At 38.5% G+C, this 72,089-nt stretch overlaps 1 protein-coding gene and 1 pseudogene across 1 annotated transcript; one reads left to right on the top strand and one right to left on the bottom strand.

Annotated features, from left to right (window-relative positions):
• Window positions 1-15,208: 15,208 nt before the first annotated feature.
• GC (GC vitamin D binding protein) lies at window positions 15,209-47,820 on the bottom strand. Its single transcript, XM_021702453.1, has 13 exons — window positions 47,354-47,820; window positions 35,621-35,690; window positions 34,880-35,012; window positions 33,424-33,635; window positions 32,164-32,296; window positions 31,746-31,840; window positions 28,249-28,378; window positions 26,409-26,611; window positions 25,546-25,675; window positions 25,002-25,099; window positions 23,124-23,256; window positions 17,561-17,615; window positions 15,209-15,365 (listed from the first exon to the last, which is right to left on the bottom strand). Exons 1-12 carry the CDS (start codon window positions 47,409-47,411, stop codon window positions 17,586-17,588), a joined length of 1,425 nt encoding a protein of 474 aa, XP_021558128.1. The 5' UTR covers window positions 47,412-47,820; the 3' UTR covers window positions 15,209-15,365; window positions 17,561-17,585.
• Window positions 47,821-61,671: 13,851 nt separating this feature from the next.
• LOC110591550 lies at window positions 61,672-62,746 on the top strand (annotated as a pseudogene).
• The last annotated feature ends 9,343 nt before the right edge of the window (window positions 62,747-72,089 follow it).

The raw sequence follows: 72,089 nt of genomic DNA, 5'->3' as shown, positions 1-72,089 counted from the left end.
AGATAAAACTCTGGTCTCCACTTTCATTCAGTTCTGTGCTCTTTTCCACTGATGGGAAACAAAAGTTCCTTTCAATTCAGGGACCCCCAAATCAACGTATTTGCCTGAATTATTGTGAAGCTTTCAGCACATGCAATATCACTCAACTCTCTATCTTGACAGTCAGTTCTTAGTTATATTAATGGAAGGGAAAACTGGTGTGTGTAATATGGACATATGTCTCCGTATCATTTTTTTAAATTTTTAAAAAATATTTTATTTGAGAGAGAATGACAGAGAGATCACAAGTAGGGGGAGAGGCAGAGGGAGAGGGAGAAGCAGACTCCCCTCCGAGCTGGGAGCTGGACATGGGGCTTGATCCCAGGACCTGGAGATCATGACCCGAGCTGAAGGCAGATGCTTAACCATCGGAGCCACCCAGCTACCCCTGTCTCCATATCTATATATTTTATGGCTATGTCTCTACCTTGATCTATATCTGCAATCCTTTTTTTTAAAGCTAATACTAGAATTCATTTCCATTTCTTGGGCACTTGATTACATATGATAGCCTTCAAATACACTGGATGTCAGTAGACTGCTGGTCAGTATTTTTTAAAAAGTTAATGAGATTATGGGCGCCTGGGTGACTCAGTCAGTTAAGTGGCTGACTCTTGATTTCAGCTCTGGTCATGATCTCAGGGTTTTTGTTTTTTTTTTTTTTTAAAGATTTTATTTATTTATTTGACAGAGACATAGCGAGAGCAGGAACACAAGCAGGGGGAGTGGGAGAGGGAGAAGCAGGCTTCCCGCAGAGCAGGGAGCCCGATGTGGGGCTCGATCCCAGGACCCTGGGATCATGACCTGAGCCGAAGGCAGACGCTTAACGACTGAGCCACCCAGGCGCCCATGATCTCAGGGTTTTGAGATCAAACCCCACATCGGGCTCCACGCTCAGTGGAGAGTCTGCTTGAGATTCTCTCTCCCTCTCTTTCTGCCCCACCCCCCCACATAAATAAATAAATCTTTTAAAAAATGTTAATGAGATTAATAGAGTATACAAAATAGAATATACAGTATACATCAATAAAATATGCTTTATGCCATTATAGTCTCGGCAATAGAGGAATTTTATAGCAAGTTTCAAGATGCTTATTTCAAAATAGATTTATTTTTTATTTTTTAATTAAGTTTTTATTTTAATTCCAGTATAGTTAACATACAGTGTTATATTAGTTTCAGGCGTGCAATATAGTGATTCAACAATTCTGTACATCACCCAGTGCTCATCATGACAAGTTCACTCCTTAATCCCTGTCACCTATTTCACCCATCCCCCACCCCAATCTCCCTTCTGGTAACCATCAGTTCCTTCTCTATACTTAAGAGTCTATTTTTCCCCACCAACAGTCTACTTGTGATAAATTTATTTTGCATATCAGGGACCATACAAGATCTACCACAATCAACTTTAAAATATTCTCTAAGAACTGGCTTGTTGAATCTATGCATGAAATGGACAGTAACCTAAAATGGTGGCTCCTTCTCTCTTTGTCACATTTGCTAGTTTGTTTCTTCAGTTCTTTTACCTAAAACAATGTACTGAATATCTGGGAGGGTAAGAACTGTTTCATTTGGTGGTGGTGTTTTTGAAAAATAGCATGGGGGCTGGGACAGAGAGAAACATAGACTTCTATCAGGAAAAAGCAGTTCTTGTCTTTTTTTTTTTTTGGATGATCTCGGCCATAGGGGAGATTTTAGGGATTTTTCTTGAGTTTTACCTCTTTTCTATATGTTCTAGATATAATTCTCCAACAGATGGAAACCATCATCAAGTGTCTTACCAGTTGTTATCATCTTCAGTTTTGCAAAATGCTGGACACATTTTAAAAATTCTGCCATATCTTTAGCAACTCTATGATAGCACCAGAAAGGAAAGAAGGAAGGGAGGGAGGAAGGAAACTTTAAAATCTTGAGACTCAGACAAAAAAAAAAAAAAAAAATGAAATGAAGCTGGCTATTAGAATATATGAGTAGAAAATGCTTTCCTGACCAAACCATGAAAAATTTCTTCTGTTGTAACTTTGGCATAATTTAGAGAAGCTGCCTTTTTCTTAATTGCTAAGCCCAGAGGACAGAGACAGTGAGGTATACAAGTTGAGTACACGGCTCTCAGGTCAGCCTGCCCAGCTTTGAATCCCAGCTCCACCACCATTTACTAATGGGTAGCCTTCAGCCAGTCACAAAATCTCCTATGTTGTCAATTTTCTGCTTTATTAAATTGGCATAATCACTGTAGCTACTTCATAGAACTTTGTGTGTGTGTGCTGGAATGAGATAATGCAGTTAAAGTGTTTTGAACAATGCTCGCCACATAGTAAACACTAATTTTCAGCTATTAAAATAATTGTTATTAATGGCTCCAGTTAGAGATCTTGAAGGGATTAAAGTCGTGTCTTAACTCAGTGGAATCATGAATCGGATAACATTTCTCGTGAACCAATCTCTGTTTTAGCCACTTAGAACGAATTCTGTTCCTTGGAGAATAGTTCTTCAATGTCTTGAAAGGATCAGAGTTTCCTCTGAATGTGTTGAATCTGGCTCCACTCTGTACAATGTGGGGGTTATGATACTACAGCAGGGCTCCAACTCGGGGAGCCATTAACCCTTTTCTTTCTCAACAGTTGTTAGAATTGGTTGGTATTACAAGTATAAACGACAATGTAGGCTACTCGTCAACAGCACATGGAAGATGCCAAGTTTGGCCTACTCCAGGATTTACTGGTCCCTGGGCAGGAGACTACAGGTGCACCTGATCTCGGGGTGATATCTTTATGACAGGTTGGGCCTGTGCCAAGGAGACATGCCTAGATGATTTACATTGGAGAATTTTTTTGGATACCACATAATATCCTCCTCACCTCCCTCAGCTAGTCTCACAGACTGTGGGAGAGGATTTGGAAAAGCCATGGACAGTGTGGAGCTGGACTATACCTCAATTGTAGGAATGATGAAGTCCTTAGGCCTCAATTCTATATCTGAGTTGGAATCTTTTTTTCTTGTTGGATCTCAAGTGTGGAAGGTGAGTTAATGATGTCAACTATACCCTTCAGTTAATGCACATTATCATCTTTGGTTCACAGAAGGCTCAGCTCTTGTTTAATTTACCCCCATTCCTCAGACCCCATTTCCCTCTGCCTATAAGTAATCATTCTATGTGCTTCCTATGTATATTTTCATTGTATCTGTTCTTGTTAAATACAAAAATTTCATTTTGCGTGTATGTATTTTTAATTGAAATAGATGGTCATGTGTAAAAATGTGACTGAGTTTTGTATTTTTTTTTGCCAGCATTATGATTTTAAGAGCCATCCGTGTTGCTACACATACATTGTTTGCTGTGTTTAACATCTGTGTAATATTCCATGGTGTGCATCCATTATATTCTACCTGTTTATTCTTCTAGGCTAGGGCTGGAGAGCCAGTGTTCGTTTGACTCTCTGCCTCCACACAGCGCTACAAAGCATCCTCCTACATATTCTCTTGTGGACCATGTGAGAATTTGGTGTGTATTTATCTATTTATGTATCTATCTCCAGGCGCAGAACGTAGGGTCAGAGTTGATGTGTATGTGTAATTGACTAAGAGCCTCTTGATCCCTCCCAGAACACATGGACCAGGCTGCACTCCAACCAGGAGTGCATGAGGAACCTTTGTCCCCAAATCTCCACCAGCTCCGGGCTTTACGCAGCTTTCCAAGTTTACTCAGTCGCACAGAGGTAAAATGATATCTCGTTTTAATTAGCATTTCTCTGAGAATTAACGAGTTTGATTATCTCTTTATATGCCCATCTGTAAATTGCATTTTTTAAATTAGTAGGCTTTATTTTTTAGAGCAGTTTTAGATTTAGAGAAAAGATGAGCCCATAGTACAGTTCCCGTACTTCCTGCCCCACTCCCCCATAGTTTCCCCTATTAACATCCTACATTTGTATGATACATTTGTTACAACTAACGAGCCATAGCTTATTTGGATTTCCTTCATTTTTACCTCATACCCTTTCTTGGTCCAGGATCCCAACCAGGTATCACATTATATTCAGTCTTCATATCTCCTTGGGCTCCTCTCAGTGTGACGGTTTCTCAGACTTTTCTTGTTTTTGATGACCTTGACAGAGGTTTGAGGAGTACTGGCCCAGGTATTTTGTATAGAGTGTCCTTCTCTTGGAATTTGTCTCATGTTTTTCTCATTAATAAATTGAGTTTACAGATTTTTAGGAGGAAGACCACAGAAGTCAAGTTTCATTTTCATTCCATCATATCAAGGGTACATTCTATCAACATGATTTATGATTGTTGATGTTGATTTTGATTACTTGGCTGAAGCAAGTGTTTTTCAGGTTTCTCTCCTGTAAGATCTTTTTTTTTCCCTTTTTTACATGATCTACTCTTTGGAAGAAAGTCACTATGCAGTGTCCATGAAGAAGGAGTGGGGACTTATGCTCCCCCTCTTTTAGGGGGCAAATGTTTGCATAATTCATTTGTAACGCTTATGCAGGGAAGTTTTGTCTCTTCTCATTTATGAATTTACACATTTATTTATATTAGTATGGACTAACTCGGGGACATTTATTTATACTTTGGGTTATAATCCAATACTACTGTATCTATTTTGTTCCAGCTTTGACCACTGGGAACTCCTTACATTGGCTCCTGTGTCCCACTCACTTACCCCAATCTTTGTGGGGCTTTTCCCCCCTTTTTTGAGCACTTCCATTTTTCCTCATACTAAAATATACTCTAGGCTCATTTTGAATATTAACAGCCCATTTCTCCAACAATCCCTACCTCCTTTTATTGGCGAGAATGGTATTAGAAACTAAGGTCAGAGTGCCAGGTATGTTCATTGCTTCTGGGTTATAATTTCTTTTAGGCCTTCTCTGCCGACAGCGCAAGCACATGCATGTGTGTATACTAAACCTGGTATATATACACACATCCATAAGTATTTCTGTGTGTAATCATCTGTAGCTATCTTTTTAAAAAAAAATTTTTTTTTTAAGATTTTATTTATTTATTTGAGAGAGAGAGAATGAGAGACAGAGAGCATGAGAGGGAAGAGGGTCAGAGGGAGAAGCAGACTCCCCGCTGAGCAGGGAGCCCGATGCAGGACTCGATCCAGGGACTCCAGGATCATGACCTGAGCCGAAGGCAGTCGCTTAACCAATGGAGCCACCCAGGCGCCCCATCTGTAGCTATCTTAAGTTAAACATGAGTTCTTACTGATGTCTCCAACTCTACTCCATTACCATGTGGATCATTTCAGGCTACTCCCCTCACTTATTTGTAAATGTCCATTCCAATAGTGAGAAACTTGGCTCCTACTATCTTCCATCCACTTACTAATTATTCAGTTCCAGTACACATGTGTAGCAGTATCAGAATTGTTAACAAGTATCCCCACGGGAAATAACTTTATCAACTGGAGCTCAGTGCTTATGCACAATTCCTTTTGCTCTTAGTCTTACAGACTTCATTTGTTTCTAAAGTTATGTAGGTTGACACCATTTCCCCTAACCCTTCTGGTGAAGTTGTTCATACATTTATAATACAGTTAAATTCTCTTGTCACAGTCTGCATTCTTTCCTGTGATTTTTGACCTCATAAATGATGTTTTTAAAGTTGCATACATTAAGGTTCACTATTTCTGTGGGTTTTGACAAACATATAATGTCATTTGTCTGTCCATCATCACAGACTCAGGCAGAATAGCCTCACTACCTTAAAAATCTCCTGTGGTTCCCCTGGCCATTTGATTAATGCATTTTATTTTTTTCCTTGTGGATTTTGTTTTATTTTCTAAATTTTAATGCCTCATTGGTTTTAGAATTGCAAATATATCACTATTTTGCTTATGATTTGTCCTTTTTGAAGGAGGATGTTTCTGACCCTTTATGAATATGTTTACTTACATTTTTCTCTATTAACTCCAGTGTATTCTAATTTTACCTTAAAGACTTTAGTCCATTTGTATCTTCACATATGCTATTTGATAGCATTCCAATTTAATTTTTCTACACATTGAAGAAAAATTTCACACCATCTACAAAATAATCCAACCTTTTCACATTGATTTATGATACCATTACTATAGTTTTAAGTTCCCATATATGCCTGGATTTCTATTCCATTTTACTTAACTATTTGTATGTTATTATATTTATTATTTGTATGGCTTTGTATTATATCTTAATATCTGCTTATGTACATTCCCACACATTACTCTTCCTTTTTTAGACTTCTTTCTTGTAGATTTTTAAATATCTACATACATTTTCAAATAAGGGATTTTGAATGAATTTTTTAAAAAATTCACCTGGAATTCTAATGGGGGATTTCATTTAACTCATAGATAAATTTGAAGAGGATTGATATTTTTGTGATAGTGAATCATGCACTTCAAGAGCATGGACTGTCTTCTCACTTATTCAGCCCACCTTTTATGATTTTATTAGCGTTTTAAACTTTTCTGAATGCCTGAGCAGATTTTAGAAGCTTTCTTCCCCTTACTCTGCCCAAGGTTGAATCCACTCCCATCAACCTCTCTCCCCTACTGTGTTCCCAAGATCAAGACGGCCTTTAGGGAATTCCCCAGCCTTCAGACTCTCCAAAGATAGTCATAACTATTGTTAGTATGGTTGTTAGTTCTTCAAATCATTTTAGTTTCCCTTCACATTTATAGTTTTCCAGGCTTGGAGGAAAGAGTACCAGCAGCTTGCCTGAAGTCACCATGCTGAAGAGCCTGGGGGAAATTTGTTGTTAAGCCTGTGTGAATGAGGCTGTGTATTGTTTTCATGTTTTTGTGGGGGGGTGGGAGAAAGGGAAAAAGTCACCTACTTGATCCATTGCGGTACCTGTAAGATACGGACCTGACCTGGAACTGCCAGCCCAGGGGGAAACGCACAAGTGGGGGCCCACAGAGCACATGTCTAAATATTTGACGGCTTGAAATACATCTGACAAACTGTTACATAAATAAAATACGTTCTACCCTCCTTGTTCAGCAAACATAATCCTTGAACAACCTGAAAATCCAGGTGTAGGCCTAAAATTCTTAGATCCCTCTTAATTCTGTAACAGAACTTGGCAAAATGCAGAAAGCCTGCCTCGACCCTGTGGCCTCTGTTTCCCTCCCAGATCCAACTCCAAACACCTCTGTGATGATCTCATACATATGCAGGTGCAGACATTGGTCCACCTGTCTCAACCCTGTCCACACCCTCTACAAACAAGTGCCCTTGACCCACCAACCATGTGGTCCCCCTAGAGAGGAGGCCTGTGCAGGTGCTGGAATGGAATGGAATTCTGGCATCCTGGGTACTAGAATGAGGTCTGGAAGGAGGAAGAGTAGAGTTTAGGGTGGGCATGTCCCTTTGGCTCCATGGATGCCTGGTCCCATGGTGGGGGCGGGGGTCCTGGCTAGACAAAGGTGAGAACAGGGTACCCTAAAGTATGGTGCCCAGAGCTGGAGCTCTGTGTGCCTAGGCCCAAGACAGGTCAAGTACTATTGCTTCTTTTAGGCTTTGAAGAAAGAAGTATCAGCCTTCCATTGAAATTCTGAAGAGGCACAGTTTTGCCTAACCCCCTGATGCAGGGGAGAGCTTTCCGTTTTGGGGGTGAAATGAAGTATGGATTATGAGAAGAGAGACATCGTCCCCCAAATCCCTCCTCTTTTTGTTCTACCTGCATAATGTAGATATGAACCACAAGTTCCCTCTTAGCCTAGCTATTTTTTTAAAGATGTTATTTATTTATTTGAGAGAGAGTAAGAGAACATGAGCAGTAGGGAAGGGCAGAGGTAGAGAGACAAGCAGACTCCCCGCTGACCAAAGCAGGGCTTGATCCCAGGATGCCAGGATCATGACCTGAGCTGAAGGTAGGCGCTTAACCGACTGAACCATCCTGGTGCCCCTAGCCTGGCTATTAAAAGAGAATGGAATGACTTAAAACACAGGCTGGAAGTGTGGATGGTGACTGGGGAAAGCAAGCCTTTTTTAATGAAACTTCACCAAGTATGGACAGTGTAGTTGTTTTAAAGTTGTGTTGTGGCGGGGTTTAAAATCAAATCATGTGTTTTCTTAATTATCTGTGCATAGAAAAAGGGGCTCAGTCCTGAGAAGTCCACATCACGGATGTTCTTAGCATATTATTTAATGAGATGAAAGAGTCTTTTATTAAGGAGGGGAGGGTGAAGAGGGTAAGATACAACCCTTGATTCTATTTTGTAAAGATTATGCTCTGGACTGGCAGAGTCACAAATTAATCTCTGATTGTGAGAGGTCAACGGCACTGTATTTTGTATAAAGTAGCAGAAAAGAATCAAATCTCACAGATATGCAAGTCAGAGAGACAGTGGTGTTCAAATGACTGGTTATTTCTCATCCTTCCTGTGTCTCAAATCTTCATGAAGGAGACGAATGATAACTAGTGATGACCTCGTTGCCCTTGGAGCACGAGCAAAGGTGTGGGTGGATCGAGGTCTTGCAGCTGGTATGCTCTGAAAGCCTGAGTTTCTGGGTGGAAGTCCAGTCCTTTCATGTTTACCATATCCTGCTCATAAATTTCAGCAGAGGAGTGGAGGCAGTGACCAGTCTCACAGACAGGTGCTCCGGAGAGAACTGTCTCTTCTTTTTAGTTAAGTATTAAGCCACGGCACATCCTGGCTTCAGGGTTGTTTTTCAGGAATAGCTAAGAAATAGAAGAAAGACCTGGGAGGTCTATTTTCGGGAATGATGATCTATCCTATCTTTATGGCAATAACGATGCCGTTCTAAAATTTTTAACATGTCAGACAATTTTACTCAATGTTTGCATTATATTTACTCAGCGTTTCCATGGTTACATGGAAATGCTTAGAGCAACTATTTTGAAGTACAGTCATGCTAATTAAAAATTATATAAATGACTACATATAATTGCCAATTGATGAGAGTATTGATTTTATTTGAATCAAAAGTAATCACAGGTTTCATCATTGCTGTCTTTGAGTTAATAACTGATGATGTATCACTATGTAATTCTCTGCTTTTTACATAGAGACCATTAGAAATTAGAGTAACAGCTGAGTGTATTTGTTGGTTTAACTTGAGTGTATTAGACATAATTGGGAACATATGAATGACAAGGAACCAAATATGATAAACTGGATGACAAAATTCATTGGAGACTGGAATTCACTTTTTTCAATGTTGAGTTTGTAGTAGTATTGGCCTTATTCTGAGTTTATATTAGTTTCTTATTTTCATCTGACTAATTTTATACCTAAACATATTCTATGAACTACTCCTCAGATTACTGATATAGAAAGTAATTTTTAAAAAATGTTGGTGATTTTCTTTCTGTTCAGCAAATCTATATTTGGATTAGACTCCTATTTACATCATTTCCCCAGCCTTGGGAGCGCTTTGTCATATTCTGCACAACCACTGCCAATGATAAATACGCTGATCTAAAAATCTTGTACTGATGGTGGTTTTAAAACGTTTGCAAATTATTTGATACTCCATTGATCAAAAACTGCAGTCTATCTCACCTGCTCTCGAAGCTGGTGGGGTCTTTGCCCTGCCTGTTGGCTAGAACGCAGTGGGAAGGATGCTGCCTGACTTCCGAGGGTTGATTAGAAAGGACAGCTTCCGCCATTCTATCTTGGGAAACTCGGAAATGTGCAGCCGCCTCGGGAAAGGGCTGGCTGCCCTGAGGCTGCCTGCGGGGACCACGTGAATAGAGCACCAGGAGCGAGATGCTCAAGGAGCCCCATGGTTGGTTGCTTCCATCCCAGGGCAGCTTCTGTGAATGAAAACGCTTTGAGGGGGCACCTGGGTGGCTCAGTCATTAAGCGTCTGCCTTTGGCTCAGGTCAGGATCCCGGAGTCCTGGGATCGAGCCCCGCAGCGGGCTCCCTGCTCGGTGGGGAGTCTGCTTCTCCCTCTCCCTCTCCTTCTGTGCTCTCCCTCTCTTTCAAATAAATACATGAATAAATAATCTTTAAAAAAAAAAAAAAAAGGAAAACGCTTTGAGGATGGACCCAGCCACCGCCTGACTGCAACTGCACGAGGAACCCCGAGCTCTGTCAACACTGATAGGCGTGAGCCAATTTTTAATGATTGCTATTGTTCTCAGCTGCTCTGTCAGGGTGGCGTTTTCCTGAGCAATAGATCCATGGCACGCACCGTCGCCAAGTGGTACCTGCTACACCTGACTTTCGGAAGGCGCTTGGGAGACGTTCCGCATTGTTGGGGCGGTCTCTGCTGTTAGCGCGCGTTCATCCCTCTGAACCCAATTTACCTGTAAATTAGATGTATCAGTACCCAGATTATCTGCTTCATGTCAGTGTGAGGAAGATTGGACGAGATAAGATGGGAAAGTTTTTGAAAAAGTAATACTGAAACCGCTTAAAAGCATAAAGTTGAACAAAAATCAAAACAGCTGCACCAGTGCTCCCGCGAAGCTCGATATTTTAAAAAAGATTTTATTTGTTTGTTTATTTATTTAGAGAGCGACTGCGGGGAGGGGCGGAGGGAGAGGCAAAGAATCTCCCGCTCACTCCCTGCTCAGTGCGGAGCTGAACCCAAGACCCCGAGATCCTGACCTGAGCGGAAATAAAGTTTTGGATGCTCAACCGACTGAGCCACCCAGGCACTCAGAGAAGCTCTATTTTAAAATAACCTTCTCCCTCTTTTCTGAAAACCTTTTTCCCCTCCTCCTTTCTTAGCCTTTTGTTTCAGGAACCTGGTACCACCCTGAAAACGACTAAGGCTGGCAGCACAGCCCCAGTTCCTGTCGAAACCCGCTAGATCCTGTATTGCCCCCCAAAAGACCCCAGCCCCTTGCTCTGGGAGAGCTTGCAGTGTTTTTGTTTGTTTATTTGTTTTTAAAGATTTTATTTATTTGAGAGAGAGAGAGAGAGAGGGAGAGAGAGGGAGAGAGAGCACAAGCAGGGAGGAGAGGGAGAAGCAGTCTCGGGCTGAGCAGGGAGCCTATGCGGGACTGCATCCCAGGACCCCGGGATCATGACTCCAGCGGGAGGCAAGACGCTTAACCCACTGAGCCTCCCAAGGGCCCAGGCTTGCAGTTTCTGAAGGCCATAGCTTGCTGCGTCCTCCTTTCCCAGCAAAACAATAAAGCTCTTGTTCCTCTTTATCCCAAACTCTGTCTGCCAGTTATAGTTTGGTTCGGAAGCACAGAGGTTGGTTATTGACAACAGTGTGTGAAAAGTGAAGTATTGTACTATTTCTTACATTTTCTTACCTAATCTTAGCAGTTTAATATTAGAAGATACTTCTACTCCATCACTGATGCTATCTTTTCAGAGAGGAAAATGGGTTAATTTTTCTTAAAATTTTAAACATTCTCAGGATCTATTTAGACAGATCATTTGGTCTTTTGTGTACAAAGTTGCCAAATTCACACAGTTGTTGAAATCTCTGAGAATAAAGGTTGAGAATTCTTTATCTTGTTAACTTGGCTTTTCACGTTGTTCTAAGTAGGGCTGTAGCACAAAGTCAGCATATTACAGGTGATCAGGTACCATCCACTTTATGAAAATCTGATTTCAGAATAGATTTCTGCACAGCTATCTGCATTTAGGCCTGTCAACCACAAGGTGGAGGCAAAGATATTTTTATTTGAAACAGGCATGTCCTCCCGAGGCTTTTCATGGTGCAGCATACGGGGTTGCAAAATCCGTATTTCTGGGATGGTAGCATGAGAAAAGACACCTAATTCATTGTTGGAAACTTTCTTACTGGGGCAGAAGCAAGATGGGTAAGTAGGTACTATCGTTAATTGCAAACTAGAATTTGCCAAAAAGCATTAGTTATAAAATGAGGAGACTTGTGGTGTGTGTAGTGGAAAGAATAATTAGGTACTTTCTTGGCCTGATGGGGGAAAAAATATCTCAGATCCTGGAAGAAATGGACAAGGAAGAAATAGCCTCTGGGAAAGTCCATCTTTTGACTTGATTATCTATGACTGGGTTTTCTTTACTGGGAGACAAAAATTTCATTCCATAATCGACAGCATTTTCATAATGCAATGGCAGACAGAGGGAAAGTGATATTAGAAATTCACCTTTGCCCAGGATAACCACTTAGCCAACCAACAGGTCCTTTACTGGTTGATTTCAGATGCTTCTCTTTTTCTAATTTGGGTGAGGGTGCCAAGCTTTTTTTTTTTTTTTTTAAGATTTTATTTATTTATTTGTGAGAAAGAGAGAGAACAGAGGGAGAGTGAGAGAGAACAGAGGGAGAGTAAGAGGGAGAAGCAGACTCCCTGCTGAGCAGAGAGCCTGACAGGGTCTAAGGCAGATGATTAACCGACCGAGCCAGCCAGGTGCCCCGTGTGCCAAGCTTCTAAAGCAATGATGTGTAGGCTTTTGCACAGCAGGTTCCATTCAAGACTGATTAAACCCGAATCTCTGAGAATCGCTGGTCTATAGATTGGGTGAAGCTGAGGCTTTGGTGGTGGGGAGAGGTACACAGAAGGAAGACCAGAGTCATAAAAACACAAGCTTCTAAGCCTTCTTATTTATTTTTAGCTATTTGGAAATTGGGTAAACTGTCAAGTTGACTCAATTCTTGTTTCATTAGAGTATATTGCTGTTGAATTAAATGACATAATAGAAAGGCTTTCCCCTTGTAGGTTTTTAAATTCAAATCTCCATAAAAAGGAGCTTTGTTTGTTTTAAGAATTTCCAGGAAAAGGCATTAATATACTAATCCTGTGTAGACCACTTAAGGGGATGATCTCAGGTGATCCTTTAAGAATCACTTGTGGAATGACTTAGGCATCTAGAAAAACACAGGGGGTTAGTACTACAATTGGAAAGACACTAAGCCTCGTAAAGGACAATGCAAGTTACAGAAGTTTTGTGTGATGGCCAAACTTTATGGGTCAACTTGGCTAGGCTATGGTGGCCATTTGTTTAGTCAAATGTTAGTCTAGATGTTGCTGTAAAGGTATTTTGTAGATGTGATTAACATCAAACACCAGCTGACTTTACGTAAAGGAGATTACTACCCTTGACGATGTGCATAGGCCTCATCCAATCAAAGGCCTTAAAAACAAAACTCTACCCAGAGTAGAATTCTACCTCGAGGCTGCAACAGAGAAATCCTGTGTGAGTTTCCAGACTGTTGGCCTGCCTTGTGGACTTCGGACTTGCCAGCTCCACGACTGTGTAAGCTAATTCTGTAAAATCTCTCTGTTTCTCTATCTCCTCTTAGTTCTGTTTCCTTGGAGAACCTTATTGATACAGTTTGTAAGTGCCATTTTTAGAAACAAAGAATTGTATTTGTTTCTATCATGGTGAGTACCTCGTTTTTGGAAGGTGATAGGTAATGCATGAAAAACTGAGGATTATTTACATATAATAGACAAGTAAAATCAGCTATTGTTGACAGTAGATGGAAATTCAAAGTCCTCTTTAATGATGAGAAGCACTTAGGAAGTGTAAATTTTGGCAATATCTTCTCAAAAGATCTCTGCTTCCCATAAAATGGAACAAGTGCGGGCATAACTATGCATATAAAGTCTAAAGCTAAAACTTGTATTAGAATGATGGTATATTTGGGTCAGAGATCCCTAGTATAAAAGAAACCAATGAAAGTTGTTCAGAGCTTGCTGGAAAATATATTCGGGGGAACCATGAAAACACTACTTCAACCCATCATGTAATTATCGAATACTTAGTGACAAAAAACACTCCATTCTACTTGGTCAGGCATAAAAATGCTTGATCAAAACGGGCTTGTTTGTAGTGGTTAATGAACAATTTGTAAACGTAATTTCTCAAGAACGGAGCAGAATTTTCCAAGATTAATTTTATAGAGCAATAATTCTGGGTGATATCCAAAGAAAAAGGGGTCAGTGGTTAAATTTAGGGAATACTAAATTGTACATGGTCAATTGTGACTCTTCAAGGGAGACACATTATATTGTTTCCAGAACTAACTTCATCAGGGAACACATTCTTCCAGTATGCCCATTAATCTTGTATGGCATACTGGACTTGAAGGCTAAGTCTCTGCTTTGCTCTTCACTGTTAACCGTGGGCCACTCATTTTTGGAGTTTCATTCTCTTCTTATTTTTATCAATGATGTTTACATCCCAGAGTTGGTTTTGAAGCTTCAGCAAGGTACTTTTGGAAGTAAAAAAAAGAACTAAATATGTAGTGCATAGTTTGTTGCCTTTTTTTTTTTTTTTTCCCATGGTATCTGAAGAACTTTCCTATTTGAGGTTAATTTCCCATTTTGGAATCTTTGTGGGAGGTAAGACTGGAACCTTCTACAGAAGCTGCAAGGGGACAGGCATTTTATTTCCCAGTTACTGGCAGCTAAAGTCTTGAGTATTTGTCCTTGGCTTAGTTAATGAAATTCTTTCTGCTGAGAAGACTTAGAATCTTGAGGCATGACCAGGGATGATTTTGGTTAATGGGACTCCACTTATATTTGCTCTAAAATATGCTTCATCTCTACCATATAACTCTACATCTACCATGAGATAAATGTAAATTCCTTCAGGCAATTAGTTATAGAAGGTTTCCTTGGCTTGTATTGGTTTCAGAGAGGTGCTTATTCTAAAAGTATGATTGTTTTTTCAAAATAAAACCTATCAACTTGGAACATTGATTTTTTTTTTTTCCCCTGAGCAAAGAAAGCACATAGAAATAATATCCTATACACTGTACATGTGGTAAATTGAATTAAGCTGAAATCAGGTGTTTAGAATTTTGACCCAATAAATTGCTCTGAGGAGTCGTCTTTAGCAAAGATAAAAATGTTCAGACCACAGAGATTTTTTATGCAAGGCAGATGTTACTTACTTAATGCCACACAGTCTGCAGCTGGGAGTACAAAGGTGTTCTCAGGAAGGTGGTGGTGGTGGTTCTTTAAGAAGTGAGCTATCCCAGGCTATTTATGATAGAAGTCTGGCTAACTTTTCCTTAATGGTACCTATTAAGCCTGAGAAGCAATCAAGAAATGGACCTTAGGGTGTTGGGAATTTGAAAGTGGATACTTAATGTTGTGAATCTTCTAGAAAGACACAGCAGAGAGCTAGAAAAAAGCAGGGGTTCGTGAGGTTGGGGCTGCCTATCGCAGCATCTTTGTGAAAATCACAGGGACAGAGCTGAAGATCAGCATTGTAACATTATCCTCAGTAAAATTTATGGTCTGCATTATATTTATTTTTATAGCAAATTATCAAACTTATTGTATAAAGAAAATGTAGCTGATAAAAAGCAGGGAGTATCCTCCTGGTCTCCCCAGGAGCTCTGGTTTTGCTTAGGTTAGGCCATCAGATATTCCCAGGTAGTTCCAACACCAGATCTATGAGAATAATGAAAATAAATGTTAGAAAAAGAGCTAATGGGCAACAATCATAATACTGCTCAGCAGATGTTTATAAGGTCTGGTTATTTTTTTGTTTAAAGAGAGACCTGTCTAACATGACACATATTATCCACTATGACCTACCTGATGGGTCCAGAATAAAAATTAAGAAATTCCCAAGACCTGTATAGGAGGCCATCACTGTTATGTCAAGGTACATCATAGCTTTTCTTTCTTTCTTTGAATTAATGTTGTGTGTAACTTTGTGCTCAGAGAATGAATGGTTATGGCCAAAACAAAAAATGCAGCAACCAATAGCACATGAGCCTCCCTGGTCATGGGACTGAGATAATAGGTTTTTTTTTAGTGAAACAGTGTGAGTTTTTGTCCAATCCCCCTCTACTTTGTAATGAGGCAAATATGATTCCCCCCCCCACCTTGGTTACCAAACCCACCAAGACATGACAGCAAAGTTATACCATAGTTCTGTTTGCACAGTGCAAGAAATTCCATCTTTCGTTGTCCTGAGTTTATGCCTTTGAGACGGGAGACCCGTTTGTGCTTTCCTCACTGGTTTCTCTCCTGGTGTAAGCACCTGGTTGTGCTGAGTGTGATTCTGGTAGTGTTTTCTATCCAACTCGAATCTGCAATGGGAGCCTATTCCTTTATCTGTTGGCAACCCGGGGAACACGCTTTCCAAAGCTGAAGGAAAAAGCTAACTGGCCTCGTGGGATTTATCAGGAGACCATAATTCTCTCTCTAATGAGGTATGCCACAATCAATTTTGGGGCTGGAAGAAAGAAAGTGATCAAGGGGACCAATAACGGCCAAGAGGACAACTTTGGTTTATCATATGCTTTTAGTTAAGAATGAAATTGCATCACACTGTTGGCTGGAAGCCCTGAATTGGAGGTGTACTTAAGGATGAGAACCCTTTGAGACCAAGGCTTCAGCTCCTCCATGTGCTGAAATACAGGCTTTTGTTGAGATAGAATGCAGAGCCAGCCACAGTTGGTTTAATGGTTTTAGGAACTGCTTCACACTCAACAGTACGTGCCCCTTCTGCCATGGGAGAGCTGACATGTTCTAGGAAGAGGAAACTCAGAAGAAAAGGGATCTATTCTAGAGCAATTTAAAACATGAAAAGACTGATGGATCTGGAGGAAACTCGTTTGAGTTTAGATTCACGTTATACGTAGTAGAAACAACAGCAACGTTGTTGGTAGGACTGCCATTTCCTAGGCGTTTCTACACATCCCCTCCCTTTCATCATTACAACAAGGTGGAGAGATACTGTAATATCTTTTCACAGAAAAGGAAACTGAGCTTTAGGGAGTATAATAACTTGCTCACAAAGATAGATAGTTGGAGTGGGGGTTCTAATGTAGAGTGGGTAATTTCAAAAGTTTCCATGACCACCCCCATTGTCCTGCCTCTCAGGATGTTAATTTTCTTTTTTACCATTTTATATTCAAAGCCTGGATATGATGGAATGATTCAATTTCCTTAGTCAATGATCTTTGCTTCCATATCATTTTGAAGAATGTTGTCAATAAATCAAAATAACAGTCTTAGAGCATTAAAAACCTCTGTTCAATGAAGGTCTAAGATAAACCTAAATGATTTTCATCATTTTTTATCTCAAAAGTATTATCTTTAAAATGAATACAATTAAATCTGGAGAGAATAATTTTGTAATGTGCAGAGTTGAGGTCACCTTCGGTTTAAGGTATGGGGTTCTACTTTATGCTCTTAACATCCTCATGCATTTTTTAATGGGTGAAAGTGTTATATCTAAAATAAGCAAGTGATAATACTTCAAACATGTTGCTTTAATTTGAAAAATGCCTCTTTCCTCCTAAGAACTCTGTTGTCTTTAAGACTTGATGGACTCTGTCTTTAAACTGAGTCTTTAAACTTTGAATGCCTCAAAATTCCTGAAGTGATCTCCATGTTGTCATTATCTTAGATGTGAAGTTGTAATGGATATAGTACCAAGCTGGGGACCTGGATTCTAGGCCTAAATAGGTCAGAAGTTGGTTGTGTATATACATATAAGTGCCTTAACCTTTCCATATGCTTAATGTTTTCACTGTAAAATGAGTTTGAATAGATGATAGAGACTATTCAAATTGTTCTCAGATTTTTAAAATACAAATTTGGGTTCTTTGCTGCCTTTAAACTATACTTACCTAAGACCACACACATGCATCAGGACTATAGGATATTTTTCATTTCAACATCAATCTGAAATGAAAAAATGTTATCTAAGTCATAAAGTATTTCGAAGACTGTTGCAGAAGGTATACACAAATTTGAACCTTGCTTAGGGAAAAAGATTCTTGTCAAAAAGCTTTATATCAAACTTTTTATTAGCCATCATTCACATTTATTTAGTTTTATACTGTCCCTGCCCTTAGAATTTACAGTGTTCCGGGAAAAATAGACAAGAAAGAAATGACAATAGTTAATAAGTGCCAATTACTGGGTGTGCCCAGAATACTAAGGGCTAACAGAAGAGCTTGAGTCCAGGGAAAGATTCCCAAAGGTGGTAGGTGAGTCCTAAATTGAATCCTGAGACTTGATGAAAGATTTATCCAGGTTGGAGTGAGCATTAGGCAATCTGGGATGAGTCATTATGTGCAAAATCCTTGAGGTCAGAGCAAGCTGAATGTACTTGAAAAATTGCAAGTAGTTCAGGAGAACCAAAGCAGGAGGAACAAGTAGTAATGGTAGATCCAACTGGAAAGGAAGTCAAGGGTCCAAACTCTCTATTACAAAACTTGAGATGCAATGGAGATAGAGGAATGTACTATTTTGTGTTTTACAAAGGTTATTTTGACTTCTGTATAGAGATGAGGGTGGATGTGAGGTGTGGAAAGTGGGGGGACTGGAGATAGGAGACCAATTGGGACATTATAATGCAGGCAAAAGGTTGCTTAAACTTAAGTACCAATAATGTAGAAATAAGTGGGGAGATAGAGATACTGAGGTGTTAGAATTGATAGGATTTATTATTGCTTGTGCCTCAATTTGTAGTAGTAGACGGGCATTATTTTAAAGGAAAAAAATCTGTCAAGCAAATATAGGGCAAGGAGATTTAATAAATTATATCCCAAATATTACAGGGTGACCGGACAAAGACTCACACCAAGCACTGAGAATCAAAGTGAATGCTGTTCTAACATGAAGTCCCAGAGGCCAGCTCATTAACCTAGCTGTGAGATTAGCGTAGAAAGACCATCTAAAGGGCTAATGCAAACCACAGAGGGTCTCCTCTCCCAGTGCTCCGAACAATCACATGTGTGCAAGTGCCTCCACTCCATTTGTCCCCCTCTTCTCTAGAAGGTTTCTGAAAGATTGGCTATTCAGCAGCGACACTGCTCTACATTTGCTGGGTATAAAGCAAGAACATCTTTGTAAGCCTGACTTTTCATCATTGTAATTGAAAATACAGTGTGTTTTTTTTTTTTTTTTTTAAAATTTTTTTTTTTTTTTTTTTAATTTGAGACAGAGAGAATGAGATACAGAGAGCATGAGAGGGAGGAGGGTCAGAGGGAGAAGCAGACTCCCCGCCGAGCAGGGAGCCCGATGCGGGACTCGATCCCGGGACTCCAGGATCATGACCTGAGCCGAAGGCAGTCGCTTAACCAACTGAACCACCCAGGTGCCCCGAAAATACAGTGTTTTTAAATGGCCATATGTTATAATAAAAATTCTGAAAAGCAACTCAAAAAAAAAAAACAACAATGGACTTGAAGGAAGCATGTGTTGTGTGCAATTGTTCAGTTTGTCTTGTATGATGTCAAAAAGGAAAGTGTATATGGTTAAACAGATAACAAAAAGAGTAGGGAAGGGTTACAAAACTGCTGCTTTTCGACAGAATGTAAAAAAATCTTTCGTCCTTTTAATAATTGAGCGAGACTCAGCAAAATCTGCTGGTAACAACTTCTAAGTGAGGTAGTTTTATTTTTCTGGGATGAGGCAACCTAATTCAGCTGTTGTAGGTTAGTAGTAACGAAGGGACTGCTCAGTTGTTTTATGCTAAGCGTTTTAATGCTGAAAATGACCAAAATATTCTAGCAATCCAACTCCTCCAATTTTTATGTTTAGAATCTCACTTGGCTTGAATTTTCATGAAAGATGAACATGATCTATTTCTCAGCAGAATTTAAAGAATAGGCTTTTATTCTTCGTCTGGAGTTCTAACTTTAAAATTGCTACAAACAAGGTTGGCTAATAGGTTTGGCTCTACGGTGTGAATGTAGAAATTAGAAGAGAAATCAGAATCTCCCATGATATTAAGCAGAACAACAAACAAGGTGATGTAGCTCAGTTTGGCAAACTAATTAGGACTTTGTTAGGTGCTATACAGTCAAAAACAAATAAAACTTCACTAAAATGTTAGTACTCAGAGACCAAACTTGCCTAACTTTTAAGTTTTTAAATTCTAGCTAACATGCAGTGTGATATTAGTTTCAGGTGTACAGTATAGTGATTCAGCACTTCCGTACATCACCCAGTGCTCATCACATAGTGCTCCTTAATCCCCATCATCTGTTTAACCCATCCCCCCACCCACCTCCTCTCTGGTGACCATCAGTTTATTCTCCATAGTTAGAGGCAAACCAAGAAACACTTTTTCTCCCCCCCCCCACTTTGCTCCGTTGTTTCATTTCTTAAATTCAACATAGCAGTGAAATCATATAGTACTTGTCCTTCTCTGAGTTATTTCACTTAGAATAATACTCTCTAGCTCCAACATGTTGTGGCAAACGGCAAGATTTCATTTTTTTTCATGGCTCAATAATATTCCATTGTGTATATATACCACCTCTTTATCCATTCACCCGTCGATGGATACTTGGACTGTTTTCATAATACGGCTATTGTAGATAATGCTGCTATAAACATAGGGATGCATGTGCCCCTTCGAATCAATATTTTTATATTCTTTGGGTAAATACCTAGTAGTGCGATTGCTGGGTCATAGAATAGTTCTATTTTTAACCTTTTGAGGAAACCATACTGTTTTCCAGAGTGGCTGGACCAGCTTGCATTCCCACCAACAGTGCAAGAGGGTTCCTTTTTCTTCACATCCTTGCCAACACATGTTGTTTCTTGTGTTGTTGATTTTAGCCATTTTGACAGTTGTGAGGTGGTATCTCCTTGTAGTTTTGATTTGTATTTCCCTGGTATCCAGTGATTTTTTTTTTCTTAAGCATATTTTTATATGTCTGTTGGCTATCCATATGGCTTCTTGGGCAGAAGACATGAATAGACATTTTTTTTTTCAATTTTTTGATTGGATTATTCACTTTTTGGGTGGTGTCTTGTAAGTTCTCTATATATTGGATACTAACCCTTTTTTTTTTTTTTTTAAAGATTTTATTTATTTATTTGAGACAGAGAATGAGAGCGAGCACATGAGAGGGGGGAGGGTCAGAGGGAGAAGCAGGCTCCCTGCCGAGCAGGGAGCCCAATGTGGGACTCGATCCAGGGACTCCAGGATCATGACCTGAGCCGAAGGCAGTCGCTTAACCAACTGAGCCACCCAGGTGCCCTGGATACTAACCCTTTATCAGATGTATCACTTAAGACTTGGCTAACTTTTAAAAAGCCATTTTAGTATAAAAGCTGCTATTGAGAAGAGAGACATTTTCTAGCTGATAAAGAAAACCAGACCAGTCAGTGGAAATCATGAGGGTAATACTGTGGCTTAACTTGTAGAAGAAAGCTCTCATAAATGAGGCCACCTGGCAGTGAAATATGCTGCCTCTAGGAGAAAATAAATTGATTATAGACATTTTACGTGTGGGCTGAATGACCTCTGGAAGGAATTAGTGGAGTGAAAAGTTCTACTAGATGATCTTTATAGTTTTTTCTGACATTTAAACTTTTGTAATTTCTACTAAGTTCTTAGATATTTTCAAATGTGATCTAATAGAATACTAGAAATAGAAAAAATAATAGAATAAGATGAAACCAAGCTTTTGTCACTTCCATAGTTTAAATGAAGATCTTTCAAGAATTTACATGAATTTGTCCAGCTTATAGAAGAGGACTTCTAATTGACACTAAATTATTAGCCTAAATATTGACTTCCACTGTAGTTCTTTTCATGTAAAAACACAAAAATGACAGGTCAAGAATGGATCATAATTGCTTCTTCCCCAACACATGACAAAATAAACAATAGTAAAATCAGTCAAATCTCAACAGCCACTGACAGAGTAAGAAAGGGATATAATTTAATATCATGAGCTTCAGAAAGAGGTGAGCAAAGGAAGAAGATATTTTGGTTTGGCATAGAGTTGTTCTTAACCCTGCCTCTGTATTCCAGAAGTGGAATGGGTCAGACAACACAGTTCTTGGAATGATCGCTAAAACCACCAAATTAGCAGTAAAGTGAATAAAATGTTGTCTTTTTGACTCTTCTAAATAATTGATATGACTGCGGGGGAGGAACAGGTCAAACAGAATGTGAATGGGCTTACTATATCTGAAAAAGGCCAACAGAACCTCTCCCCATGGAATAGGATAGATACTGACTTGGTGGAGGACATCCTAGCTTAAAACATTGAACAAAATCTGAGTACGACCAGATCTACCTGCAGCAGACCTACGTGTCCTAAATTGGGCTCTCCTCCCCTCCTTTATACTTTCAGCTGACATAAAGGTAGGGCACTAAGTACCTGCCTCACACTGGCTTATAGGAGAAAGCCGGTAGGCTCAGAGGTAGTGAAAAGGATACACTAACAGACTACAGAAAAAAAGTCTGGCTGGAAATGCCTCTGTCATGCACAATGTAAAAAAAAAAAAAAAAAAAAAATCTGGCATCTATGCAAATTACATTTAAGGGACACAAGGAAAGCTAGAGAGGAGGGGAATAAGGGAAAGGGAATGGAGGAGCAGGGGGATTAACATTATTAACATTTAAAGAAAAATGAACCCAAGCTAATTTCTTTAGCTTTTAAAGTTTGGAAGCAAATCGATAGCATCTAAAAAAATTTGGTAATGAGAAATGACTGCATCTTAACTTTTAGAACCTCTTACTCTAAAGAAACATCAGTGACCGTTAATTTTCAGTTGCATTTTTTTCTTAAAACAAAATTAAATTTTTATAATTGAGAGAAGGTGTGTGATCCAGGTTTCTAAAAGTATTTCTATCTACTGATACCTATATGCATGTACATATATGAAGTAAAATTCACAAAATATTTACCCTTACTGTGTGAGATGGACTCTTTCTACCGTATTTTTTTTTTTTATTTTAAAAAGGTGTTATTGTTACAACTTTCAGTTTGAAAAACACTGCAGTGTATTTTTTTTTTTTTTTTAAGATTTTATTTGACACAGAGAGACACAGCGAGAGAGGGAACACAAGCAGGGGGAGTGGGAGAGGGAGAAGCAGGCTCCCTGCTGAGCAGGGAGCCCAATGCGGGGCTCGATCCCAGGACCCTGGGATCATGACCTGAGCCGAAGGCAGACGCTTAACGACTGAGCCACCCAGGTGCCCCTGCAGTGTACTTTAACACAAGGGTTTATGAATATAGGCAACAAAGTTTTGCAACTGCCTCAATTTGCTTTTAAATTAGCATAACAAGGAAACAGTAATTGTTTTGTCTTTCTCATGAAAGTGTCAGGAAAAGTCTGCCACATAATGGCATTTTAGTAACAAAGGAATGAGCAAGTTTGAGTAAAGAAATTCTTAAAATACTATGCAGTGCTAAGTAGAGGGTTATATTTTCTTACCTCTGAATCACAGTAGAGAGGAGGTGAGTTTATGGAACAGCACTTGGAGGCAAAGTCTGAGCGCTTGTCAATCAGCCCTTGGAGTTCCATGGCACTGGCATCAGGCAATTGTGCTCTTAATTGCTCTGCTAGTCTGAAAGACCATATTTATGTAAGGTTTTACTAGATGTATTTTATAAACCTTTCTGATGCAAGATGATAACCCACTTCAGGTCTTTTACAATAGAAAAATGGAAATAGTTGCTCTTAAACTTCAGATCTGTGGAGTGATTTTTAGCGACTCAATTCTGGTCTTTCCCCTTTCATTTGCTCCATTATATTAACATGGATCCCTTCCTCTCCTATTCTTCCTGACTTTTCATCTCTCCAGTGCTAGATTTCAAGCTTCTTAAAGAGTATTTCCCTCATGGGACTTTATGCCACCTTAATACTTTTTCTCTTCTCTCATTTTACACAATTTCCTCCTTACTGTGCCTACTTCTCACTTGGCTATGTTGGAGAAACACAAAAAAGGTCAGAAACTTTGGCTCTTGTTTTTAGCTCTACTATCAATTAACTTTCCATCTAGTTTTCAAGATGGCGCTAGGACTCGAGTCCTCTGGATTGTCTGTAGAATCTTGGTATCTCTCTACTCTTATAATGGGCAATTCAGCCTGGTTTTAGGACCATCTCCAGGAACTACTTGCCAGCCTAGTTGTGGGCAATGGGAGGTGGTAGAAACCCAAATTTACCTAGTTGCCGTAAGGTGGATGCTGGGAAGGGACAAGAGGGTGAGGGGGACTAGTTTACGCATAATAGCGTTACTGAAAAGAGTCGGTCCCAGTTGGAAGAGGAGGCAAGTCAGACCAAAAGGAACTCAGAGAATGGAGAAAGAAAAAGTGTGGGTATGTGTGTGTACACTTGTGCAGGATTTCAAATACCTCGATGCAGTTGTCTCAATTTTTGATTTCATAACCCAAAGGTCAATTCTACTACATTGCTATTTTTAATGTATTGAGATTATATAAATTGTCAGTTGCCCAAGGAAACACTGGGGTACAAAACTTGTATTATCTGTTTAATGTTATTCTATACTGTTTTCTGATAATTGGGGAAATAAGCATTTTGAACTTAAGGCTTTCACAATTTTTCATTTTCTTTTAGAGTTTTGCTAAAGTAGGCTTCAGGGGGGTCATTGAAGGAGGTGACCTACTTTTGGAATTCTTAGTTCTTTTTGTGGAGTTCTATTTGTGCTTGCTTTAGGCCTATGTTGATCAAGATGATTTGAAATGGATCTAAGAAATCTACTTAATGAAGTTGGGAATGCCATGGATCTTTAGGAACCCAGTAAAATTCATTTCACTAGTATGGCCTTTCTTCTCTTGGGAAACATGACTATTGACTCTTGTACAACATTACTGATGATTAATTATTTTCAGTTTGTAAAGAATACATGCTGGTCATGGGTGGTATCACACTTGATTGAGAGTTTGGGTTGTCTTGTCAGACACAATATGCCACGAAGTTAGGTAACCTTTTTCCGCAGTTTTACAGTTCAATTATGTGTGGCGACATCTACATAAGTTTTAGGGCAAGAATGTTGATGAACTCTGGGCTAATTTGGTGTTTTTTGAATCAAGTTCCTGCAGGTCTTGCAATTTATACTTCTGTGGCTGTGTTCTAATTGACCTCCCCTGATACACATGACTTTTTTCCCCTCTGAAAAGAACTCCATTTCTTCCTACATAGATACTAGATTCTACTTTTTAAAACTCTTGATTGCACCTCTTCTTTCTGTTGCTCACTTAGCAATCTTAATCTTCAACTATACTCTGAAATCACAATACCAAACTACTAATATTGATAAATGTAGACAAAACAGCCAGAAAAGTCCCTTACTTTTTCTTATACTCAGTAAAAGTGTTTTCTGAATAATCTGCACATAGTTTTTGTCCCTTGTCAATGAAAGAAGATAATTCCTTTTTCAGTTGAGGGCCCTGTAAGAAAACAATTACATACAAAATTATTTGTCTTGAAGCATTGTTCTAGAAGAACATTAAATCAGAATTCTGTTTAATGTATTAGTATGTGGGTTTGTTATCTACACCAGACATTGGCAAACATTCTCTTCATAAGGCCAGATGGTAAATATTTTAGGTTTTGTAAGCTATATACAGTTTCTTTTGTAATTACTCAACTCTGCCAATATAGCACAAAAGCAACTCTAAACAATGTGCAAACAAGGAGTAAGGCTGGGTTGTAGTGAAACTTTATGAACACTGAATTTTGAGTTTCACATTTTTGTGTCGTAAAATTAAAAACCATTTAAAAATCGAAGACCAGTCTCTGCTCACAGGCACTGGGTCCGATTTGGCCCATGAGCTACAGTTTTCCAACCCTTGACTTCTACCAAGGTTGGCAAAGAAAACGTAGCGAGGGGTACCTGAGCATTCATACAGCCCGTAGCATCTTCAGAGTCACAGCATTCAGCAAGGCTTTTGAAGGTTGGCTCAAGTATTTTACTGAGGAATACTTCTGGAAGATGAGTTCTCCTACTTAATTCAAATGTATACCTGGCATGAGAGGGAAAGGAGCGAGTACTTTTTAACATGAGTAGACTTGTGTATGTGTGTCCTGTTTGAAATTGGATCTCTGTTAATAAAGGCTGATCACCTGGCTTCTGCATCTTAATTAGAAATAAAAGGTTTAGGTAAAACTGACTCCAAATCAACAGGTTTGGGATTAATATTCTCATCGAAATGCAAATTATTAGTAGTTGCTTTGGAGTTTTCTGACTAGTTAATAATTAAAGCTTTATGTGTACTATATATACACATGTATATATTATATATAAACATCTATTTCAAATGCATATGGAGCTAGCTTTTGTGTAACTATAATATAATGAACACTACATAAAGCATCAGGTATGTACCAGGAATGGCTTTTCTGTGGAAGTAGATTTGTGTCAATCCTTCTATTGTCTTATTCCATTGCTCTCTATGCATTTATGAAAATATTTAGACAAATATACATTAGTCTAAAGTTTAAATTCTGATCTCTAATATTGGTCATTTTCCGACTTGTTAATCCAACCTGTCTGTGAAATATTTCTGTGCCACGGATATACACATACCCGTAGCTTATGCAGCTCATGGTCTATGCAACATATGGCCTATTTTAGTTCTTCATTGGATGAAAACAGATAAATGGGAAGAAATGGCAAACCTTTAATTTCTTTGTCACTTAGTGCTAGTGAATATCAATACCGTCACGAAAAAAATTACTCCGATCAACTCTACTTACTGATCTATGGCTTTGGCATTCCCTTTGTCACACACGTCTGTATTTGTGGGCCACTCGATGGCTGGCAGCTCAGGTGTTGGGGCAGCTGGCAGGAAGTAAGCGCACACAAACACGTCCATGGGGGTTTTTTCTTGACAACAGTCCTTAAACTTAGAATTCTTTGTGGATAAGTTGTCACAGATTTTTACTGTGTATTCAGGCAGCTATAAAAGCAATTGTGAGTTTGTGCATTGTTAGTTTCCTGGTTTGCCTCATTAAAAATAAGGCTTAGCCAAAGATACAAATGTAGTGATCCGAAGGGGTACGTGCACCCCAATGTTTATAGCAGCAATGTCCACAACAGCCAAACTATGGAAAGAGCCAAGATGTCCATCAACAGATGAATGGATAAAGAAGATGTGTGTGTGTGTGTGTGTGTATATATATATACACACACACAATGGAATATTATGCAGCCATCAAAAGGAATGAAATCTTGCCATTTGCAACAACGTGGATGGAACTAGAGGGTATTATGCTAAGCGAAATAAGTCAATCAGAAATACAAGTATCATGATCTCACTGATATGAGGAATTCTTAATCGCAGGAAACAAACAGGGTTGCTGGAGTGGTGGGGGGTGGGAGGGATGGGGTGGCTGGGTGACAGACATTGGGGAGGGTATGTGCTATGGTGAGTGCTGTGAATTGTGTAAGACTGATGAATCACAGATCTGTACCCACAAAACAAGTAATACATTATATGTTAAAGAAAAAAAAATAGTAGGAAGGGAAAAATGAAGGGGGGGGAAATTGGAGGGGGAGACAAACTATGAGAGACTGTGGACTCTGAGAAACAAACTGAGGGTTCTAGAGGGGAGGGGGGTGGGGGGTGGGTGAGCCTGGTGATGGGTATTAAAGAGGGCACGTACTGAATGGAGCACTGTGTGTTATACACAAACAATGAATCATGGAACACTACATCAAAAACTAATGATGTAATGTATGGTGATTAACATAACATAATAAAATAAAATTAAGAAAAATAAGGCTTAGGTAGGCTTACAAGCCTTGGCCTGGTATGTATGAAAGGTTCTAACTCAGGTTATAGAAAAACACCTATTAACACAGACCTGTTTTCTTAGAGGAAAAAGACCACGCAATACAATATACCTATTTCTAAAGAGGTCCAAAGACTTAGAGTAACCTTTATCTAAAGCAACTGTTCAAATTCATATCTGCTTGAAAGGATTATGTAAATGAGAAATGGTGGGGAAAAAAAATCGACCCATTTATAACAGGTATAAACATGAGCAGTTCCCAATAATCTAATGGTTGCAATATTGTTCAATAGAACTTTGTGATGAAATGATCTCTATCTATACTGTCCAGTGCTAGTGAGCATTTGAAGTGTAGCTAGTGGGGCGCCTGGCTGGCTCAGTTGGTAGAGCGTGTGGCTCTTGACCTCAGGGTCGAAAGTTCCAGCCCCATGTTGGGTGTAGAGATTACCTAAATTTTAAAAAATTAAAAAAAATATGATTAGTGTTTCCAAGGAATTGAATTTAAATATTAAGTTTTAGGAATTAAGTTAAAGAACTTGTTTAATTATAATTAAACTGCATTGGGCTGTGCAGGTAGAATAAGATCTCCGGAGTTAGATGACCTTGTCCTTGTGTGTGGACTTGGCCACTTCCTAGTTGTAAGACTTCAAATTATTCATCCTGGTTAATCTTGTTTCCTTATCTATAAAATGGGGTTAACAATACACTTAAATGTCACAAGGATTCATTGAGCTGAGGTAGGTAAAAAGCAACCTAGAGTGCCTGCCACTCATTACACGGCCCATGATGAGGATTCTCTTACCTCCTTGGCCATGCAGTCCTCAGAGGTAGACTCACAGCACTTGGAGAGGATTGTGTTGATCTCTTCAGCTAGTGGCAAAACATCCTCCAGATTAGCAGTTGGCACTTTCTGGGCTAATTTTATGAGATGGCTAAACAGTTAAAAATGAATTGTTAGCTCAGCCACACTCTGTTTTCTTGCTTTCATTATGAATCTACACTCTGGAGGAATAATACCGTAGTTTCAACTCTTTGTCCTCAATAGCTGCATGGAACAAATCTGCTATGTATGTGATGGGTCCCATGTGCTAGAGCCACTATTCAAAATTCAGTCATCCCCAAGGAATCATTTTATGTTTTAATACTGACATGCAGCTTTTCTTTTTGCCAGGTCTACCTACTCAAAGCATGCCTTTAAAATGTTAGATCCAAAAGAACAATAAAGCACTAATGTCCCTATTCATGGGGCCAATGTCATATATTGTGGCCCCTCATTGTACTTTTAAAAATGGTTTATAAATTCATTTAGAAACTACAGATTAAAAAGAAAGAAGATCTATGGCCCTAGATCACAGAATTAATAAATGCTGATATTTTGGTTTATAACCCTGAAGCATTTTATAAGGGTTATCAAGTATTAAGTATTTCATCAGGGATTATACTCTGCTATACTACTTATATATTCGCCTTTTTCACTTAATACAGAAAATATTTCTAATATATTAAGTATTCTTTTTAAATTGTGGCAAAACACATAACCTTAAGTTTGTCATCTTAACTATTAAAGTGTATAGTTCAGTAGTGTTAAATTTATTTACTGTAAGGGTCCTGGGATCGAGCCCCGCATCGGGCTCCCTGCTCAGTGGGAAGCCTGCTTCTTCCTCTCCCACTCCCCCTGCTTGTGTTCCCTCTCTCGCTGTGTCTCTCTGTCAAATAAATAAAATCTTAAAAAAAAAAAAAAAAGTAAATATCTGTAAATATAACAAATCTCTAGAATCTTTTCATCTTGCTAAATTGAAGCTGTATACCCATTAAACACTGGTTGCCTCCACCCCAGTCTTTTGACAGCTACCTTTTTACTTTTTTTTTTTTTAAAACTACTTTAGATACTACACAGAAGTGGAATCATACAGTATTTGTCCTCCTGTGACTGCTTATTTTGCTTAGCATAATGTCCTTAGCATTCATCTCTATTGTAGCATGTGACAGGATTTTTTTTTCAAGACTGCATAATATTCCATTCTATATATATATTACATTTGCTTTATTCATCTATCAATAGACATTTGGATTTCTTCTACCTCTTAGCTATTATGAATAATGCTGCAATGAACAAGGGTGTGCAAATCGCAAAAGTGATACTGCTGAATCATAGGATTCTATTTTTAAATTTTTGAGGAACCTCCATACTGTTTTTCATAATGGCTGTACCATTTTCCATCCCCTTTAATAGTGCATGAGAATTTCAATTTCTCCACATTCTTGCCAACAGTCATTTTTTGTTTTGGTAGTGGCCATCCTAATGGGTGTGAGGTGACATCTCTTTGTGGTTTTGGTTTGCATTTCTGTTATGATTAGTGATGGTGAACATATTTTCATGTGCTTGTTGGCCTTTTATACATCTCTTGGATAATTGTTTAAACAACTCAATGAAACAGAATTGAATACTTTCTTACTGAGTTATGGAAGTTCCTTACATTCTGGATATCAAATCCTTGTTAGATATACTTGCAAATATTTTCTCATTCTGTAGGTTATCTTTTTACACACAGAAATTTAAGTTTGATGTAGCACCATTTGTCTATTTTTGCTTTTGTTGTCTATTCTTGGTCATTTGTAAGAAATCATCACCAAATCTAGTGTTTTGAAGCTTTCCCTCTTGTTGTCTTCTAAGAGTTTTATAGTCTTAGGCCTTATGTTTAGGTTTAATCCATTTTGAATTTTAATATATGTATAAGGTAAGAGTTCGATTTCATTCTTTAGCACGTGGATATCCAATTTTCCCATCACCATTTGTTGAAAGACTGTCCTTTCCCCATTGTGTAGTCACAGCACCTTTGTTGAAATTTATTTGGCCAAATATATGAGTGTATTTCTGAGCTCTCTGTTCCATTAGTCCATCTATTTTTTTTTTAATGCCAGTCCCATAGCATCTTGATTATTATTGCTATGTAGTATGTTTTGAAATCCTAAAGTGTGAGGCCTCCAACTTTGTTTTTCTTTTTCAAGATTGTTAGGGCTACATAGAGTCCCTTGACATTCTATATGAATTTTAGGATTTTTTTTCTATTGCTGCAAAAAATGCAATTGGGATATTGATAGTGATTGCACTAGATCTGTACCTTGCTTTGAATAGTATGAGCATTTTAATAATAATCTTCCATTCAATGAGCATGGAATGTCTTTCCATTTATTTGTATCTTCAGTTTCTTTTGCCAGTATTTTATAGTTTCCATTAAATATCTTTTTACAATAGCATTATAGCAAACCATATAGCATTCTCATATGGATACACTATAACTGATAGAAGTAGTCTCCATTCTAGGGAAATTTAGGAAGACTCTAATTTTTTCATATTTAAAAAGAAATGATGCAGCAATATATTAGCTAAATCTTTGTTCACATTCAATGCTATTTCCCTGGGATAAATTCCCAGACACTAATGCAAGTATAAATTAACAATTAAGATAGATATATATTTTATAGGTGGTTTTGTATTATAAATCCTTATGTTCTATTTGCCAAATACACCATCTTAATGCAAAAGGAAAAGGCGAGGGAAGGTCTAGAGAATATGCCATTAAGTATTTGAGTATTTCTACTGGAGGATTATTTTTAAAGAACTTAAAGTAGTTTCTATTACCACTAGAGAACCTTAGGATCTGATGCCAGCACAAAATAGTTTTTTTTTTTTTTATTACCATTAGAGGAGAAAAACTTGTGGATCAGAGTAAAAAGAATTAGAGACTGTAGATACTGGAAAGATAAATCTGAGCAAAGTCTAGAAGTCTGAGATGTGTTAACATAGAAACTGTCAAAATTAAAATCTAGTGTTAACAGTAGCCACACAAAAATCAAAGTGAAGTTTACAAATAATTAGAATACATTCACAAAGCTTAAGAGATATACATTATATATAGCACAAAACTTCATAGAACAAATAATTCAGGAAGTCTCATCCCAAGGAAAAAAAAATAGGCAAAGGAAATAACAGGTGATGAACAAGAAAATGATTTTTGTTTTTGTGTTTGTGATACATACTAACATGAATACTGAAGAAACAATTTCTAGTCTACCAATTTTCCCATATGCATGTGGAAAAGGTTGATTAAGAGCAGATCTTATGTTTTACAAAATAGCCTATTTACTCAGATTTTACATAGAGAAGAACTAGACTATTTTTGTGAATTATAGGAACGTAAGACTATGGTGTATATATTCTATTACAAATATTTTCTTAGAGCATCCTAATATTATGGATAGTATAGAAGCAAACAGCTAAATATATTTAATCTTTACCTGAGCCTTGATTTCTCCTTCCCATAAGCAGCATATTGTGAACAGACTCTATTTGACATAGTGGTGAGAAGTGATAAATGTTTCATCTGGAGTCTCTAGGAGATAAGTGAGAGAATCCTATTAGATGGTCAAGATCCATTGAAAGCAGTGTGCAGGAATGGCCAAACAAACAAACAAACAAAAAAACCCAAAAACCTCAAAACTATTTTTTTTTTTTACTATAAAACTGAATTCTGACCAAAGGAACTTATTGATATTCCTTTCCTAGAGGTGGTTATGTTTGTTTTTCCAATGAATGAAATGTAAAGGAGGCATTTTAGAAAGTTTTACTGATTATAGAATCTGAACTCCCATTAAGTTGAATGGCATTAATAGAAGAAAAAAATAGAACATAAATACATAATAAAATGATACCTACCTCTTTCAAAAAGCATACTGTTGGGCTTGGTGAGGTACAGCAGGATCCTACCATAGAGAGATAACTCTTGGTATAACTGACTAAGAGCGATAGAGGGGCTTGTCCATAGTTAATGGAATATTCATACATAAATCTGTGGGGGGGGGAAATAAGATTGGTCAAAACATTGGTGGGAAGCAGAATCTACTTTTTCATAGGCATTTGATGGACAAAGGATGCATTACATTAGTTTAGTTTTATTATATGAAAAGCACTAAGGATTTAAAGAATGGGTTACAATACTAGTCAATTTTAATCAGTATTTTCATTAATTTCTTAAATTTCCATGTGGATTACTTAAGAGGAAGGGCTATTTGTCTCTCCTTAGTAGTGTCTACAAGCTGCATGGCCCGTGGTAATTGCTTATTAATGTTGATTGAACAAATTAAAATGAGATACATTTAGCTTTCATGATCTATCCCAGCTTACTATTCGATAATTGCTATGTGTAGGCTTGCTTATTTGCTGAAATCTTTAATTTTTAGGAGCATAAGCCCTTAAGGGTCTATTGGATACTCTGAAATCTTGGGCAAAATCCTCTCTGAAAATTTTCAGGGATGGGAAAGCCAATGAGTTTTTATAAAATCATGACCTTAACTATAAACTTCTAAAGCCAATTTGAGTGACATTGCATTTGACTTTTGTATATGTATTTTGCCATGATCATAAACAGAATTGTATTGCTGTGCACATTTTAAATGCTTAATGTTCAGAAAAGTTTTTTTTATTCCTACATCCCTAGAAACAGTTGTGAACGTGACATGTTATACCACATAAGTGAACATGTAACTTTGACCATCTCATTGTTTAACATTCATGAGTAACCAGGTTATATATTCTTATATTAGCCTTGGAAGATCACAAAAACTAACAAAAATGGGGGGAAAAATCTATCTGATAGAGTATGCAAGGATCCCTCGCATAAAGAGAATCCCAATAGCTGTCAAATATTTGAAAATGTCACATAGAGAGGAAATCCAAGTGATTCTGCTTTAGACAATAGAACTAAGTTTGGGAGTTTTTAGAAAGTTGACTTCACCTCTGTCTGAGAAAGGCATTTAGCATTGATGGAGATGAAAGGTCTTGGGTAGGAGTTAAGTTCTTATTGGAAATTATCCAGGTTTCTATAGAAGAGGTGTTTGTATAGAGGAGGGGGTTAGATTCGACACACTTCTGGTATTTTTATGCCCTGAAGTTTTACTTAGGATGAAAGCAGCTTACTGCTCAGCAAAGTCTTTGGGATCTTTCCTGAATGCCTCACAGATTTCATCATTTGTTGGCTCTGTGTAGGTAGGAAATTCTTGTGGCTGGTGCCTCAGGGCAGCCATACAGAGTTTCTGTTCAAGGCCCTCTCTGGTACAGCACTCAGCAGTTCCTGGGTGTACTGGGAATGGAGAGTCCTTTTCACAGGACCTAGCAGACAATGCTGAGGTCTAGAATGAGAGAAGAGAAACAGTCAGCTCCTAAATGGAAGTCTCCAGGCTCTTAGTTCTCCATTCAATATGACCATCTTAGTCTTAAGTTTAAAAATTCTCATTAGTAACAAACCATCCATGACAAAAGCTTCACACCTATTTTCCATCAGACTCTCAGAACTTAGGAATTCTTAGGAACTCTTTTTTATCCTTATCTCTTTTTTCAGTGAATTCCTTTTCCATTTCTTTCCCTGAAAAATCTCCTGTTTTTTTCTTTTTTTTTTTAATTACCTCCTTTCAAAAAAGTTTGAAAACAGTCAACACGTTTTTAAAAATGCTTTGAACAAATAGGAGAAAGGTGTTTTTTTTTTAAAAAAAAGGGCAGTGCCATTTCTATTTTGTTATGATCTGTCTCTACAAACCTGGAGCTTATCTCTGGTCAAGGGATCACTTAGCAAATACATGAAATAAAATGTAAATAAAATAATGTGTTAGTGATCATGGTTGGTAGTTTATTTTAAGGTGGTGCAGAAGGTCAGGTTTTAAATGATGGATATTTGCGGAGTTGGTGGTAGGAGAAAAAGATTAAAATTCTTAGAAGTTACATAAGGGCCAGATGAAGCAATTAATGGGTAAGAATAATCATTGTGTAGGATATATTCTAATCAGATCTTTGGAGCATGGTTTCTGCAGGCTTGAGCAAGCAGATATTTGTAGAGGCCTTTATCAAGATGCATCTAAATGTCCTTTGCGTGAGGCCTGATGACTGCATTAGTAAATTGCTAGAAACACCTGTGGTTTCACTTTTTTCAGCTCCTGTCTACATTTTGAGCCCTGTCACTTCAGCATTTTAACGTCTGCATATATACTTGAAGGGAGAACCTGGTATATGGTTATAGGGCAACTTTTGAACCCCTAAATAATTTGAGGCAAACACTAAATTATTCTGGGGCAGCTGGTACCAGTCTTAACATGATAAATGTATGTGCATGAGTAGGCTTTTAAGAGACAGAATATATTACAAGAGGTTCATGAATTAATATATGTCCCAGTTTTCTCATTTGAACCTTGTAAGACTGCTGGGCAAAACTGATTCATTATACTAGAATAAGTCTGGGCTCTGCGGGTAACAGGCTTTATAGGTCTCCCAGACTTGGAGTAGGTGGAGTTGCTGTCCAAGATTTCTCCAAGATATGGCATAAAAGCCTATCCTGGCTTCTTTCTCTGGGCTACTGTGGACATGGCCAGCCACGTGAACCTACCCTGCGGTCATAGCAGTCAGGGTCGGCTCCTTCAGCACAGCAGGCTTCTGTCAAGGAGACAACTTCATTCACAAGGTGACAGATCTGTTCAAATGTGCCACTGGGAAACTTTCTGCTGTATAAGACCATTGATCTGAGGGGGGAAAAAAGCAAGTCAATATATATATAGAATTTTTAAAAATTTTCAGAAAATTTCCCATTTGTACAAATTAAAACATGAAATTTGTTCAGTCTTTAACAAGCATATTGCACACCTTGATTAGTGAAAAGAACAGGAGGTTGACTTTTAAAAACATAGTTTTTGTTCTAGGCAAACTTCTCTTGTAAAATGGAAGTTGGGTTTGGGGTTTTATCTGAGCAGCCTCCTGTTCTTCTCTCAAGCCTCCCCAGTAGGACCCGTTCTGTATCTTGTTGTCTTTGTTTGCCTCAGTCCTTCTGTATACTCTTTACATTCGAATTTACCTTAGAAAACTGTGCTTGTTCTCCTAACTCTATTAATAAACTTACTGCTAACAAATTCTTAGATCCTAGTAACAATAATTTAACTGGTCTAGTAACAATAATTCAACCGGAATCTTTGGATGTCCTCCACTGGCCTGATGTCCATGCCCACATTGACCTTGGGTTCTATCCTTTTAAAATGTGCAGAGAGTGGTTCAGCATGCTGATTTGAAGTTCCCTCAGATGTGATTTCATTCAAGGTCCAGTAACGAAGAGCGTGAGCGAATACCTCATACTTACAAGGATGTGAAGTCCTCTTTTCCCAGACTGGCAAGTTCCTTGCAAACTTTATCCTTCTCATAATCTCGGCCTAGGAACCAGAAATAGAAGAATCTGTATCTTTTCCTTTTTAATGACTGCTACATTCTTTGTATGTGTCTTCTACAGGATTCATTTAAGGTGAAAGTAGCATTTTTCTCTATATACAATTTCATTTTTGCTTGCCTTTCTAGCTGTTTTCTTACAGATGAACTTTATGGCCTGCTATAAATTGTGACGGACAGCAGAACAAATGCACTAATGCTGAAAGTAGAAAAGTCAAATGATGTCAGAACCATTGACATGGTAATCCTTCTCATGGGCCCCTTCTTTACAATAACGCTAAGATGGAACTTTTTATCCTTCCCTTCTTTGTCTCCATGTCACCAAAGGCATTGAAACAACAAAAAAATAAATGGAGAGTATGTCTACATATATACATAGTGGAGAGCTAGCCCCACCTAATGCAGGACTTTAAAGGAGGTATGTGAGCTGGTGTTGCCACCGTAACCCCATTACCCACCTCCAAATTCTATCCAGGAATGCTAGGAATCCAGCTCAGCGGGGGAAAGTGGAAATTTGACTGCTTTCTCAAAAAATAACTTGCCTGTGTGGTGGGTTTGGAGGAATGGGTGGAGAGCACTTCCTCTCATTTCAAGCATAGGGAAAGGCTTAAAGGAAAACACTCAGACCTTGATAGGGGACTCCTGGAGTTTGGGGTATGATGACAGGTGTCTGATTCAGACTAGAGAATGCTAGAGGGAGGGAGGGGCTGGCGAAGTGGCCTGGGGCAACAAAGGAGAAGGCTTTGAGTGGGAGCTGTATTGTGACCTGTGGACCTGATGAAGATCAAGCAGGAGAGCAAGCCTGCCTGGACTTGTCTTAATTTGGGGGTGGAGCTAGGCTATCTAGAGGGCGGTGGGCTGCCAACAGTGGATATCTCCATGGAAAGGTGACAACTTGAAAAGTCTGAAGGTACTGGCTGGATGTAAGAGATCCCAGAAATGATGGTAAAGAGCTCCCTAAAACACCCATAAAGGAAAAATATCAACTTGGAATACCTCCCATAAGCAGTGGAAACACTATCTCAGAAAACTGTCTGTTGAATTAATGTTCCTGCTGCTTACCTCTCCTGCTAGCTTCTCCCTTCCCTATATTAAAACTGGAAAAGGTAAAAACCATCTAGAGAGGGGTGCCTGGGTGGCTCAGTCAGTTAAGCGTCTGCCTTTGGCTCGGGTCATGGTCCCAGCATCCTGGGATCGAGCCCCACATGCATCGGGCTCCGTGCTCAGGACGGAGCCTGTTTCTCCCTCTTCTTCTGTCTGCCTACTTGTGATCTCTCTCTGTCAAATAAATAAATAAAATCTTAAAAAAAAAAAAAGCCTAGAGAATGGGAGGAAGGCGGAGAGAAGAAAAGTGTACAGGTCCTTTGTTGCCGCCGTAGGCAACAGGACTAACACAGGCCTGATCTGGGGGGGGGGGAGTAGCTTCAACTTCAAAAGAACTTACAAGTGCTTGACTATTCAACAAACCAGACATTCCCATGACTGTTAGGAGGTAGTCCTTTTGAGGTTCAAAAGGACCAGAGAGGACCTCTTTAAGTGAACAGAAAAATCATCGAACCTACTCTTAGGTCCATCCAAATGGTTGGGAAGAGGTAGTTCCCACAGGAGGAGAGGAGTTCTCTACTGCTGAAGACCCACCTGTTCACCATACCTACGACATAATACAATAGGGTGGATGTGGGGAAGTAGTCCATGCGGTTATTTCCTGATGCATCATTTATGCAAGTAAGTCTAGGAAACATTCCAACATTTCATGATACAGCTTTTGGGGGGAAAAATGTAAGAAGAATATAAATGGCCCAGTTTCTAAGTGTGTTAAAGTTTAGTAAGTTTTTTTTTCCTGGACTTTAAATATTGAGCAACCCATCTCAGGTGATACAATGGCAACTTCTATCATGACTTTGACCCTCCTACATGGCCTTGCCTCTTGGAGCTACAGCTTTGAAAGCAGGAACATAAGGAAGCCAGGGTTGAAAGCGGTCTCTGATGGTTTGGAGAGCAGGTGGTGTTGCTTGGATACAAGGGGGGAGAAAATTTTTTTCTTTTATTTTTCTTTTGAGAAGGTTCTCTTGAGGATGTGTTAGACTTAATGGCAAAAACCTGTAGAGGAAGCTGTTGCCCCTCTGTCTTTCAGGTGGACTGCTCAAAGTATATCACTGCAGTGGGAAGAGTCAGAATTGAGGGACAAAGACATTCCTAAGCAGCACTTTGTTTAAGCCCCTTATTACAAATTCCATCAAAATCCTAAAGGGTGTGAAAGAAACTACATGTTCAGATCTCATGTTATCTTGGAAATCAGGACAAGACCATAGGGTTGATAAAGTTAACAGTGGAGTATAAAAAGCTACTTGCAGTGAACCTGTTAGAGCTGAGGACCTTCACATCTAGTACATCTTCTGAAATGTATTGACTAGTTTACAAGGTCGGATATTGTCACAGTTTCAAAAGATCAAATAGTACCAAAAACTTCCATTAATCATTAATGGTATTCAATGAGACCAGTGATTAGGGCATGGGGGAAAGAATTTAGGGGAGAGCTGTCCTCCTATAGTGAAGAATGTGCCATTAGGATGTCCATAGAGTTGTTGTTTTATGTTGCTCCTAAGGTAGAGCTAGGAAAAATAGCTGGGTGTTAGATTTTAGTTCAATGTGTGAGAATTTTATTATGGCCATGACTAATAAATGAACTGCTTTTTGAAAAGGTGAATTTGTTTTGCCCTGAAAATAATCAAGTAGAATTTAACCATGATTATTAAAGATTCCTGAATTTAGTACAAGACTGTATCCTCGTGATCTCTAAGATCACATCCGAAGGTTTACAAAATAATTTCTTTTAGAAATAGGAAGAAATTATATGGACCCCCCCAAAGTTTATGGTGTTTTAAACCACAAAAAATAGTTCTCCAATAAGAACTTTTCTTTCTTTAATGCAGAGGAGCTAACTGTTTAATAAACTTTCCCTATAGAAATAGAGGTCATTTTTGTTACTGTGATTGCAAACACTCAATAACATGAAAAGTGAGAGCCTGTATTCAAATGGTGCACCTCTGATGAACATTTAAAGAAATATTTTGTTTCTAGCCTTTCAGATTCAGATTTCTCACTTCACAAAGAAGTTTCAGTGTATTATGGGGATGGGAGTACATGTGAATGTAGTATAAGTAGATGCCACAGATTATCCTCTGTTCAATAGCTTTAATTAAATCAACTGGTGTTTGCACTAAAATGCATTAGAATCCACAGGTGTTAGGTACTGCTTTAGTTAGAATGCAAAATAACAGCAAAGTGGGGAAACTCGATCACCTAATGACTTAAAGTGCTTTGGGAATAATTTTTGCTGAAAATTCAGCCTTGGGCTTGACAGAAGCAAGGAAGGAAGTTCAAAAGCGTCATTGAGAAAGTTTAGAATTAAAATATAAGGGTAAAATAGTTCTCTTAAAGAAATAACCTGTAGAGGAAGCTGTTGTACTATGTATCTTTCAGGTAGAATACTCAAAATGTTTCTGATTAAAAAATTTTTTTCACTTATTTATCTACAGAGATCTATAGCTTCTAAGCCTAAGCAAATATGTTAATAATTTTCTCATGGTCCAAAAAGCGAATACTGAAGTTAATTTGCAATGTGATTATTACAAATTGATTCCTTATTCCATGGAGTACTGCTAAATGTTTTCATACTGGTGGAACTGCCTTTGATTCATATAATAAAATCCTATCTAGAATGAATTGTAAATGACCTAGTCTGTTCTTTAATGTTCCATGTGGTTATAAAGAAGGCAATCTGAACTTTGATATGGTCCCAGTAAATATTGGCATAATCTCAGTGACCCTGGTGAAATCATTTTCACATCAAGTGACCCCTTGGCACTAAATGTTTACAAATTTCATTAACAGTTTTGCTTTTTGCAATAGCCTGTCTCATTTCTCTCTGTATTGTGAAATATTCTGGTAAATCGCATCTAATTCTCGACTTTTGAAAACTTGATTTATTTTCAGGAAATTTTTATTGCTTCATGTACCTCTCAACATAGCTAACAATATTCATACATGCAACAGATATGTTTTGAAGACCTGTACCAGGTATTGGGTTCAGTATTGAATATACAATGGAGCGCAAAATAGACCTATTTCTGGCTCATGGAACTTTCAATCTAGTGGGGATAGACAATCAGCTACTACCATCTTGGTACAAACTTTGCTAAAAAGTGTATTTTGAACACTTTAACCACAGTTAGAATATTTCTCTGAAACCATTTTGGTCTTTTATAAAAGTTGTTTGTATACCAGGAATGATTGCTGTACTCTAAATAACATTGAATTGAAAAATGCTTATACAAAATGCTAGAAACTACATTACGTTGCTATTTCCCTATTGTGTTCTGGAGAATCATGGGCTTTCAGAGCTCTGTTGGGCATTCTGTATTTCTGTAATTTCATTCCTTTGGCATTTTCATTTCTATTATACACTGATAGACTAATTTGTCAGAAAAGGCCAGGGTATTTGGTGTGTGTGTGTGTGTGTGTGTGTGTGTTTAAAAATATGGTTTGTAGTGTTTATTCTGACTAGTCAGGTTAGATGTTGATTGCAGGGTAGTGGTTTTACTTGAGAAATTGAACATTGCTGGACTGATTTAGGAAGCTGCCCTAATTATTGGAGCTAAAGAAAACTACTGATTTATTACTGGAAACACTGTCAATGAAGTGGCAAATTAATATTTTATTTCATTTTTCAGGCTTTTTTGGTTCTCCTATCTATTGACATTTTACATCATAAAGCATTGATCTGGTTTTTCATATTGATAATGATTGCAGGTAGGTGTGCAGTTTTCTGGGTTTGAGTCCATAGAAAGAAATTCAATCCTTTTAATACTAAACCTAGAACTCTACATGACATCTATATATTAAACCATCTAGAGGAAATTAAATGTACCTCTTAGGATACCATCAGAGGAACAAATCTTCATTTTAGACTTTGAACATTAAAAAAGCAGTAGGATATACAGGGTCAGTGAGTCAGTTGCCCAAAACCTAAAATTGCAATAGAGAATGACTTCATAGACTCATTCAAATTTAATATCCTTGGGTCCACTGCGGGCGGTTGCCTATATAGATGCTACACCCACCATGCATCTTCCTTCATGCATCTCATTCCACCTCCCCTTCCCTTCACAGGTTGGGCATCTCGTTATCTACAAATGCTTTTGCAGGGGTGAAGATTAGGGAGCAAGTTTCTTTCTGCCACCTTTGGGATGCATGAGAGTGCTATCTTCAACAACCTGATTTAGAAATTTAGAATGCATTGCAGGGCTTAGTTTTTAAGCAATATAAGAATGAAAAGGTACCATGCAAGAAACTCTGAAGCCACCAATACTTAAGGAACTGATGTCTCATAGAGCTAAGCATATAACACCAATAGTGCTCATTGCCATAGAGGAGATTGAAACAAAGCATTACAAAACCTCAGAATGAAGAGGGCTTTTAGAAAGTCTCCTGAAAGAAACTATTACTTGAAGTGGATCATGAATAATGGGCAGGATTTTAACAGGAGTAAATGAATTGGAAGAAGTATTTTAAGTGGAGAGAACAACTTGGAGAGATCTGAAGTTAAAAAAATCACAAGTCCTACTTGGGGGGAAAAAAAAAAAAGTCCTATAAGGAAATGGAAAGGTGGACTTTAACACATCCTTGAAAGCCAAAGTTTTACTTTTTAGGTAATGGGGTATCCATTGAAATATATTCCTGTAGGGGAATTCAAGGAAAAATAATCTTGAATTTAAGATAGTCAGTAGTACCCTTTCATAAGGCTGTTCTATGAAATGTTAATCTAAGTAAAAATGCTTAGCACCTCTCCTGCCTAATGTGATGAACACCCTGTATTAGCAACTTTTTATAGCAAAATCCAATGATGATATATATTATCAGATATTCTATAATCTTCTGATGTGGATATCCTGGGATTTGTTCAGTCCTTCTTGCAGGTGGTAGGTTAAATTACTTTCTGGTAAGAATACAGAAGAGAAGGTAAAAATAGAAAACTCCCAGAGAGCAGGGAAATGAGTTAACATGCACCCCAGTCATCTCCTGGCCAGCTTTCACTGGATCTGGCAAATAAAAGGGTAGCCTGTCAACACTGAGATGCCTTGGCTCAGTGCTCTTTTTCTCTGAGAAGTTTCAACTTGTCACAGGATCCAGAAACCTACTGTATTAGACTTCTATTGCTACTGTGACAAATTACCACAAATTTAGTGGTTTAATCAATACAAGTTTACTAGCTTATAGTTCTGACAGGCGTCTCATTGGGCTAAAGTCAAAGTGTCAGTAGGACTGTGTTCTTCCTGGAGGCTCAAGGAGATCATCTGTTTCCTTGCCTCTTCCAGCTTCTAGAGGTGGCCTACATTTCTTGGGCCCAGGCCCTCTTCTCCATCTTCAAAGCCAGCAATTTTGCACCTCTTTTTTCCTTAGTCACACCTTCCTCTGACTGTGTTCTGATTCTCTTCCACCTTAAAGCACCTTGTGATTACACTGACCCCACCCAGATAATCTGGCATTATTTTTCTGTTTGAAAGACCGCTGATTCCTTTTTTCATCTGCAACCTTAATTCCCTTTTGCAACGTAACCTACCCTATTCACAGGTTCTAGGCCTTAGGATGTAGACCATTTTGGAGGGCCCTTATTCTGCTTACCATATATTCCTATTTAAGCCTCAAGTCACCATCAGGTGGCTCTAAACAGAGACCAGAATTGGGTGGATTTGTATCAGACAGCCTGAACCCTGGAATCCTACCAGTCAGTTGTACATGCTCAAGCTCATCAGTTCATTAATCTCTCAAGAGTGATCCTGACTTTGATGTAGTTCATCTTTTGGATTCCAGTTACCAGATTATCAGGTTTGGTATTGTATCTTAATATCAATTGATTGGGGAAGAGATAGGGTTTGATTAGGAAGCCATTGCAATAGTCAGGTGAAGGGGAACAGGATCTGGACAAAGACAGTATGTGGAAATGTAGTGGATATGAGAGCTAGTGTTCACCAGGCCTTGAGCTAGATACAGGTAGGAGGGTAAAGGAGAGAAGAAAAAGGGAATACCGAGGAGCTTTCTATAGTAGAAGGTTCTGTATATGGCTGATGTATTTCAGAGCTGAAAATGGTAGAATGTGGAAATGATTGAATATAGACAGCAAAAATGGATACAATAAAATCCAGGAAGTCTCTACAGGATGGGACATAAATGATTCCAAGGTACTGGGAAAATAGGGAAATTAGAAGACAGAGCTGGATCCATGGAGTACAGATGAACTAGAGTTTGGATCAGTTACAGATGATCATAGTAGGCAGCATGAATTTTACTTAATTCCCCCTAAACTGGTGTTAGTGAACTGGTTTTCTTTCTTATTCTTATATTAGTGAAAGATTGTTCAGATATCTGTCCCATGAGAGGCAGCCAAGCCATGATTGTGAGCATTGTCTTTGTAAACCTAACTAATCGCTCTAAAATTCTGATTCTGCCACTTACTAGCTTGGTTTCCTTAGATAAGCTACTGACTCCTCCCTCCTACAGATTCTCACTTTTAAAGTGGGGATGATAATGCTGAGTTGATCAGGGTGTTATAATGATGAAATAGATCTATTCAAAAGATCTTGAACATGCTGGGACATTGTGAATATTGTCTATTTTATTCAGTGCATAGACTCTAAGACCAATGTTTCACAGTGGATAATTTATAAATCTTATTTTTAGAATTAGAGTTTACTACTTTCAGGATGTCTATTAGGTATTCTAATTGAAACTCAATTTTCCTTAAATACTCAAAACTACCTTTTGAGATCGGTACTCTAACAATCCTAATTTTGTGATTTTGCACAAAACCTCTGTTGAACACATACTACCTGGCAGGTGGTATTCTAAAACTGGGAATTAAGGAACAGAAATAAACTCCTTGATCTCATGGAGCTTAGGGTCTACATTTTGTATTTGTTATAATAAACAGATGAACAGCTGGTGATCAGGTAAGGTGATGAGTACCAAAAAGAAAAATATAAAGTAGGGTAAGGGGATAGAGAAAAATGAAGTGGTCAGTGCTATTTGAGATAGGTTGGTCAGGGAAGTCTCTTCTGTACATGAACTTGGAGCAGACACATGAAAGAGGTGAGGAAGGGAGCCATGTGGATATTGGGGGGGTCAGTGTTCTAAGAGGAGGGGGAAGCTAGTGCAAGCCCCTTAGGTGCAGAACATGTAGTGTGTGGGAGAGTGTAGAGGTCTGTGGCTGATGCAGAGTGAAGGGGTAGCTGTGGGCAGAACAAAGAGGTTAAGTGGCCATAGGTACCCAGGGAGAAGGGTAATCAATGCCTCTTAAGGAGTCTTCATCTCTTACTGATAGAGTGATCTTCTGGCCTTTAAAAGCGTGCATACCTACCCCTATACTATACACATGGTGGTGAGGGCATACCTGGCGTTATACCTGACAACAGTGAGGTTTTCACGTTGCTATTGATTTCCAGGGAGCTTAACATTGCCTTTGATGACAAAAGTTAGTTCTCTGATTTCAGTTCCTCCTCCTCCCCCTTCCTGGCTAAGCCTCTTTTGGGCTTCGACTCTGGCTGCTTTTCGAACTTGAATCAGGCCAGGCTTGTACTTCTACACCTCCATTCCTTCAGCTTGAAACATACTTCTAGATCTTTGCATGGCGGTCTTTTCATCATGTAGATCTCCTATCCTAGGTCACCCCCTCAATAACCATTATATAGGTTTTGCAGAGAGGATATAAAGACTTCTCTGAGAAAATAGAGAAGATTACCTACTTACCATGCTTTCTGTACAGCTATGTCCCTGAATCAAACTTAGGACAACTTTTTAGTATGGCTGCTGACGAAGGGGCAACTTGTAGAAAAGAGAAACAGTGATTCAGTGGTGAGTGGGGAGGTTGGGATAGCCCATATTGTCTGACAGGCGAGTGGGAGAAGGAAAAATGCAGCTTACCCACCAACCCAAAGGGCTTACTTTCTTCTTACTATTTGATATCCCATCTAGTAACAATAACATATGCTGAGAATGAGCTGCTTAAAGCAAAAAAGAAAATGTTCATAATAAATACCTGTTATGGCCAACAGCTCATATAAAATGCAGAGGTTTGTTTCCTGTAGGATTATTTCCTTAGCAATCCTGTAGCTGTGTCAGCAGCCTTCCTGCTGCTTCATTGGGAACAGGGAAAGATACATTTTAGATTTCAGTCCTGAGGAAAGAAGCTGAGTGGAGAGGCAACTGGCACACACAGACTGCTTGCCTTTCATGGGGTAGCTAAAGTGGATATGTTCTTATGACTCCATCCAGATTTGGCATATTTGGCAAGGGCCTTCTCTCCCAAGATGTACCCAGGGTCTTGTGAACTGAATCTCCAGTGCATTTGATAGGGGAGGACTGGCCTAACTAGAGCTGATATTCATGTTGAGCTGTAGCAGTATCCATCTTAAACCTGACAGTTCCCAAAGAACACTTCCTTTCCCAAAGGCACTTTAGGAATGAGCCCATGTGTTTGGGAAACTGGGTTAAATAAGATTTCTTTCTTATATGATTTCTCAGAATCTTTAGGATAACAAAGACCTTGATTGTAAACTGACCAAGAAGGACTAATGTATGGCTTATTTCTTAAATGTGTTTGGCCGTAGAAACTTTCTTCCAAGAGGAGTCTTGAATGAAATACTTTCAAAAAGGTGTTCTAGATACATGCTGTGGATTGTTGGTCCACTTTCTGGAACTATAAAAGGCAGAGAGAATTGGATCCCAAACCCATCCCCTACCACCCAAGCCTCCTCTCAATTCCTTTAATCTGTACTTTGTAACTTTCTTCCAGGAGACCGTACACCTAGCTTCCAGGTAAATCATTGGCTTGGTCATTTGGGTCATGCTCATGTATTGTAGAATAGAGGACTGATGTGTCAGGACTACTGTTTCCGAATATTGGACATGTATCACTTACAAATGTATTTTATGTCTCGGGATATCATCTACCTGCGGCACCTAAGTAATCTGACTGAAGTTGATTGTGAAGTTCAGACCTTAAAGGAAGGTGAATTGTAGTTTTTAGCATCCATTTCATCAGAGCGTGAGACAGAACTGAATGATGTCAAAACAGAGGGTGCAGAATACCGTTTTCCAGAGGACGTTTGTAATCCTTTGTGGTGAATCTAATATATACTTACTGAGTCAGCAGTTCAAAATGACTCATGCCCCAAGCTATGGTGTCTGCACATAATCCCAGGACCTAGTCACTCCGAGATCCTCTGTGTTTTGAAGATCTTGATCTGAACGTATTTCAGTAGGATTTTTCAGGTTCAGATCTGCCCCAGGGAAGCCTTGGGCAAAGGAGTAAGCTGTCAGGGTTTCTTGGGACTTAGCCTATTCAGAGGTCTTGTAAAGGACACCATTTATTTATATCTCAGACTTAGTAGTCTAACATAAGGACCCATAGCTTCCTTAAGAATCTATAAGTGCGTAACTTAAAATTTAAAGTAACTTCAGTGACCAAAGATGAAGGAAAAGTGAATGTAAAAAGAGCGATAAGGTTATTCACGTCACAGTAACTGACAGTTTCTGGGATACACATCTTCTACTGGTTAGATAGGTTACCGATATGAATATTACCCTGTGATATGGGCGAGGCTGTTCACTGAGAGCACGAGATGGAAGTTTTAATTTGCCAAAGCAAGACAAATGCAGACTTCCTTATAAGCATTAAAGAATCAGCCAGAAAAGTTAATTGGAACAGATTATGAATTTTGCAACTTGGGAACTTCTCATGAAGTTGTATGCTTCACATATTTTAGCTTGTATCATTTAAAAAGGTTTTTAAACATTGCTCAGAGATAAAGACATCATTTGAAGAATATTAATGAAAAATATAGCTTAATTATTGAGTCATGTTTCATATCTATTAAATTCTTTCATGTAGGATCTTTTAGAAACTATAATGCATTTTCAAATATTACACGTACACAGAATTCCTTGAAGAGGATCAAAGATCTTAGCTGACTTCATGCATCATTGATATGGTATATTATGCTCTCAAAAACAATAAATGTTTGAAGTCTGGGGGGAAAAAATACTCTGTGATGGACTACAGCTTCCATTTGCGTTATATATATATATATTTTTTAAGATTTAAAAAAAAATTTATTTGACACAGACAGAGAGGGAACACAAGCAGGGCAAGTGGGAGAGGGAGAAGAGGGCATCCTGCGGAGAAGGGAGCCCGACAGGGGACTGATCGCAGGACCCTGGGATCATGACCTGAGCTGAAAGCAGACACCCAACCACTGAGCCACCCAGGTGCCTCTCATTTGTGTTATCTTTTAACAATGAAAAAGTTTCTAATTTCAAGCAATTTTCTCCAGATCTTGGTTTTCAAAAAAGCAGGGAGGGATAATTGAAAAATTATGATTTTTCTTTTATGAGGTTCTTGATTTCTTGCCCATTCCAATTCAATGTTATATGCCCCATTTGAGCTCAGATTGGTGCCTCTTTGATTCTACCCTTACTCCTCAACATGTTTACCAACTCTGTTCTTCACCTGTTGTAGAACTTTTAAAAACGGTAATGGAAAATCAAACTAGTAAGAGTTCTTATAAGTGATGGCACCACTGGAAGGTCTTACCTCTTTCTAGAGCATGCACAAATGCTACAGCAAGCAGAAGAACCAGGATCACCTTCATTTTTCTGCCAGCAAGTTCTGCAACACCCCGTCTCCTGTACGTGACCCAGGACAAAGTAGCAGCCCAAAGTAACCAGTTTCTTTTTACTAAGATTCCTGACTGTGAACTAATCAATTATTAATCTCTACACAGAAACAAGGGCAGTCATCCTTGGCCCACAAAAGGTAAAATAATATCAATCAAGGCAAATAGACACTCCGGGGAAAATGTAGGACATTTTAATCATTAACTTTGTCAAACTGCCAGAGTCAGGGAATACATAGAATTTTTTTTTTTCCCACTGCTGCTTTTTTCTAAAATTAATGTATTAATTGGCACATATCCCTCCCCCCCCAACACTTATAGGGTTATGTGTTTTTGACCTTCTCTACCCTTCTCATCTATAAATGGAAACCTGGAGGTTTCTCTCTACTGGTCTGCTTTTCTTTCTTCAAATTTACTACAAATAAGGATTACCTTAAAATACTGAAGACTAGATATTTTTAAGTCCTAAGGCGCAAGGGGATGAGAAGCCAATTTATCACATTTGCCTAGTTCCATAATCTTAATGTTCTAAAATTTTATTGAAGATGGTGGGATAGTACTTTATGTGCCATATTACACTTCCTGAAGCACTGACATATTTTAATACATATTTTTAAAGATATTTATTTGAGTGAAACAGAGTGAGCATGAGAGGGGGGAAGGGCAGAGGGAGAGGGAGAAGCAGAGTCTCCACTGAGTGAGGAGCCCAATGTGGGACTCGATTCCAGGACCGAGATCATGACCTGAGCTGAAGTCAGACACTGAACTGACTGAGCCACCCAGGCACCCCTATTTTAATACATATTAAAAATAGCCCTTAAAATAAAACATTGAACCCAGTTCTAAACATTGAAACCCCCCCCCCTCAACCCCTCGGATAGAATACATAGTCAAAAATTCCAGGGGCACCTGGGTGGCTCAGTCGTTAAGCGTCTGCCTTCGGCTCAGGTCATGATTCCAGGTCCTGGGATTGAGCCCCGCCTCTGGCTCCCTGCTCCACGGAAAGCCTGCTTCTCCCTCTCCCACTCCCCCTGCTTGTATTCCCTCTCTCGCTGTGTCTCTCTCTGTCAAATAAATAAATAAAATCTTAAAAAATTCCATTAAATTCACCATTTTAGTGTTCATATTTTAGCCAAGTTTTAATTTAAGAAAAATGTCCTTAAACCAGTAGAGATGTTTTGTCTTGTGATACTTCCTTTGCACTCATACACTTCCAACAGCAAGTGACAAGCTCGGCCTCTACTGTTCTTTCACCCAGCATGGTTCTGTTGATGATTTCTTGGTTTAAGGCCCAGTTCTAATGTGATTAGAAAATATTACTGGGATTTATTGAGAAAGATGAGAAGAATAAATTAATGTTTAAACTTGAAGACAGTACAAGTCTATCAAGGAACCTCACAAGTAAGTGATATCAAATACCACAGGATATTAAATGAGAAAAATAATATGGAAATTGAGCTTTATATGGAACCCATATGTAGCAGCTGAATGCAATGTGTACTTGAATCTACCATTAAAACAAGCATTGTCCCAAACCTGGAAAAAAAAATAGCCCTTGAAGTGAGGCAAATAACTAGGATGGTGGTGGTAAATGACTTACCCCAAATCACAAAAGCTAGTTGCAAATCTTGGACTCCCTAGAGCTCATTTAAAGTTCTTTCTATGCGGGTGCCTGGATGGCTTGGTTGGCTAAGTGTCTGCCTTAGGCTCAGGTCATGATCTCAGGGTCTTGGGATTGAGCCCGGCATCAGGGAGGGGGGTGGGGTCAGGTCCCTGCTCAGCGGGGAGTCTGCTTCTCCCTCTTCCTCTGCCCTTCCAGTTGGCTTGTGTTTTCTCTCTCTCTCTGTCTCTCAAATCTTTCAAAAAAATTCCTATGAATTCTATAAAATTAGTGTATTTTGGGATAGTATAACTTGAGAGCTCACAGTGGCCTTGTGGAATGCAGAAGAGGGAGTATTTTACAGAAGAGGGGACCAAGTCCCAGATAGGTTCTGTAACTTGGCCAGAGAGGCACAGTTATCATTCATCCCATCGTTGGAATCGGGTCAGTGCCTGGGTCTTGCAGTAGCCCTTTTTTTCCAGAAATAGTGTCAGGTCAGGATTGGGACACAAGCCCTGAAACCAAATCCTCACTCAGCTCTTTTTTTTTTTTTTAAAGATTTTATTTATTTGAGAGAGAGAATGAGAGAGAGAGAGCACATGAGAGGGGGGAGGGTCAGAGGGAGAAGCAGGCTCCCTGCCGAGCAGGGAGTCCGATGTGGGACTCGATCCGGGGACTCCAGGATCATGACCTGAGCTGAAGGCAGACGCTTAACTACTGAGCCACCCAGGCGCCCCCTTCCTCAGCTCTTATTGGCCCTGTAATCTTGGGAAGTTTTGTCTAAGCCTTATTTTTCTTGTATGCAAAGTGATGATAACTCTAGTACTGTTGTCACAAAGTTGTTGTGAGCTTAATGAGGATAATCCATGTGCAGGGTTTATATCAAACAGATGATGACATTAACGTTATCTATGACTGTTAATGTTCGCTATTACTCTTATTCTAGTTTTTGTTCACGTTCTTCGCTGGCTCTCCAAACCAAGAAGGTCACTGGGACTCAGTGGAATATTTTAAAGCCAGCCCTGTATCCTGGATCTAGGACCATCACAGACAAATGATCTAGAATTTCAGTATCCATTTAGTAGCTAAGGATTAATTGCATTGGCAGATTCCATCCAAATCTTAGTAAACTGCTCTAAGAGGTTACATTTTTAGTCTGATTCCCCCATCTGTATTGAAAATAGTGGGGTTTTAGGTTCAGAAAATGGAGTCCAGTTAGTTGGAAAAAGAGGTCTGCTTTGATCTTGTTTAGTTACCTCTGTAAGGCCAATGGAAATCTGTGGTAAAGGAGATGAAAAGATCCTATAAACCTTGCTAGAGATCGTATGGGAAGATAGTCTTGCTGTTTAAGAACCAACTCTATACTGTTCAAGATTAACTTTCTGCCTACTAAAAATCTTCTAAACTTTTCCTTTGGCTAAACTATGAGTTTACTTTGTAAGTTAATTAAAAAAGTGCTTTAGTCTTTTTGTAAATTATTTGGAAATCAACTCTAAATGAGGGCCAAAGGGTTTAAAAATAAAGAAACCCAGAACTCCGAATAACTGACAGATTAGTTTCCATTTTTAAGATAACACAACGTATGTACTCTTATGGTTTTTAATTTAACAGTATTTTAGTCATCTTTTGATTAGTTCATTTAAAGACCGAGTATATTGTTTCCCATTAAATTTGCTACAGGGTTTAAGATCAGCCTGTTCTTGCACTTAAAAAAGATAACTTTATCTCTGCTTTTGCAGTAGCCTCTACCATTCCTGTTTAATGACAAACTACATGTAGCAAGAATTGCAACATCTCATTTAGGTGTCCTCTTGAGAAATCTCTACACAAGCTGCCAAATGCATTCCCTTAGCTGAGTATCTTTTCCTAACTGAAAATTAGCTCTCACATGCTAGTAGCTAAATATATGAATCTTTGCTCTGTCTTATTTCTGTAAGTTTCCTTAATCTTTCAAATGTTGATTGCTTACAATGATTTGAAATTTGGGAAGAAATAACCCTAATTGGCTTAAATGAGAAGTCTCATGTTGCAATGACTAGTACATCTGAAGTGTTACAGTAGCAGTTACGACAACTTAAATTTATTATTGAAATAGATTTTTAAAAAGAATTCTTTATTAAATAAGCAGTAGAATTTTACAGGAGTTGTTTTGCCTGTGAAGAATTGAAATGAGGCTCTTGGCTGTCTCAGTTGGTAGAGCATGCAACTCTGGATTTCAGGGTTGTAAATTCCAGCCCCATGTTGGGTATAGAGATTACTTAAAAACAAAATCTTAAAAAAAAAAAAAAAAAAAAAAAAGGTAGTCTTCTCTTTATCTTGCCATTGGCTTTAGAAGAAATACAGGTTTTTTTACATAAGCAAGGCTAGTTCTAGGCAAAAGTGTGAGACAAAGCCAATCTTTATTCTTTCCCTATTTTCTCTTCTTTTAGTAACTCCTAGACCATACACTCTTTACCAAAGCTGTATTTTGAACACTTCTATGCTACTGTAGGCTGCTTAGAAACTCTTCCATTATAGTATAACAGTAGAAATTGCCTTCAAAATGATTTAATTTGCCAGAGTGTTCTTTTAATTCAGGTTCTTTCTATGTTATTAGTGTGGTGTCAGTATCTTGCCCTGATGAATGACCTCATGAGATGGATGTGTTAATAGCATAAAGTATATATTATCCTTAAAGTTGATGTGCAGAGCAGGAGTAGAACATGATGTACATTGCAGAATACTTTAAGATTTTATTTATTTGAGAGAGTGCACGAGCAGGCGGAGGGGCAGAGGGAGAGGGAGAAGCAGACTCCTTGCTGAGTGGGGAGCCTGATGTGGGGCTCAGTTCCAGGACCCTGAGATCATGACCTGAGCCAAAGTCAGATGCTTAACTGACTGAGCCACCCAGGCTACCGCTGGTCTTTTTTTTTTTTCTTTTTTCCTAATTCTTATTTTAATTCCAGTATAGTTGATATGCAGTGTAATATTAGTTTCAGGTGTACAATGTAGTGATTCAACACTTCCATACATCACTCAGTGCCCATTGCTAGAAGTGCGCTCCTTAATCCCCATCACCTATTTCAGCCATCTCCCTACCCACTGCCCCTCTGGTGACCATCAGTTTGTTATCTATAGTTAAGATTGTTTCTTGGTTTCTTTTTTTTTTTTTCCCCTCCCTTTGATTGTTTAAATTCCACAGATGAGTGAAATCATATGGTATTTGTCTATCTCTGATTGACTTATTTTGCTCAGCATTATATTCTCTAGCTCTATCCATGTCCTCGCAAGTAGCAAGATTTCTTTTTTTTATGGCTGAGTAATATTCTGATGTATACATCACCTCTTCTTTTCCATTCATCTGTTGATGGATACTTGGGCTGCTTCCATAATTTAGCTATTGTAAATAATGCTGCTATAAACATAGGGATCATGTATCCCTTTGAATTAGTTTTTTTTTGTATTGGGGGGGTAAATATCCACTGGTGAAATTACTGAATTATAGGGTAGTTCTATTTTTAACTTTTCAAGGAACCTCCATACTGTTTTCCAGAGTGGCTGCACCAGTTTGCATTCCCACCAACAGTGCAAGAGGGTTCCTTTTTCTCCACATCCTTGTCAACACCTGTTGTTTTTTGTGTTTTTTATTTTAGGCCTTCTGACAGGTGTAAGGTGATATCTCATTGTAGTTTTGATTTGCATTTCCCTGACGAAAAGATGATCACTGATGATGTATCTGTTGGCCATCTGTAGGTTGTCTTTGGAGAAATATCTGTTCATGTCTTCTGCCCATTTTTTAATTGTTTTTGTTTTGTTTGTTTTTTTTGGTGAGTTTTAGAAGTTCTTTATATATTTTGGATACTAACCCTTTATTGGATGTGTCATTTGCAAATACTTTCTTCCATTCAGGAAGTTGCCTTTTAGTTTTGTTGATTGTTTCCTTTTCTGTGCAAATGCTTTTTATTTTGAGGTAGCCCTAATAGCTTGTTTTTGCTTTTATTTCCTTTGCCTCAGGAGCCGTATCTGGAAAAATGTTGCTATGGCTGATGTCAGACATTTCTGCCTGTGCTCTCTTCTAGTATTTTTATGGCTTCAGGTCTCACATTTAGGTCTTTAATCCATTTTAAGTTTTTGTGTATGGTATAAGTGGTCCAGTTTCATTCTTTTGCATGTAGCTGTCCAGTTGTCCCAACACCATTTTTTGAAGAGACTGTCTTTCCCATTGTATATTCTTTCCTGCTTTGTCAAAGATTAATTGACCATATAATTGTGGGTTTATTTCTGTTTTCTCTATTCTTTTTCATCTATGTGTCTGTTTGTGCTAGTACCATACTGTTTTGATCACTACAGCTTTGTAATGAAATTCGAAGTCTAGAATTGATACGTCCAGCTTGGCTTTTCTTTTTCAAGACTTCTTTTGTTATTCGGGGTCTTTTGTGGTTCCATAAAAATTTTAGGATTGTTTATTTTATCTCTGTGAAAAGTGCTGGTGGAATTAAATGTGTGAATTGCTTTAGGGAGCCTAGACATTTTGACAAGATTCTTCCAATCCATGAGCATGGAATGTCTCTCCATTTCTTTATGTCATCTTTAATTTCTTTCATCATTGTTTTATAGTTTTCAGAGTATGGGTCTTTATTGCTTTGGTTAGGTTTATTCCTAGGTATATTACTGGTTTTGGTGCAGTTGTAAATGGGATTGTTTTCTTAATTTCTCTGCTGCTTCATTATTGGTGTATAGAAATGCACAGATTTCTGTACATTGATTTTTATCCTGTAACTTTACTGAATTCATCAGTTCTAGTAGCCTTTTTTTTTTTTTGGTGGAGTCTTTCAGGTTTTCTATATGTAGTGTGCTGTCATCTGCAAATAGTGAAAGTTTGATTTCTTCCCTACTGATTGGATGCCTTTTATTTCTTTTTGTTGTCTGATTTCTGTGAATAGGACTTCCAGCACTATGTTGAACAAAAGTGGTGGAAGTGGGCATCCTTGTTTTGTTCCTGACCTTAGGGGGAAATCTCTCTGTTTTTCCTGCAGGGTATTCTTTATAGGATAGCCATTTTTCTGTTTTCGACTCCCATGAGAAATCCCAATATTCTTATAATCTCCCTTTTTATTTAAGTTTATTCATGCTGCAATTCCCTCATTTGCAATTAAAGGCTTTCTAACTAACATGTTAGACCAATCTTCCCTTGTTGCTATCATTTACCTAAAATGTAAATGAGACCATATTATTGCCTCCCTACTTATAACCCTTTAGTTAATTGCCCGTGTTTAAAGTTCATGACTATATCCTATGCACCTCTGTAAGGTTCTCTTTGCCTCACATATTAAAATTTAGTACAGCTGAACTTCTTGTGGTTCACTGAGCACATGGCATTGCTGGGTTTCCAAAGGTCTTTGTTTTCATTCTTTTCCTTGAAAGAGCTCTTACTCTTTTTTGTGTCTGCTCTCTTAGTTTTCAGTAGAAGAAGCCTTTCACTTATTTAACATATATCTAATTCACACCACTTTGATACCTTTGCCAGGTATCATGCAAAGCTATTGGTGTTACCATGGCATGCAGACCTCTATGGTCCTCGTGGACCTTCTAATCTACTTAGGAAGACAGATGATGAAAACAAAATAGCAAATGTGTTGAGTGGTGAATATGTGGAGAATGCAGAAGAGATCAGTGGATACAGAGAAGTCAGTTTGAAGTCTGCTTCAGGAATCCAGGCAAGAAATGACCATTGCTTGGCTTGTGGTATTGGCAACGGGATGGGGAGACTGTTTAGGACATAGAATCAGGGGTGATTGACCAGATGCTAGAAGGGAGAAAAAGTCAGAAGTGAGCCCCCAGGTTTCTGGCCTAAGCAAGTAGGTGACTATTAATGCCATTTTCTATGATAGGATGCACTGGAGGAAACAGTTTGGGGAAGCTGCTGTGTTAGGAGGAACTCTGAGTTGGCACATGATCTACTACTCTGGAGTGCACAAGAGACATGAATTTTTAGGCGGCACTGAGTCTTCCTGCACTGTGCTCTGTTCACCCACAGTGCTCTTACTCTAGCTGAGACTCGTTCATCTAAGAGTTCCCAACAGCTATCACAGAAACTCACCATTGTAAATCTTCAATAATAGTGTAATGGAGCAATTTAAATATCTAGTGAGGTTGTCAACCCTGTGTTTGAAATTAAAGACTATGATAGAACTCTATAATTTGTTTTTGCTCATTGAAATACAGGTAAAATATGAACAAGTCAATTCATTTAAATTTTGCACTTTCATGCAAATCTACAAATGACTCATTTTGTATTTTAAACAAGAGGCTATTATATATTCAACAGAGTACAGGAGTTAGAAAATCTCACAAATACATATGGGTTTATTAAGCAAGGTGACTTCATTTATTTTAAAAGGAAAATTTGAGTTGAAATTAGAGGTAAATTAACTTCTACCATGGTTCTGTCTGCTAAGGCTGTGGTTTAAGAAGTCTTACATACGTTGGCAAATAATCATAACTTTTCCCCCGAACATGTTCATAAAGAAATAAACCTCACTGAAGAGAACATCAGATATTTAAGAGAAATGCTTATTTAGACTAGAAGCAATCAATTTTGTCTTCTGCTTGGAAAAGCAAACATAAAGAAAATGGAATTTAAAAAACTCAGGAACAAGTTTCATACGAGATTGCCTCAACCTTAGACAAGTAGCTACAACTCTGTGCACCTCTGCTGCTTGATGGAATGAAGAATTCTGTGGTCACAACTGCTGCGGCTATAGTCCTAACTAGGGAACTGCCAACTGAGCATGCCTAAGAAAAAGTGATGGCTAGGTTCGGTTCATTAAGAAGAAATCCCTTTGTAGCCACTTCTTGTTCAACTATTTTCCAATAATGGCACCAAGTAATTTGTGAAAACAGGCCCGAGTATGAAAACCGCAATTACTTTTTGGAGAACGTTGCAGCGGTAGCATATTTTTTGCATCATTTAGAGTGAAGGAGGCAGGGGTTGATAATGAGAAAATGAGAGAATGAAGATAAAAAAAGATGAAATAAAGGGCGCCTGGGTGGCTCAGGTGGTTAGGCATCTGACTCTTGGTTCTGGCTCAGGCCCTGACCTCAGGGTTGTGAGATCAAGCCCCACACATCAGGCTCTTGCTGAGTGGGGAGTCTGCTTGAGATTCTCTCTCCCTCTGCCCTTCTGGCTCGTGCTTGCTTTCTCTCTCTCTCAAAGAAATAAATCTTAAAAAAAAAAAAAAAGAATGAGAAAATAAGCCAATTTATAGTAAAATATCCATCATGAACAGTACAGATTGATGTGACTGAAATATACATATTTCTTTTCCACATTTTTTAATGCTTTCTAAGAAAATGAAATCCTCAAAAATAGAATATGTGTTAATATTCGTAGCCTGTTCATTAAGGGCTTCTAATGTTGCCTTCTAGCCATTTTCTAATAAGCAGGACTCTAAAGAGGAAAGGCTGGGAATCTGAATAAATGAAATTCATATTTAAATTGGATTACATGGGCTTAACATTTCCAGGATCATATTGTAACAATTAAAAGATAACATATTTTCCCCAAGTAGAATCTATTAGATTATCTTGGTTTTCATGAATTTTTTTTTTGGGGGGGGGTTGTAATGTCAAGAGATAGGAAATTTTGAGAAACTAATTATAATAGGCAGAATGTAGGCATACCTCTGAGATATTATGGGTTTGGTTCCAGACCCACATCCTAATAATGCAAATATCACAGCAAGACAAGTCAAATTATTGTTTCCCAATGCATAGAAGGTTTACATTATAGTGTAGTCTGTTAAGTGTACAATAGCATTGTGTCTAAAAAAATGTACATACCTTAACTAAAACATACTTTATTGCTAAAAAAAAAAAAAAATGCTAACCACCATCTGAGCTTTCAGCAGGTTATAATCACTGATCATAGCTCACCATAACAAATATAGTGATAATGAAATTGGTGATGATGAGAATTACCAAAATGTGGCACAGAAACACAAAGTGAGAAAATGCTGTTTGAAAAATGGTACTGATACACTTGCTTGATGCAGGGTTGCCACAAACCTTCAATTTGTGTTTACAGAAAACCAAAAACAGTATCTGCGACGCTCAGTAAAGCAAAGCTTAATAAACCAAGTTATGGGAGTGCACCTGGTTGGGTCAGTCATTAAGTGTCTGCCTTTGGCTCGGGTCATGACCCCAGGGGCCTGGGATGGAGCCCTATGTTGACAGGCTCCCTGCTCAGCGGGGAGCCTCTCCTGCTCTCCATGCTTGTGCATGCACATTCTCTCTGTCAGATAAATAAAATCTTTAAAAATAAAATAAAACACAGAATGCTTATAATGCTCTTTTCTCTACCTCCCCGCCCCCAAAATGTTCACATCCTAATCCTTGGAACCTGTGAACAGGTTATTCTACATGGTAAGGGGGAATTAAGGCTGTTACTCAGACTACTGTAAAATATGTAGGTTTTCCTGGATTATCTGGGTGGGCCCAATGGAATCACAAGAGTCCCTTAAACATGGAAGAATAAGGCAGAAGTTTAGAAAAGATTAATAAGAGATGTGAGGAGGAAAGTAGAGACTGGAATGATGTGATTGTTGACTTTCAAAATGGAAAGGGGACATGAGCCCCAAAATGTAGGCAGCCTCTAGAAGTTGGAAAAGGCAAGAAAACAAGGGTATTACCATCTCCAGTTCTGAGAACTTTCCTTTTTTTTTTTTTTTTTCCATTTCTGTACTTTTTTAACTTCTTAAATTTTGGAACTGGTGTTATATACATAGAGACTTATAATTACTTCTGATAAATTACCCCTTCCTCAGTATGTCCTTCTTTATGTAATACTTTGTCTTGAAGTCTCTTTTGTCTAATATTAATATAGCCATGACAGGTTTCTTATACTTTTTACATGGTTTATCTTTTTCCATGTTTTTACTTTGAAAATATTTGTCTTTGTACTTAAGGACTTTCTTGAAAAAGGCATTTAGTTATATCTTTCTTAAAAATTAAGACATACTCTTAATTGGAGTGTTTAGTTCATTTATGTTATTGATATGATTGAGTTTGAATCTACCATCTTGTTTCATGTGCTTGAATGCTTTTCCATTTTTCTCTTTGATATTCTGTTCTTGCCTCTTTCATGTCAATTGAATATTTTTATCATTCAGCTTTTTAACTATTTTATTTTTTAGTGGTTGCTCTAGGACTAACATTATCTTTAATATATCAAAGCTTATTGGTTTTACATCTGACACTTCACACTTCCCATTTAACATTTGATAGGTCTTATTTCCCACTTTCCCACTTCTCATTTTCACTTTCCATTTCATACATTTAAAACTTACACAGTATAATACCATTTACCCATACCACCCTTTATACTATTTTTGTATTTGTTCATGTTTTATAAACCTTTCTAAGTTATTCTTCTTGCCTTATTTAGCACTTTAAACATGTTTTCTCATTAACTTATAAGTAGTTAGTGGTAGTTTTTACTGCTCTCAGGTATATGGTGTGTCTGATTGCTTTCAGTATTAGTGCTTTGTCTTTCGTTTCCTCTAGTGTTTGTGCACAGTGTGGTTCCCGCCTTTTTTTTTTTAACTTATTTGAGAGAGAGAGAGAGAGAGAGCCAGAGCATGAGCAAGAGCTGGGAGGAGGAGGCAGAGGGAGAGGAAGACTCCCTGCTGAGTGGGGAGCCCAACATGGGGCTCCTTCCCAGGACCCTGGGAATGACCTGAGCCGAAGACGGATGGTGTAACTGACAGAGCCACCCAGGTGTCCCCTGTGTGGTTCTTTTTACATCTATCTCAAGGTTTCATTGAACAGATTGTCTGCAGTGTTTTTCATCAAATGTTTTTCATCAAATTTGTGAAATGTTTGACCGTTATTTTTGAAGGACTTTTCTGCCCTAATCTTTTGTTTGGGAGTATAATTACACATGCTCCTAGTGGTATATTAGACTATCTGATGTTATCCCAGAGCATATGTCCCTGAGGTTCTATTCAGCTTTTTAAACCTTTGTTCTCTCTCTTCCTCAGTTTGGATAATTCCAATTCATTAGCCTCAAACTCATTATTCTTTTATCTCCAATCTCATTCAAAGAATTTGGCTTTTTTTTTCCAGTTTTAAAATTTCTATCTTTTTATAGTTTCTATTTTGCTACTATGTTTCTTTGTTTACTTAAGACCATATTTGTTTTTCTTTAAGCATATTCTTTAAATCTTCCTTCATATTAATATAAGCTGCTTTGGGACAAACAAAAACTAAAAGAATTTGTGATCACTAAACCAGCCCTACAAGAAACATTGAAAGGGGTCCTCTAAGCAAAGAGCCTAAAAGTAACAGACCAGAAAGGAACAGAGACAATATACAGTAACAATCACCTTACAGGCAATACAATATCACTAAATTCATATCTTTCAATAGTTACCCTGAATGTAAATGGGCTAAGTGCCCCAATTAAAAGACACAGGGTATCAGATTGGATAAAAAAACAAGACCCAGGGGCGCCTGGGTGGCTCAGTTGGTTAAGTGACTGCCTTCGGCTCAGGTCATGATCCTGGAGTCCCTGGATCGAGTCCCACATCAGGCTCCCTGCTTGGCAGGGAGTCTGCTTCTCCCTCTGACCCTCCCCCCTCTCATGTGCTCTCTCTCATTCTCTCTCAAATAAATAAATAAAATCTTAAAAAAAAAAAAAAAGACCCAGGAGTGCCTGGGTGGCTCAGTCGTTGAGTGTCTGCCTTCAGCTCAGGTCATGATCCTGGGGTCCTGGGATTGAGCCCCACATCAGGCTCTCTGCTCAGCGGGAAGCCTGCTTCTCCCTCTCCCACTCCCCCTGCTTGTGTTCCCTCTCGCTGTCTCTCTGTCAAATAAATAAAATCTTTAAAACAAACCACCAAGACCCATTGATATGCTGTCTGAAAGAGACTGATTTTAGACCCAAAGTCACCTCCAGATTTAAAGTGAGGGGGTGGAAAACCATTTACCATGCTAATGGACATCAAAAGAAAGCTGGGGTGGTAATCTTTATATCAGACAAATTGGATTTTAAACCAAAGACTATAATAGATGAGGAAGGACACTACATCATACTTAAAGGATCTATCCAACAATAAGATCTAACAGTTATAAATATTTATGCCCCTAACATGATCAAAGAAACACATCGACAATAATACAATAATAGTAGGGGACTTTAACACCCTCCTCACCAAAATGGATAGATCATCTAAGCAAAAAATCAACAAGGAAATAAGGGCTTTAAATGACACACTGGACCAAATGGACTTCACAGATATATTCAGAATATTCCATCCCAAAGCAACAGAGTACACATTCTTCTCTAGTCCCCATGGAACATTCTCCAGAATAGATCACATCCTAGGTCACAAATCCGGTCTCAACTGGTACCAAAAGATTGGGATCATTCCCTGAATATTTTCAGACCACAATGTTTTGAAACTAGAACTCAATCACAAGAGGAAAGTTGGAAAGAACTCAAGTACATGGAGGCTAAAGAGCATCCTACTAAAGAATGAATGGGTCAACCAGGAAATTAAAGAAGAATTAAAAAAATTCATGGAAACCAATGAAAATGAAACCACAACTGTTCCAAATCTTTGGGATGCAGCAAAGGCAGTCCTAAGAGGAAAGTATATAGCAATACAAGCCTTTCTCAAGAAACAAGAAAGGTCTCAAGTACACAACCTAATCCTCCACCTAAAGGAGCTGGAGAAAGAACAGCAAATAAAGCCTAAACCCAGCAGGAAAAGAGAAATAATAAAGATCAGAGCAGAAATCAATGAAATAGAAACCAAAAGAATAGTAGAACAGATCAAAGAAACTAGGAGCTGGTTCTTTGACACAATTAACAAGACTGATAAATCCCTGGCCAGACTTATCAAAAGGAAAAGAGAAAAGACCCAAATAAATAAAATCATGAATGAAAGAGGAGAGCTCACCACCAACACCAAATAAATACAATTATAAGAGCATATTATGAGAAAGCATGTTATCAAATTAGACAATCTGGAAGAAATGGATGCATTCCTAGAGATGTATAAACTACCAAAACTGAACCAGGAAGAAATAGAAAACCTGAACAGACCCATAACCAGTAAGGAAATTGAAGCAATCATCAAAAATCTCCCAACAAAAAAGAGCTCAGGACCAGATGGCTTCCCAGGGGAATTCTACCAAACATTTAAAGAAGAATACCTATTCTTCTGAAACTTCCAAAAAATAGAAATGGAAGGAAAACTTCCAAACTCATTTTATGAGGCCACCATTACCTTGATCCCAAAACCAGACAAAGACCCCATCAAAAAAAATTACAGACCAATATCCCTGATGAAGATGGATGCAAAAATTCTCACCAAAATACTAGCCAATAGGATCCAACAATACGTTAAAAGGATTATTCACCACGACCAAGTGGGATTTATCCCTGGGCTGCAAGGTTGGCTCAACATCCCCAAATCAATCACTGTGATACAACACATTAATAAAAGAAAGAATAAGAACTATATGATACTCTTAATAAATGCAGAAAAAGCATTTAACAAAGTACAGCATCCTTTCTTGATTAAAACTCTTCAGAGTGTAGGGATAGAGTGTACATACCTAAATATCATAAAAGCCATCTATGAGGCTCTCTGCTCCTCCCCGTTCCACAGATAACCACATCTTCTGGTGCAGTGCCAGCCGTGTCCCCAAGACATGATAGTGAAGGTCGGAGTGAACGGATTTGGCCCTATTGGGCGCCTGGTCACCAGGGCTGCTTTTAACTCTGGCAAAGTGGATGTTGTCACCATCAATGACCCCTTCATTGACCTCAACTACATGGTCTACATGTTCCAGTATGATTCCACCCATGGCAAATTCCACAGCACAGTCAAGGCTGAGAACAGGAAGCTTGTCATCAATGGAAAGTTCATCTCCATCTTCCAGGAGCGAGATCCTGCCAACATCAAATGGGCTGATGCTGGTGCTCAGTATGTTGTGGAGTCCACTGGGGTCTTCACCACCATGGAGAAGGCTGGGGCTCACTTGAAGGGCAGGGCCAAGAGGGTTATAATCTCTGCTCCCTCTGCTGATGCCCCTTTGTTTGTGATGGGTGTGAACCATGAGAAGTATGACAACTTCCTCAAGATTGTCAGCAATGCCTCCTGCACCACCAACTGCTTGGCTCCTCTGGCCAAGGTTATCCATGACAACTTCAGCATCGTGGAGGGACTCATGACCACCATCCATGCCATCGCTGCCACCCAGAAGACCGTGGATGGCCCTTGTGGAGAAGCTGGGGAAGCTGTGGCATGATGGCCGAGGGGCTACCCAGAACATCATCCCTGCTTCCACTGGTGCTGCCAAGGCTGTGGGCAAGGTCATCCCTGAGCTGAACAGGAAGCTCACTGGCATGGCCTTCTGTATCCCCACCCCCAACGTGTCTGTCGTGGATCTGATCTGCTGCCTGGAGAAAGCTACCAAATATGACATCAAGAAGGTGGTGAAGCAGGCATCAGAGGGCCCCCTCAAGGACATACTGGGGTACACGGAGGACCAGCTTGTCTCCTGCGACTTTAACAGTGACACCCACTTCTCCACCTTCGATGCTGGGGCTGGCATTGCTCTCAACGACTACTTTGTCAAGCTCATGTCCTGGTATGACAATGAATTCGGCTACAGCAACTGGGTGGTGGACCTTATGGTCCACATGGCCTCCAAGGAGTAAGAGCCCCCTGGACCACCAGCCCCAGTGAGAGCAAGAGGAAGAGAGAGGCCCTCAGCTGCTGGGGAGTCCCTGCCCCAACTTATCCCCTCAAACACTAAGAATCTCCTGACCTCCATCGTTTCCATCCCAGACCCCCTGAAGAAGGGGAGAGGCTTTGGGAGCCCTACCTTGTCATGTACCATCAATAAGGTATACTGTACCCAGCCAAAAAAAAAAAAAAAAAGGCCATCTATGAAAAACCCACAGCAAATATCATTCTCAATGGGGAAAAATTGAGACCTTTTCTCCTAAGGTCAGGAACACGGCAGGGATGTCCAATCTCACCACTGCAATTCAACATAGTACTAGAACTCCTAGCCTCAGCAATCAGACAACAAAAAGAAAACGCATCTGAATCAGCAAAGAAGAAATGAAACTCTCACTCTTTGCAGATGATGATACTTTATGTGGGAAACCCAAAAGATTCCACCCCAAAACTGCTAGAACTCATACAGGAATTCAGTAAAATGACAGGATATAAAATCAATGCACAAAAATCAGTTGCATTTCTATACACTAACAAGACAGGAGAAATTGAGTCGATCTCATTTACAATTGCACCCAAAACCATAAGCTACCTAGGAATAAATCTAACCAAAGAGGCAAAGAACCTGTACTCAGAAAACTATAGAATACTCATGAAAGAAATTGAGGAAGATACAAAGAAATAGAAAAACGTTCCATGCTCATGGATTGGAAGAAGAAATATTGTGAAAATGTCTATGCTACCTAGAGCAATCTACACATTTAATGCAATCCCTATCAAAATACCATCAACTTTTTTCAAAGAAATGGAACAAATAATCCTAAAATTTGTATGGAACCAGAAAAGACCCCAAACAGCCAGAGGAATGTTGAAAAAGAAAAGCAAAGCTGGTGGCATTACAATTCCATACTTCAAGCTCTATTACAAAGCTGTAATCATCAAGACAGTATGGTACTGGCACAAAAACAGACATATAGAACAGAGAGCCCAGTAATGGACCCTCAATTCTATGGTCAAGTAATCTTCGACAAAGCAGGGAGGAGTGTCCAATGGAAAAAATACAGTCTCTTCAACAAATGGTGTTGGGAAAATTGGACAGCCACATGCAGAAGAATGAAACTGGACCATTTCCTCACACCACACACAAAAATAGACTCAAAATGGATGAAAGACCTCAATGTGAGACAGGAGTCCATCAAAATCCTAGAGGAGAACACAGGCAGCAACCTCTTCAACCTCAGCCGCAGTAACTGTTTCCTAGAAACATCGCCAAAGGCAAGGGAAGCAAGGGCAAAAATGAACTATTGGGATTTCATCAATATAAAAAGCTTTTGCAAAGCAAAGGAAATAGTCAAAACCAAAAGACAACCGACAGAATGGGAGAAGATATTTGCAAATGACAGATAAAGGGCTAGTATCCAAAATCCATAAAGAACTTATCAAACTCAACACCCAAAGAACAAATGATCCAATCAAGAAATGGGCAGAAGACATGAACAGACATTTCTGCAAAGAAGACATCCAAACGGCCAACAGATGCATGAAAAAGTGCTCAACATCACTTGGCATCAGGGAAATACAAATCAAAACCACAATGATATACCACCTCACACCAGTCAGAATGACTAAAATTAACAAGTCAGGAAATGACAGATGTTGGCGAGGATGTGGAGAAAGGGGAACCCTCCTATACTGTTGGTGGGAATGCAAGCTGGTGCAGCCACTCTGGAAAACAGTATGGAGATTCCTCAAAAAGTTGAAAATAGAGCTACCCTTATCAAGTTTAGATTTTCTTGGGGGAAAAAAAATGTTTCTTCATTTGTTATACACCCTTAGAACCATTTCCAGAGACTTTCACTAGTTTCCCTGGGGGAGCAAGTCCATGGCGTTCCTCATACTATCATGCCAAAGGAACTACAAGGTTTCTTTTTTGGGATGATGAAAATGTTCCAAAATTAGATATGGTGATGGTTGCCTGACTATACTAAAAAACATTCAATCTTATACCTTAATCAGATGAACATTATGGAATTTAAATTACATGTCAGTAATTTTGCCATTAAAAAAAGAATATATGAGGCTTACCAAAATGTGGTTACTGTGTTGAGAAGGGAAAAGAGAAGAGAGGTTAAGCAGTGCTAGAACCTTCCAGGTCCCATACCCCACTAGTGGAAAGGCTTCATCACCACCTTTTTAAACATCAAAACACCCAGCTAAGATGCTAAAAAGACTACACTCCAGACATATAGATCTCATTGGAGAGTAAGATCTACTCTAGATCCACCTGTACAGAGCCTAATATCCAAGTCCTTACAAGAACAATAAAAGACAGCATTTAGAGGGATTTAGTCCCTCCAAGTTACAGGGGCTTGAGAAACACTGTGCTTTTCTTTTTCTTTTTTTTTTTTTTTAAGATTTTATTTATTTGACAGCGAGAGAGGGAACACAAGCAGTGGGAATGGGAGAGGGAGAAGCAGGCTTCCCGTGGAGCAGGAAGCCCGATGCGGGGGCTCGATTCCAGGACCCTGGCATCATGACCTGAGCCGAAGGCAGACGCTTAACGACTGAGCCACCCAGGCGCCCCCGAAACACTGTGCTTTTCACTCATCCACCCTAAGGAAAGGCAAAATTAAGCTCACAAAGTTTAAGATGAAGTTGGCCAATAATTGAAATGCCAACTGAAAAAAAGTCAAATCTTTATAGGAATATAATGGAATGCAGTGTTTTTTTTTTTAAATAACATTCAATAGTGTCCAGTATACAATGAAAAAGTTACTACATATGAAAAGAAACCGAAAAATGTCACCGATAATCCAGATAAAAATCAGTCACTAGAAACCAACTTTGAGATGGCCCTCGCATACTATTTAGTAGAACAAAGACTAGAAGGCAGCTTATATATTTTTTATTAACATATAAGGTATTATTTATTTCAGGGGTACAGGTCTGTGATTCATCAGTCTTACACAATTCACAACACTCACCATAGCACATACCCTCCCCAGTATCCATCACCCAGACACCCCATCCCTGCCAGCCCCCTCCACTCGAGCAAACTTCAGTTTGTTTCCTGAGGTTAATAGTCTCTTATGGTTTGTCTCCCTCTCTGCTTTCATCTTGTTTCATTTTTTCCTCCTTTCCCCTATGATTCTCTGCCTTGTTTCTCAAATTCCACATATTAGTGAGATCAAATGATAATTGTCTTTCTCTGATTAACTTATTTCACTTAGCATAATACCCTCTAGTTCCATCCACATTGTTGCAAAAGGCAAGATTTCATTTTTTGATTGCTGCATAATATTCCATTGTATATATACACACCACATCTTCTTTATCCATTCATCCTTTAATGGACATCTAGGCTCTTCCAATAGTTTGGCTATTGTGGACATTGCTGCTATAAACATTGGGGTGCACATGCCCCTTCAGATCACTACATTTGTATCTTTGGAGTAAATACCCAGTGGTGCAATTGCTGGATCGCAGGGTAGCTCTAAACTTGGATAGTCTGTGGTATTTAAAATAAGACCCACTCACTCCTTACTCCCAGCTCAGCAAGACAAGTATAAGTACAAAGGACTCCCTTTTCCCTCCTCTCTCAGTTGGTAGGGCTACCCAGCAGAGGGCCAGGATGCCAGCATTTCTCCTCCTACCTTTATCTACCTGTTACTGAGGCTAAGCTCCAGGTGAGTGTGGCTGAAAAGTAAGTGCCCCTTTTCTGCCCAGCTCCTGCTCATGGGATATAGGTTCAACCTTGGGCATGGCATCACTGAGAAAACTTGAGCCCTAACTGCCCTTGCTGTGGTTTGTGGGTAGGAGCTCAAGGACAAGAGAGGCACACCAAGGTGACCTGGGCCTTTAGCTAAGATGCTCCCGCCACTGAGTGCTCAGCTCTATTTCACTCTTGATTTCTTAGGAGAAAGTATAGGGGTAATCTTCATGACAATGGATTCCTAGATATGACACCAGGATGATAAACAACAAAAGAGAAAACAGATAAATGGACTTCATCAAAACTAGCGTCCTTTGTAGGACAAAGGTTTTTACCAAGAGCTTGAAAAGACAACTCCTAGAGTAGGAGAAAATATTTGCAAATTATATCTGATAAGGGTCTTGTAACCAAAATATATAGAACTCTTACAACTCAACAATAAAAAGACAACTGAATTAAAAAAAAGGGGGGGGGGTAAAGGATCTGAATAGATATTTCTCCAAGGAAGGTATATAAGCTGACAAAAAACACGTAAAAGATGCTTGACCTCATTAGTCATCAGGGAGATGCAAACCAAAACCACAATGAGGCACCACTTCATACCCACTTGGATGACTACAATCTCAAAGTTGGATAATGTGTTGAGAATGGAGAAATTAAAACCTTCATAAACTGATTGTGGGGGATATAAAATAATGCAGTCACTTTGAAAAATGGTCTGGAAATTCCTCAAATGGTTAAATATAGTTACTATGTGATCCAGCAGCTCCACTCCTAGATTTCTTCCCAAGATAAATGAAACTTTATGTCTACACAAAAACTTTTAAACAAACGTTTATAACAGCACAACTCATAATAGCCAAATGGTATGAACAACCTAATTGCCCATCAGCTGATGAATGGATAAACAAAATGTGATATATCTGTATAGAATACTGGGAATGAAGTAAGGATACATGTTTAACATGTGGAACCTTGAAACCATTATGCTAAATGACCACCTATTACATGATTCTATTCATGTGAAATATCCAGAATAAGCCAAACTATGGAGACAAAGTAGCTTAGTGGTTGCCTATGTTTAGGGAAATGGGGGAATCAGTGGGGTGATAGCTAAAGGGTATAGCATTTCTTTTTTTCCTTTTTTTTTTTTTTTTTTAAGATTTACTTATTTTAGAGAGAGTGCACATGCATACACATGGAGGAGAGTGGGCAGAAAGAGAATCTTTTTTTTTTTTTTTATTTGAGACAGAGAGAATGAGAGAGAGAGAGCACATGAGAGGGGGGAGGGTCAGAGGGAGAAGCAGGCTCCCCGCTGAGTAGGGAGCCCAATGCGGGACTCGATCCAGGGACTCCAGGATCATGACCTGAGCCGAAAGCAGTCGCTTAACCAACTGAGTCACCCAGGCGCCCGCAGAAAGAGAATCTTAAGCAGACTCTCCAGTGAGTGTGGAGCCCAATGCTGGGCTTGATCCCACAACCCCAGGATCATGACCTGAGCTGAAACCAAGGGTCGGTTGCTTAACCAACTGAGCCACCCAGGGGTTCTGGAATTTCTTTTTGAGGGGATGAAAAGGTTCTAAAATTGACAGTGCTGATGATTGCATGTATCTGTGGATAGATTAATATTTTAAATAGAGGCATTATATGGTCTGTGAATTTTATTTTAATAAAGCTATTATCAAAAAGAAAAATTATGCATAAGCAGGGCTTATATGTCTTTGCACTCTGCATGCACAGCCAATCTTTGTCCTAGATCAAATGGGAAGCTCATTGTCTCCTGGGCACATTTCCTACTACCATGCATATTCTCCTCCCCCACCCCATACCCTATGCTGCAAATTCCTCCATACAGTGGGGCCACTGTGCTCTGCATGGATTGCAGCTTGTTGCAGTTGAGGTCAGCACATTTTCTACAAATAGAGAGCCAGGGTGACCTTGGGGCTTAGCTTCTGAGGTTCCTCATTCAGAGGGATTCAAATTTAACTGTAGTCTAATGCCTGAAAGCAGGTACCTCATTAATGGTTTCTTACAGCAGGAACTCTAGCATGGTATTTGATTTTCCTGTTATTCCTTCATACCTGAAAGAGGATATACCCTTGATACATAAACAGAATTACAAATACCTAAAATATAAAAGCTCTGCCTATAAGTGTTGACAATAATTATTTAAGAATATCACTGTCATATTTTTAAATGACTAGTCTTTAATTTTTAAATATTTGTATTCCGCTTTCCTATAACTTCTTGGTAGTTTCTTCTTTTTTACCTGTTCTCAAAGTTGATTTTGAGATGAAAATTAATCAGTATTAGAAAAACTAAGTGTTTGAAAATACCAACTTAATTTTAAATTTGTAGAAGTGAGCAAAATATTTTTTTGAGCTAATTGACTTAATTGTAGTCAGTCTTGAATAATGCCTTTATTTCTTTGGAAAGTAGATTTTATTTGTCTTGACTAAGTATTGGATATAAGCCTTTATTCTAGTAGCTCCATACACTTATTATTTTATTTTTCACTCTTACCTATTCCAATAAATACTTCATTGTTTTAATAGTTTTAGGTTCTCCAGTGCTTTTAATTATTGCAATTAATGTTTATTTAGACTTTGAGCTTAATATTTTTATTCTTTTGATATTTACCTTCTAGCATTATTCACATGCAAGATCATATTGGCATTCTGCATAGAGTTGTGCCTACACTGATCAGGTTAGGTCAATACGTTCTTTAACAGAAAAACAAGACCCTTAGGATAGTCTCATCAACACTTGTGATGTTATAGGGAATTAAAAAATCAAACTGTACAGAACCTTTAAGTTGTTTTCACATTGGTTTTCTCATTCTCGATATCCCAGAGTTTAATTAGTGCTGTTCAAACATCCTTTTGATTGAATCAATTGGATAGCAGCCAAATTGCTGCCCAGTTTAGTCAAACCACCATTTGGAATACTCAAATGGGGGACTAAGATAGAAAGATCTGATGAACTCAGTTTGATGTCATACATAAACTCTAATTTGGTTGAGGATAAAAGGAACTAGCAAAGAAAAGTTTTCTGGTAACAGAAATTTATTCTCAGTCTATTTCTGAACCAATTTTTTTTTTTTTTAAAGAAAGACATCTGATTACCCATTAGAAAGCTCACTTCTGATTGTCACTTCAAATATGGAGACTTTCAACAGGTTAATGTGTAATGAATGGCGATAAATTACCTATTTCTCCTTGTTCTGCTTTATTCAAAGTACTGCCATGTGAATTCTATACAAGATGTGCTCTGAAAAAGGAGTCCAATTAAAGGGATATGCAGGATACAAACACTGGCTATTTCTGTTATTCTATTTTTTTGTCCTCTTCAGATATCAGGACTCTACTGCCTTCCCACAAGTAAAATTTGGTGTAAAATCATAGCTCTTAAAAAAAAAGAAACAAACAAACAAGAATAAAAAACAACAACAGAAAAACAACTCTGGAGCGCCTGGGTGGCTCAGTAGGTTAAGCGTCTGCCTTTGGCTCAGGTCATGATCCAGGGTCCTGGGATCGAGTCCCACATCAGGCTCCCTGCTCAATGGGGGGCCTGCTTCTCCCTCTCCCTCCACCTGCTTCTCCCACTGCTTGTGCTCTCTCTCTGTGTCAAATAAATAAATCTTAAAAAAACAAAAAACAAAAGAAAACTTTGACATGAGTGACTGTAGAGGAGTGCTGATACCAGCCACATATCCTATACTTTAATTGCTTTACAGCTTGTAAATCACTTTCCTATACTTCTTGTTTCATTTGCTCTGGACAACAATTTATACATTGGTAGTTAGAAGATTATAAAATAATTTTACAAATAAGAAAGCTGAGGCTTAGAGTACCAATGGTACTTGAAATTCTTTGAGATTAAAATACAAAACCTGACTCCAGACTCGAGTGTTTCTCGTGAACTGAATTAGTCCAGATCATCACCATTGATAGATGAGGTAGATAGCTTTCTCCTGATGGAGTAAGCGGTGTCTTAGAATAGTGCAAAGGGTATGAACTTTGTTTGTTATAGACACCGAGTTGTGTGCAAACTTTACTAATAACCTTGATTAATACAATAATACAAGTTTAATGATAGCATAAACGTAGAAAAATTAAGACATCTGGCCAAACCTAAACATTTGAATTCAAAAAACATGTTATTACCTCTGTTTTTTAGAATATGTCATTTTTTCAGTCATGGCTAATTTATAAGGAGTGTTTAAATTTTTGATTCTACAAACATTGACATAACAAGTTAGAGGAAGAAATAAAAAAAAAGCCCACCTTAAAAAAAACAAAAACACCTAACTCTGCTTAACCTGTAGTCATGTGGCATAATAGTAGTAACCCATTGTTCCTAACATACTGTTATATTGTTAATTAAAGTAATTTGGCTAGCATTAGTAACATATTACTTCATTCAAAGAAACTTTTATTGATCTAGGCACTGTTCTAAACATTGGGGTAAGATAATGAAAATGCAGACAAAATATTTGCCTTCATGGAATGTGATTCTAGTGGGATAGAAAAGATGATAATTATATTTTAATAAATAGTTACTTGTCAGGTAGTGGTAATTGCTTTCTGATGTAAAAGTTTTTAGTGAACCCTCTTCATGCAGATAATTTACACTGGGTGAGACCTGAGGAGTCCATGTCTGTTTAAATTGTGTGTGGCAGGGCACCTGAGCGGCTTAGTCAGTTAAGCATCTGACTCTTGATTTCAGCTCCGGTCATTATCTCAGGGTTGTGAGTTCAAGCCCTGTGTTGGGCTCCATGCTGGGCATGGAGCCTACTTAAAAAGAACTAAAAATTGTGTGTGGCATATCTATTCTGGTACGCAGTCTTCTAGTAGATACAATTATATAATTTTAAGGACCTTTGAGCCACTATAACCCAAGGAAAATTGTTTTATAATGAGCAGCCCATCCCAAAACCATTTGTTTCTTAAAGCTTCATATGTTTTTTTATTAAAAAAGTCACTGAATACCCAGGAGAATTAGACTTGAGATTCTGCTGTGTTCATTTTTACCTTGGAGTCAATAAAAAATATTTCTAACTTAATCACAGAAAAAGTAGAACAGCTATGGGAAACAAAAAAAATAAAAGCACACAGGGATTGTGCAGCATATAGAACAACAGGGAATAACCACAAAGTGTATAAACACTAGATGAAGCAACCCCTCTTTTTTTGGTGAGGTGAGAGGATGCTAATAGTAAGAGAAAACACTTCCATTTTCCCTTGTTATTAACTTTGTTCTTTCATCTGTTATATAGCCTTCATAATGTACTAAGATGTGTACAATATTTAAGAAATTGACATTTTCAAGGTTATCTAAAAGAAGGGTTGTTCTATGCATTGGTAGGCAGAACATTGTATGTTAAGTTTCAAATAAGGAATCTGGAATTCTTACTAAGATGACTGATTTGTAGTATAACTGGAGAAGTGGTGAGGACTTTTCTCAAAGACAATTTTCTTTTAACTATCTACTCATGTTTTGGGTCATTCTTAAATTTACTCCGAAGTTGTCAAATGCCAGTAAAATCTATTGGCATTTAAATAACTTCGCAGTGAGCTAACCAAAAAAGTCTCAAGACTGTATAG

The sequence above is a fragment of the Neomonachus schauinslandi genome, chromosome 2 (assembly GCF_002201575.2).
Source record: "Neomonachus schauinslandi chromosome 2, ASM220157v2, whole genome shotgun sequence".
Lineage (NCBI taxonomy): Eukaryota > Metazoa > Chordata > Mammalia > Carnivora > Phocidae > Neomonachus > Neomonachus schauinslandi.
This window is presented reverse-complemented; position numbering and strand designations above follow the sequence as displayed.

What these genes read in the sequence shown, in the direction of transcription:
- GC (XM_021702453.1), bottom strand. Translation starts at nt 47,411, where the DNA reads ATGAAGGTGATCCTGGTTCTTCTGCTTGCTGTAGCATTTGTGCATGCT. An exon ending in AAGGAGAAATCAAGGCTCAG is followed by an intron (nt 28,379 to 31,745) that starts GTAAAGATTAAA and finishes TTAACTGTTTAG; the next exon opens with CCATCTCATAAAATTAGCCC. An exon ending in CGGGCTGTATGAATGCTCAG is followed by an intron (nt 25,100 to 25,545) that starts GTACCCCTCGCT and finishes GTTTTCTTACAG; the next exon opens with GGCCCTCAACTGAAAAAGGA.